Source organism: Pelodiscus sinensis, chromosome 1 (genome assembly GCF_052426305.1).
Source record: "Pelodiscus sinensis isolate ZL-2025 chromosome 1, ASM5242630v1, whole genome shotgun sequence".
In the NCBI taxonomy this organism is placed as follows: Eukaryota; Metazoa; Chordata; order Testudines; family Trionychidae; genus Pelodiscus; species Pelodiscus sinensis.
In genome coordinates, this window is record NC_143052.1 from 294,147,253 (window position 1) to 294,208,200 (window position 60,948).

Consider the following 60,948-nt stretch of genomic DNA (forward strand, 5'->3'; position numbering starts at 1 on the left):
ATTCCTTGATGCTGTGTTGACACTTGAACCTGTTGTTAGCTGCTTGACCTTCTGCTGAAGGATGGGACTGTTTGCATAGGGCTACCTTTGCAAACACCCCTTCTGAGCTGCATGATGTAGTCCTTGACCTCAGTTAGGGAGCTGAGCCATGCTTTCAAATTTGACAGCGACCCTTTTAAAATAGTCACCAGAGTTCATGCATTAAGAAGACATGCATGTGTGGAATTTTGTATTAAATGATTTAAAAGTAATTAAGAACTCTGACAGTAGCTTGTTACATTGTAAGGCTTATCTATCTATCGATCTTCAACATTCAGATTGCTTTGAGGCCAATTAAGATAGGTCCTATTGTGGTAGGCACTATTCAAAAATAAAGAGAATGGCAGTTCTGGCTTCCACCGGTGTTACATTTTAAAGATGAGACATAACAGGTGGCCGAGAAAAATAAGGAAGAAGGTTGAAGGGTTAATGAGTTCTTGGTGCACAGTTCTTGGTCATTCAGTAGCAGTGAGCACAACTTCCCACCTGCCTGGCTGTTATCAGGTTTAGGCATTACTGAAGAGGTGAGACTTGAGGAGGGACTACAAGGAGGTGTTATTGGAGTCCTCTCTAATTAATTTGCATTCTGTGATTTTATTGGTTGAAATAAGTCAATGTCATGATGAGGACTATGTGTCAAAAGTTCTCATTGGGGGATGACTTGATCCTCTGTATACAAAACACAGGATTGGCTCTATGCTCTAGGCCTCGCCCTCTCTCCCAGAAGCAGTCTTGTCTCAATGGGTTCCCCCTAGGCAGCATGACAAAGATGCTGCTGAGCTTCTGCAGTGGCAGAGTATTCTGTTCCTCCCCTGCAGGGTGCATGTGGCTATCGGTAGCCCATATTTACATAGCAGTGGTGGAAGGCTCTGCCTCCTCAACATGCACCTGTCTCCTTTTCTGTCAGCCAGCTGAGCTAGCAACCCTTTTGGGCAGCTCTGTCCCCTATGTTCTAGTGCTGCCCTGATATCTCAAGCCCCACTCACATTCTCTGGAGCCTTCAGCTCTGCCTGCTGTGCCTCCTCCCTTGTCTTCCTCCTATACTCTGTTCTATCACCTGCAATACCCCAACCCACCTCTTCTTCCTCCTCCAATACCTGAGCACCACTCTCTTTCAGTCCCCATCAATTCCCCTCCATTCTCTCTGACTCCTTCTCCTTTTCTTTACTGGCAGGCTGTTGCTCAAGCCCTTCTTCTGTGCCTGACCCCAGCCTCATTGGCAACCCTCCCTCAGCAGCAGCTTTCCCTCCCCTTCAGTTGTATGCCAGGAATCCACCGCCTAGGTCTGTCCTCTCTTTCACCTCCAGGGCATCTCATTCTTTGCTCTCTCCTTTTCCCTGACAGCTCTCCCCTCCCTCCTCTTTCCCTCACTTCTCCCCAAGAGCCTCCTCCACCATGCACTGCTCCGCCCTCATGCACCCACACTGGTGAAGCTCTTTCACAAAGATCCTGTTTCTTGGAAAAGAAACCAGGTGGCATTAGAAGTGAGGCTCCCTGGCATTGCAGCAGCGCCATTGACAATGGACGGGATCTTGGTAGAAGTGCCAGCTGATCCTGTTGGTGTTAAAAACAATCCTTGTGATAGTGCCCAGGCTTCCACTTGGAAATACCAAATCAAATCTGTGGTTTCAGGCCTCCTCTTAAAAGCTCTCCAGGTGACTGGCTGGTCCAAGTCACCTGTATCAGCATCCTAATCCTTGTCTCCCACAACAGTTATGTACCACAGGCATGATGGAAATGTCAATGTGCGAACGCAGGAGACAGGGCTGCCAACTTCCCTCTGCTCCCCCCAGATACCCTTACTCCGAGCCACCAGCTGTTCCCTGCTCCTCCAGACTCCCTGTCCTTCCCCTTCTCTCCCCCCCTCCCCCGTATGCCCACTACACCATTGCTTGCTCTCTGCAGCCAGCCTAGGATCTTTCCAGATCAGCTGACCATCAACTTCAGCATGCCCAATGAGAAGAGTCAAACCTCATCTTCCACAGCATAGCATACAACCCTCATTGCAACCCCAGCCCCAGTGACATAAGGCTAACAGCCCGTAAGTGGGAGAGAGAAAGGGAGGCTGATCTTGTGAATAGGCACTGGAATGGGATTCAGAAGATCTGGATTCAGTTCCTGGCTCTGTGACAGACTCCCTATGTGATCCTGAGGAAGTCACTCAGGTTCTCTGGCTGTGCCTACATTAGGGCATTTTAACCAGCGCTATCAATGGGTAACAGCTGTACCAAAGGTCTAATATCCAATACAGGCAAGGTTCTGATGTGGTGAGCTGTGCTCCCTCTAAGGAGCTGATTAATCACTTGTGAAGCTGTGCTGCTGTGCACCTTAAAGGGAACACTGGTGGTGTGATCAGCTTATCAGCTGACAGGGGATCTCTGAGACCCAACCCATCACACACCCTTACTTCTGTGACAGTGTTGCCTGCATAGCAGGTTGTCTGGTGAACAGCCGCCACTCTCCAGCTGTCCAGCTCTAAAGGAAGCACAAAAGTAAAGGCGGCAATACCATGACCCCTCCTACCCCCAACAACTCCCTTTTGGGTCAGGACACCCAATTTGAAAAACACCAGTCTCCCCCATGAAATCTGTATAGTACAGGGTAAAAGCATACAAAAGACCAGATTTCACAGTCCATGATGCGCTTTTCATGGCTGCAAATCTGGCAGGGCCCTGCATATCACCTATTAGATTTACTCTTTTATCATATTCAAATCAGTCTGTGTTTCTCTGATGATGAGTTTTGGGCCAATTGCATTAATTTAATGAACTAAAACCTTAATCCAGATGGAGATGACAGAACATATCATCATCCCTCTTCATACTAATTCTGCCTTGCTTCTTGGCCAAAATTCTCAAATTTTGGTCTGTAATATTAGTTGTCTAAATCCAAAGGCAGCCAGATAAGTGGCCTGACTTTTCAGTGGTGCTGACCCTCCATGATTCCCATTGAAGTTGCTTTCCCAGTATGTCTGAGCTATATTAGCAGCAAAGGTGCATTCCTCTATGGAATTAACCTACATACTTTGTATGAGCAAAGGAACATCTGCTTGCATTTGAGTTACGCACTCTAGTACATGCTTGATTAAGCTCCAGGGGATAGCTAGGCTCTGAGGAGGGAGGAATCTATTAATCTGTCAATAAGCACACAGAACTTCTACTAACATCAGTAAATGTTTTGGGACCATTAAGGAGACACTAATCTGGTACATGAAAATTGTGCGGGAAAGGAGGTTATGTTCATGTAAATACATTGTTGACTGAGGTGATGTCTTCACTGCAGAGGTAATTCAGGGGATTGGCATCTGGGTCTGAGCATCTGGGTTAGCCTAGTCTGCATGTGAGCAGCTCTTTTGCAACATCCTATCAATGTTATTGTGTCCTCACTGGTGCAGCACTCCACAATGTGCCTCTAGGACTATTGAGTTGAGGGCGGGGAGGATACTCCGGTTCTTTGTGCTTCGGTGAGTTAAGTCATTGGAGAATTTTCTCCCTGCTGAACTTGTCTGTAGGGGGGCATGGATCAGCATTACACCACACTACCAACTAGTACCTGGCCCAGGGCAAGGAAGCTGATGATCCAACCTATGGACCAAATTCGGTGATGAAACCTGGTCACGTCACACCTGAGGCACATTGCACGTATACTAAGAAGACTACTCTGTCCTTCTAGGGAAGGGGAGAATGGTGGGGTGGCATTAGAGGATTAGCAGCACTTGCGTGGTGTAGCCTGAATTCAGTATCCCTTCTCTGACAGCAGCTGTCAGTGATTTCAAAGGAAGGGGCTAATGCAATAGGCATTTATGAAACAAGCTCCCTGCAGGGAAAGTTTCTTCCTGCTTTGCTTGAATTACAACTTGCTTTAGGCCCTGAATGCTTAAGGTTAAGATTTTCCCAAAACTCTTGGGGGGGGGGGGGTATTTTGGTTTTTTAATCCTGACTAATGAAAATGGACCATTCTCATTATCCATAAAAATGTCCAGTCTATTTTTTTTAATCCTACTAAGCTCTTGGCCTCAGTGAAGGCTTGTAACAATTCCACAGGCTAATGCAGCACAAATGCTGAAATTCACTTTCGGTGAGCATCTGTGCCAGGAAGTTGGATCACTTGAATGCTCACAAAAAGGAAACACAAAATAATAACAACGAGCTCTTATCTTCTCACCCAGAGCTCTCTAAACATTTTAAGAGACGGTCACTGTCATTATTCCCTTCTGCTTAGTACTTAGCCAGTGACAGAACTGGGAACCTAACCAAGGTCTTTGAGAGTATGTCTAAGGGTGTGTCTACCCAGCACCCTAAACTCGAAATAAAATATGCAATTTGCACTATGCAAATCACGTATCTTATTTTGAAACTATTTCAAAATAGCTTATTTTGAAATGTGGCGCCTCTACACATTGCCAAATTTCAAAATAACATGCTATCTCGAGCCGTCCCTTATCCCTCGTGTAAAGAGGGTTTACCAGGATGGTGAAATAGTGTGCCTGTTATTTCAAAAAATATTTCAAAATAACCGGTGGCTTGTGTAGATGCAGGGTAGCTATTTCGGGATACCTCTGGTATCCCAAAATCATTGTGCAGTGTAGACATGCCCTACATGGCAAAGAAAAACCTAAGACACCAATTTGCAGAGCCCAAGTAATGTGACTTAGATTCTCAGAGCTTAGGTTGCAGGGCTAAAATAGGAGTGTAGATATTCCACCTTAACTGGCACCTAGGCTCCGAGACCCTTCCCCCTCACTTGGCTTCAAAACCTGGCCTACAAATCACTTGGGAACATCTCCATAGCCATTTTTAAGTGCCTGGCACAAGCTCTGCAAGCCCAAATCACTTGACCTGCACTCTGACACTCAGGCTGTGTCTACACTGCACCCCTTTTCTGCAAAAGGGATGCAGATTAGACACTTCGGAATTGCAAATCCGCAGGGGATTTAAGTATCCCCCGCGGCATTTGCATTTACATGGCTGCCGCTTTTTTCTGGCTTGGGGATAAGCCGGAGAAAAGCGCCAGTCTAGACGTGATTCTCTGGAAAATAAGCCCTTTTCTGGAGGATTTCTTATTCCTACTTTCAAGGGGAAAAGGGCTTATTTTCCGGAGAATCGCGTCTAGACTGGCGCTTTTCTCCGGCTTATCCCCAAGCCGGAAAAAAGCGGCAGCCAGGTAAATGCAAATGCCGCGGGGGATATTTAAATCCCCCGCGGATTTGCAATTCCTACTCGTCACATTAGCATCCCTTTTCCGGAAAGGGATGCCAATGTAGACGTAGCCTCAGTGTCACATCTTCTTGTTGTTTTTTATTGCATATAGACATACCCTGAGTCCCAATCCAGTGCTCTGACAACTGGGCCACACCACTTCCCACATGTGAACATGAGCACAGTGAATGAATTTAAAAATTCTAACAAACTGTTGATCATTTTGTATTCTACTCCTCCAGGTCCAGCATGATGATCTTCCCTACATTGATGTGTAAGCCTTGCTGTATACTGTTGAACAGTTGTCATAGTTCATTCTACAGGTGGGTATGTTTCTCTGGCGAATGAAATGATCCCTTGAAACACTTTATTTCTCAGTAATGTACATTGGACCCCTTTGGGATGAAAGGCACAATATAAATGTAATATTGTTATCTAGAGTAATCACCCTGGGCTCTAACTTCAGAGATTTTTGCTATAATTTTGTTACAACATAATAACTTTCACACAAACCTTAAAAGCACTCACAATATTTCACATAAAGACAATGGCTCTGATGCCAGGTATCTTACATCTGTTTTAAATGGAACTTATATCCAATCCATCTTTTATGTAAACCACTGCACTAAATCTTAACTCCGTTAAGTGGTATAAAGGAACTAACATCAGCTAAGATGAAGTGAAAAATATGAGTAATAACTGAATGTTTTGGAAAATACATTTTTTCTTCCAGTGTTAGTAATGTATGACTCATTCAAAGTCTTCAGCTACTGTGCTAGATGAATGACTCAAAATTCCATAGAGAATGGAGACACAATCAGTTCCTTTTCTGCCAATGCTTCTTTTCTATATCGTCACTGCTGTAATTCATTTACTTCAAAAGGGAGCATCCAGGCCTATCTTCTCCCTGCCCTCCCACCACGATTAAAAGATAGTGCATACTGATTTATCAACATTATTTGCTACCAAAGAGAAGTGAACTCTGATGATAATTTTAAAAAATCAGGTTTAAATAAGCTGCTGTGCTAAGTCTCCAAAAATGGCCTATATGGTGTATAGACAACACTATTTGAAACACGTAGGCCCAAATTATCCTTTGTGGGATCTTCCTGCATAGAGAAGTGGAAGTTCAAAATTTGGTCTCTTTAAGATATGTCTATACTAGCCCCCTAGTTCGAACTATCCCGGGCTTTATTTGCATGTTCCCGTCCAGTCACCATTTTTAAATTCCACTAGTCCAAAGTAACTGCCCGCGGCTACATGCAGCAGTGAAAAGGTAATTCGAACGAAGTCCTTAGTTCGATTAACTGTTACTCCTCATGGACTAGGGGACTGGTGTAGACATACTCTTAGGCTACGTCTAGACTGGCATGATTTTCCACAAATGCTTTTAATGGAAAAGTTTTTCCGTTAAAAGCATTTGTGGAAAAGAGTGTCTAGATTGGCACAACGCTTTTGCGCAAAAGCACTTTTTGCGGAAAAGTATCCATGCCAATCTAGACACGGTTTTGCGCAAGAAAGCCCCGATCACCATTTTTGCCATTGGGGCTTTTTTGCGCAAAACGGTTCTCAGCTGTCTACACTGGCCCTCTTGCACAAAAGCATTTGCGCAAGAGGGCTTTTTCCCGAATGGGAGAGTCATTGTATTTGCGGAAGAATACTGACAATTTTACATTAGATCGTCAGTGTTCTTGAGCAAATTCAAAGCGGCCAGTGTAGACAGCTGGCAAGATTTTCCACAAAAGCGCCTGCTTTTACGGAAAAACTTGCCAGTCTAGACACAGCCTTAGAGTTTCCATCTGATCATTTCTTGGGGAGACAGTTTTGAGCCCATCCCATGGAGTGGGAAGAAAGTTTGGCTCTTCTGGAGATCTGCCTGAAAGAGACCTTGTCCATTGGTAAGGAGGTCCTGTGCTTTTGAAGCCTATCTGCTACACACTTGGTTTCCATGGCATCATGTGCTCATCAGGAACAGGCTCCTTTGGGTTTTCCAGATGCCTTTGTCCTCTAAACTCTCCTCCTTCACAATGGGATAACCAGCATAAATTATTGCTGATAGAATATCAGCTTATATTAGAAGAAATATGGGGAAGCAATCCTGTGGAAATCCTGCCCTAGCCTGTTTCCCTCCCTCTCATCCAAGAAGCCTCACCTTCCTGGATGCTCTTCTGCAGGATCTTGGGAAGAGGTGAACATTTAGCTCATTTTCCCAGAGAAAATCTCGTGTGTTTTTGTTTTGTGCTTGAGTTTTGGCGGGAGAAGGTTAATTCAGATAGAAGGGTCCAGATTTGTAACAGAGTCTTCAGCCTTGGCTCAGAACATTCCAGTTGAAACAGTTACCCTCTGCAATGAAGAGTCTGTGGTGAAGTTGGCCCATAACCCTTAAGGAATTTCTTGTGCCCTGATAGTTTTGGACTTGATATCTCAAGATGAGGATTTTCATTTTCTATTTGCTTCCATTAGACAGTGTTCATAGTAGCATCCAGTTGTGGGTTTCCTTCTGCTAAATAGTGGCTAATAATCTTTATAGCTCCCGCAAACAGCATTATGGAATTTTTCTATCAGCTTTCCATTGGTTACAAACCTTTTGATCCTTCTACCCCTCATTCCCATTCATTAGAAAAAGATTGTCATATTTATAATAAAAGTGAGGCATTTAAATAGTGCTCTACATTTGCAGCACTGTACAAATACTTAGTATGATTTTTTCCATTTTAGGGTTTCCTAAAGCACCCAGAATTGTGGTAACTAAAGAATATGGGCTATCTATGACATGGTCCGAAGTCATTAGACTGGAAGTGATGAGATCTGAGTTCAGTTTCTTCCCCTACCATTGGCTTCCTATGTTGTTAGGTAAGTCTCTTAGGGTATGTCTACACTACTCTCCTAATTCGAACTAGGAGGGTAATGTAGGCATACTGCACTTGCAAATGAAGCCCGGGATTTGAATTTCCCGGGCTTCATTTGCATAAAGCCGGCCGGCGCCATTTTTAAATGCCAGCAGTTCGAACCCCGTGCCGCGCGGCTACACGCGGCACGGAGTAGCTAGTTAACTAGCTGTACTCCTTGTGGAATGAGGAGTACAGCTAGTTCGGATAAGGAAGCCTAATCCGAACTAGCTACTCCGTGCCGCGTGTAGCCGCGCGGCACAGGGTTCGAACTGCCGGCATTTAAAAATGGCGCCGGCCGGCTTTATGCAAATGAAGCCCGGGAAATTCAAATCCCGGGCTTCATTTGCAAGTGCGGTATGCCTACATTACCCTCCTAGTTCGAATTAGGAGGGTAGTGTAGACACACCCTTAATTTCTCTGGGCCTCCATTCCCCACCTGCAAAACAAGGATAACACTTCCTTCCCCCCCACTTTTTGGGGACTGTTTTTTTAAATATAAGCCTCTTCTGCAATGAAGCACTGGTAGCAGGTGGGGCCTTTACCCATTTATATGCAACAGTGAATTAATACTAATATTTAAGTGCGATGAGGTTGGTCCCAGCTTGTAGCCAGTGACTGCTAAGCTTGTGAGCTTTAAGCAAAAAGATCAACATTCCTCTTGATACAAGATGATACTCTGTAACCTGATTATATTCATTCACATTTTTATGTTCTATTTTAGATTGAGAAAAATGTATTAGCCAACTCCAGCAGAATATAAATTGGTGCAATTTACACCATATTTCAGCCCCTCCCAACTCAGTTCCTTACACCTCAACTCCAAGTTTGACAAGAGGAAGGGATGTTACTTGCCCAAGATCTTATTGCAAAACAGGCACTAGAACACAGGAGTTCATGACTCCACTGTGTGCTCATTTCTCCACAGTCAGTAATATCAAGCCTAGAACCTCAGCATGTGGAATTCTTGCTACTCTGGTAAAGATTTATTCCGTGTGGTTGGTACTCTCAAGATTCAAGCTTCTGTTTCAGAGCTTCCTCAAGAAACAGAAAGCTTTAAAACTCAGCTAATCATGAACACAGCACTCATCTATTCTGGTGCATCTATGGAAGTTGAGAAGTGCATCTGATGATGCAGACTGAACAGTTTGACTAAACTGTTCAAAAATAACTCTGAAACGAATGAGAAGAAATCCTAAATATGTAATTGTGCAAGTTTCTTTTTCTAAGTGAATACTGTCCTTCTGCATTTGTATTGCTATTTTAAACAAGAACCAATGATCGAAAGCTCTGCATACCATAAATAAATACAATTACAAAGCACAGGTTGCATTGTACAAGGACAACATTTCACACAGGGTCAGCCTCAGAAAAGCATCAGAGTCTCAAAGGGCCTTAGAATGAGTTCTCATGAGACTCAGCCTGGAAAAGAATTGGAGACTCATGGGAGAAGAATTTGCTCCAGCCGTGCAAAGCTTGGCTGCTTTACAGCAATTGACACAGCTCTGGTGCATCTCAGGTAACCTAGTTTAAAGTGAATACTGCAAACTAGTCATCTAATAATAGTGGTTTGAAAAATTATTGTCATTTTATACCGAGTAAAGCCCTTACTATAGAAGAAAATATGACAAAAAGCTTGCCCTTACTAAGGTTAATTTGAAATACTGCACAGAGTAAAAAAGATGTTTTGACAAAGAAGTACTATATGTCATCACAAGAAGATTTACCTGGAGTTGCTCACTCCTTAACTCAAATAAGTTTTGTTTTCCTTGATGTAAATCATTGTTCTGGGATGGGGCTAGGGATGAGGGGTTTTGTATGCAAGCATCCCAGGGAGAGAGAACATCCCCAGCTTTCTCTCACCGCAGCACTTTGAGACAGAAATGGACACAATTCTTCATCTGATGAAGTGAGTTTTACCCATGAAAGCTCATGTTAGTCTGTAAGCCCCGGTCTACACTACCCCTATTTCAAAATTACAAGCAGAGTGTCCACACCACCAAACCCATTATTTCAACATAAGGGGCTGGTTATTTTGAAATAATAACTCCTGCTTTCCATGAGGAATAATACTTATTTTGAAATAGTTATTTTGAAATAGTAGTAGTGTGGAAGCTCCACTGCTATTATTTCAAAATAACTACTTCCCAAAGTTCTTCAAAGTAATTACACCTCAGTGCTTCCCAGGGGTCTAAGTTGAGGAAGAGCATCCACTATATGGGGAGCCTGCCTTGGACTAATTTCGAGGCTTCCCTGTAATGTGAACATGCTATTTCAAAATAGTTATTTTGGGAGTTATTGTTTCAAAATGAGTTCTTTTGAAATAATTTCATAGTGTAGACACGCCCTAAAGTGCCACAGGACTACTCATTGGTTTTAAAGTTACAGACTAACACAGCTACCTCTCTGAGACTATCTTCTATGGATCTTAGTTCTGTGGCAGTGTGTGGAGATGCTTATGGTACTAGTTTCCTTCTATTGCAGTTCACCCGGTTTTGAATAAGACTCTTTCCGAGGCAGACATTTCCCATTTTGTATGTGTGCAACTAACTGTTACCTCCTAAGTAGAATACTCTGCATTTGTCCATATTGAATTTCATCCTATTTGCTGCAGACCATTTCTCCAATTTTTTTATATTAGTTTGAATGATAATCCTATCCTCCGACATACTTACAATTCCTCCCAGCTTTGAATCATCTGCAAACTTTGTAAGTATACCCTCAATGCCATTATCTAAATCATTGATGAAGATATTGAAGAGAAGCAGACCCAAAACTAAACCCTGGGGGACCCCACTCATTATGCCCTTCCAGCATGACTGTAAACGATTGATAAGTACTCTTTGTAAATGGTGATCCTGCCAGGTATACACTCACCTTATAGTAGCTCCATTTAGGTTGCATTTCCCTAGGTTGTTAATGAGAAGGTCATATAAAACTGAATCAAAAGCCTTACTAGATATACCACATCTACTGCTTCTCCCCATTCACAAGGTTTGTTACTTCATCAAAGAAAACTGTCAGATTGATTTGACTCGATTTGTTCATGGCAAATCCATGCTATTACTTATCACCTTATTATCTTTCAGATGTTTATAAATGGATTCCTTAACTATTTGCTCCATAATTTTTCCTGGTACAGAAGTTAAGATGACTGGTTGTCCCTAGGTTGTCCTTATTTCCCTTTTTATAGATGGGCATTATATTTCCCCCTTTCCAGACTTCTGAAAGTGTAAACATTTCCGGTAGCTTTTCCAGTCTTCTGTGTAAGTGTTAAGTAACATTGTTATGTACCTTAGCTGATGAGGAGATGGGTGGCAAAAAGATACAGATTTTTTGTAACATTTTGTTGATCCATTTGAAGTCAATGGATGTCATTCCATGCAGTTCAGTGAGCCTTGGCTCCGACCCAGAGAAAGGGAAGTGAATCCAGAAACCAATAATATTTGAAAATTATTTTTTTACTGCCATAGCTTGCTCTGGCTCTAGAATTAAAATCAACCACTATAAATAGCAGTATTTTATTATGTTTGACTGTGACCCCAGAGTAAATTAGTTAATGTTTCCATTTTTTCCTTGAAAAGTGAATTGTGCGCAAAATCAGACAGACAAAAGGCTTCTTAAAGAAAAAGCACCTCTTTCTTACTATACATTTTACAAATGTGCATCTGTCTGTCTGTTCATCCATCTATCTGTTTGTTCAAGAACGCCTCTTAAACAATAAGTGCTAGGACCACCAACTTTGGTATGCACTTCCTTTTATAACTTAAAGCAAGGTCAGGAGTACTGCAGAAAGGGATCTGCACATCATTGTGGATCACAAGCTAAATATGAGTCAACTGTGTAACGCTATGGCAAAAAAAAAAAAAGTAAGGCTGAAGTAAGGCTCATGTACTCTGTTCCACAAATTCACACATATAAATAAAGCTCAGGGAGGCAAGTGAGTTTGTTTCAGTTCTTGAAATTCCAAAATTTGCCTTCTATTGGTATGCATGTTGTCACATTGAGAAAGAAACTATTGTAAGTTATTTTATTATTCTACTCTTGACTATATGTCTTTCTATCCAGTTACGTCAGCTGCCAAGGACTTTTGATGGTATATTCATAGTCCAATTGAACAGATACTTGGTGGTACATCCCACCAGGACTTACTCAGTAGTTTTATTAGTTTCTGAAGAATGTCTGCTTTTGAAAAACACAAACAAACAAAAAACAAATTTCACATTCTTTCCCATCCTCCGGGTTGTAGATGTACCCTTCTGAATAAGAACTGGATATAGCGTTATCATATTAAATCTTTATTCAGATGGAAATAATAACTCAGAAGGTAATAACAGCTGTAAGGCTATGACTACACTACAAGGTTTTTGTGCAAAAACGGCCATTTTTGCACAAAAACCAGCAGAGTATCCACACCTCAAGGCTACGTCTACACTGGCCCCTTTTCCGGAAGGGGCATGTAAATTTCTCTAGTCGTCGTAGGGAAATCCGCGGGGGATTTAAATATCCCCCGCGGCATTTAAATAAAAATGTCCGCCGCTTTTTTCCGGCTTTTAAAAAAGCCGGAAAAGAGCATCTAGACTGGACCCGATCCTCCGGAAAAAGTGCCCTTTTCCGGAGGCTCTTATTCTTACTTCAAAGTAGGAATAAGACCCTCCGGAAAAGGGCACTTTTTCCGGAGGATCGGGGCCAGTCTAGACGCTCTTTTCCGGCTTTTTTAAAAGCCGGAAAAAAGCGGCGGACATTTTTATTTAAATGCCGCGGGGGATATTTAAATCCCCCGCGGATTTCCCTACGACGACTCGTGAAATTTACATGCCCCTTCCGGAAGAGGGGCCAGTGTAGACGTAGCCCAAGTGTGTTTACGGGACAGAGGGCTTTTGCTGGTAGAGTTATTCCTCTCCCCATGAGAAATAACTCCTTTTTGGCTATAGCTCTTGCACAGAAAGGCATGTGTGGATGCTCCATAGGGGTTTCTTGTGTAAAAAAGGGGTTTCTTGTATCAGAAAAAGCACAGGTGCTCTGATGGCCATTCTGTTAATGGCCATCAGAGTTTTCTTGCACAAGAGTGTCCATGCAGTGTGAATGCTCTTTTGTGCAAAGCACATCGCTTTTGAGGTATGGACGCACTTTTGCGCAATAAGTTTTTGCAGAAGATCTCTTCAGCAAAAAGTTTCTTGCGCAAAAACCCTGCAGTGTAGACAAAGCCTAAGACTGGTCTGAAGCGCTTTATGGTATTATATTGGAAGTCTAATGATACCAGTTTATATCCTAAATTAACTATTTCACTACTGATAATTTTATCTGAACCACTGAGATAATCTGGCATTGTGGGTGGAATTTGGGTGGAGGCTGATATGGTTAATTAGCATTTGGAAAGAAGTTTGACCTTCTTGAAAAAAAAAATGTTAAGGTAGTGTTTGGTAACAGTTTTTCTTTTCTGCTTCTTTTTAAAAATTTGAATGTAGGCAAACATCAGGGCCTGTATTTGCAAGTTCATTCTAACTGATTTACTGTCAGATTTTAAGAACTGAATACCAAAAGAAAATTTTAATTTCCTAGACAAAAGTGTAGCTCTCTTTTACTCTCCTCTTCAAGTGATTTGCCAATGCACAAGTTGTTGTAACCGAGTAATAAAACTTCCACTCTCCTTTGTATACTAGCCCATTTGGTGCTGTTTCTGATATAACTGTCTTTCTTTCTTTTTCTTCCTGGTTTGCCTATGATCTTGCCTGATAGTAAGAATGCTGGAATCAAGTTGCAATACCATCCTCCCTAGCTGCTTTTCCTTGCTTTATACTTTCTAGCACATTTTTAGTTCCCATATTGTAATATGCAGTACCTTTCCCTTTCTTCTTTCAAAATCTCTTATCTTCCAATCTTTAAAGATCCTCAGAAAATTCCTTCACATATTCCATCCACCTTTCATGTGTGCTCTTGGTTGCATAGAACACTCTGCCATCTGTAGTTTTAATTCAGCTAATTCCTTTTTTGACTTCTGTATTTATCTCATTGTTCTGTTTCTTTGGTGCAATGAATCTTGTTGTGTTTGTGCCTCATTTCCTATGCTTTTATTTCATTGCATCTTTGTTCTAGTCATTTTTCTTCTCCTTTTTTGCAAGCTTTTTGAATTTGTTTGTGTAATTTTCAGCAGGGGCGGATGAGTGTGTCGCGGGGCCCAGGGCAGTGAAATTTCACGGGGCCCCTCCTTTGACACGGCGCATGCGCGGGGCCTCAGGAAGCACGGGGCCCGGAGCAGCCGCCCCGCTCGCCCTGCCCTAAATCCGCCGCTGACTTTCAGTATTCCTCACTTTTCCTGTCTGCTTTTCTCTCATTTATTGGGTTTATAAATTCATCATTATTGCATTGCATTACACCTGACCAACACAGTGGCTGCATTTACATTTTTCTTAACATTTTTCCAATTTTCCTCTGTGCAGGAATTGTGATGCTGTCTGGAGATGTTCACAATCAGGAATGCCAATCTCAGTGCAGACTATCAAAAAGCAAGGCAGCCACCCCAAACTAGCTGCATGTTCTCTAATTAGATTTCTTCAGCCCAGTAACAAAATGTGAACTCCTCAAGCACTATAAGGCTTTGTCTACACTACAAGGTTTTTGCAACAGAGTATGCGAATGACAGACTCATTGGTATGGCTTGTGATGTCATTAGTATATTTTCCATGGATGCTTTTTGCGCAAGGGGTTTTTACACAAAAAGAAGCAGTGTAGCCGCTTCTGTTTTGTGCAAAACCCCCTTTTTGCACAAGATCCTTATGCCTCTCCCAGAGCCACCCAACACCAGGGGGAGCTGCAGGAGCACATCTCCATGCTCCAGGCCCTGCATGAGATGCGGGATGAGAGACTCCAGGAGGACATGCAGTTGTACAAAGAGAGCTGGAGGGAATTGCTGCAGCAGGGCCACACCATATACATGGCCATTCAGTCTCTCCTCGCCCGCCCAGAGCAAGCTCCTGCTCCTGCTCCTGCTGCTGCTCCTGCCCCAGCCCCAACCCCAACCCCAGCTCCAGCTCCTAGTCCTGCTCCTCCTCCCATGCAAGCCCTTGCCCCTCCTTCTATGCCTGACCCTGCTCCAGCTCCACCTCCTGCTTCTCCCTCTCCTCTCCCCTCCCCACGATCACCAAGATCCCCACACACAAGGCAGTGGAATCAACCGAGCCAGGTGCCAATCCCATTCCCAGCCCTGAGCCTCTCTTCCTCCCTCCTTCTCCCCCCTCATAGGTTCCCATCACATCCCTCCCTCCCACCACTCTCCTCTCCCAGGTTTTTTCCCTAGTCCCTGCCCACTTACTTTGACCCCAAATATAAACCACACATAGTTGATTGTTTTAAAAAAAAGTCAGTTTTATTGTCTTTGCTGTGGAGGGCTGGAAGGGAAGGGTGAGGGAGGAAAGGCATAGAGAGGCAAGGCACAGGCCCCTAGTAGGAAGGTCCCAGGGAGAGAGTCACTGGGGCCCTTTTGAGAAACTCTCCCTCAGGATCTCCCAGATGTGCACCCTCGCCTGATGAGCCTGGCAGATGGCAGCTGTGCACAGACCCTGTTGACTTGGCCTGCCTCTGCCTCCACTCAGGGAGGAATACCTCCCCCTTCTGCTCTTATATATTGTGGAGAACACAGCTACCACCTGGGGGATGTTCTGCCCCTCTACATCCAGCTGGGTGAGGAGGCATCTGAACCTCACTTTGAGATGCCCATAGGTACCCTCCACTACCAGGCAGGCCCTGCTGAGCTTGGCATTAAAGCATTCCTAGCTGGGGTCATGGTGTCCAGGTAAGGTTTCATGAGCCACAGCAGGAGAAGCCACATACCACATGAAGCACAGTGGCATGTCCACATCTCCACCCCTGATAATGCACTCAAGGAAGAAAGTGCTGGTTTCCAGATTCTTGAAGACGCTGGAGTTTCTGAAGATGTGGGCATCGTGCACCTTTCCCAACCACCCTACGCAGATGTTAGTGAACTGCCCTCTGTGGTCAATGAGAGCCTGCAGGACCATGGAGAAGTAGCTCTTGTGGTATATGTAGACAGATGCCCAGTGGTTGGAGGCCCAGAAATAGCTTATTTCAATATAAGCATGCTGTGTAGCTGTACACTAAGGCTACGTCTACAATGCCCAGTCTTGCGCAAGAACATATTCAAATGAGGCATGGCAATGAATATCGCCACGCCTCATTTGCATACTTAATGAGTTGCCATTTTTGCACAAGGGGCTTTTGCACAAAAACCATTCTGCTGCTTATTTTCAGGAGAGTGTAGACTGCTCCTTCTTGTGCAAAAGCCCCTTGAGCAAAAATAGTGGCTCATTAAGTATGCAAATGAGGTGCAGCAATATTCATTGCTGCGCCTCATTTGCATATGTTCTTGCACAAGACTGGGTAGTGAGATGTAGCCTAATAGTCTATTTTGGAATCACCAAAGGTATGTCTACACTAGGAAATAATTTTGAAATAAGTAAAATGAAAATAATAACTCCCAAAATAACAAAATCAAAATAGCACATCCCCACTATAGGAGAGCATTGAAATAGCTCAGAATGATTTCAAAATAGTGTGTCCACAATGACTGGAACCTGCCTTGGATTTAGCGCCCCTGAAAGCACTCTGGGGAGGGCATAAGTAGGGCAGTTACTTCCTACGGCTGCTTGGTCAGGCAAGCTGTGACGTGTGTTTTCAGGGGCTCTTCTCTTGTTGTAGGCCTGATGGAGCTCTTTAATTTTCCTCCAGACTTGGTTGAGGATCCAGGTGTATCCCTTGTTGGCCAGCCTGCCGGCCATCCAGCCATACGCATCGGCATTTCTCTCTGGTGTGGATATCCTGGAGGTTGATCGCCTTGCCCCAGACTTCAATAAGATCCAGGATCTCCACACCAGTCCAGGCCAGTGCTCTACTGCATCCCTGACCAGTGGCAGCCGAGGGTGCTGTGGGAGCGCTGGCAGCCGTGGGGGACTCAGAGGGAGCACTGAGGTCTGCCATGGTTACTGAGATGGTGCTGTGTGGCATGGGGCTGGCAAAGGTCTGCATGTGCCACAGCCGTTCTCCAGAATCCTGGTACCTTAAGCACCTGTGGAGAAGAGGAGCAGTGGAGCTGGCAGGTGTGGCCAGAGCGGCCACAAGTGCAGCTGTGAATGGACTCTGGAGGCCAATTATTTTGAATTACAGCACTAGAGCATCCACACTAATACTTTTCAAAATAACAATTTCAAAATAAGTGTTATTCCCCGAGGAAAGCAGGAGAACATATTATGAAATAACCAGCTCGGTTTTTTTTCAAAATAATGGGCTTGGCAGTGTGGACGCTCTGCTTTTTTATTCAAAATAAGGGGGCTTATTCCAAAACAACTCCCTAGTATAGACCAGGGCCAACATTCCCCTTGGGTACTCCAATCTATCATAGCACCCAGGCCAGCTTGACTAGAGATACCTTTTTTTCATACGTGAAAGATTTCAAAAGATTCAGATTGCTTCCAGTCCCAAGAGACAAGTTGTTTGCACTAGGTCAATCTGTACCTCATATCTCACATCAAAGACAACAGGGCTACGTCTACACTGGCATGAATTTCTGAAAATGATTTTAACGGAAAAGTTTTCCGTTAAAAGCATTTTCGGAAAAGCGCGTCTAGATTGGCAGGATGCTTTTCTGCAAAAGCACTTTTTGCGGAAAAGCGTCTGTGACCAATCTAGATGCGGTTTTCCGCAAAAAAGCCCCGATTGCCATTTTCGCAATCAGGGCTTTTATGCGGAAAACAGTACTATGCTGTTTACACTGGTCCTTTTGGGCAAAAGTCTTTCGGAAAAAGACTTTTGCCCAAACGGGAGCAGCATAGTTTTTCCGGAAAAGCACTGATGATTTTACATGAGATCATCAGTGCTTTTCCGGAAATTCAAGTGGCCAGTGTAGACAGCTGGCAAGTTTTTCTGGAAAAGCTGCTGATTTTCTGGAAAAACTTGCCAGTCTAGACACAGCCCACTAGTTTCAATCTCAGAATAAATTCAGGATTCATTAACTAAGAAAAAGAAATGAAATATTTATTTACAGAATAACGCAGACAACACATATACACAAATGATTTACAGTCTATGGTTTCAAAAGGTGACAGAGTCATCACTGAGTATCTTTAGGGCTGAGCCAGGTTGATCCTGGGTACCTGTGCTTTTGTTTCCTAGCACCAACTCTGAGAGAGTCCAAACAGCAGAGATAAAGAATTTTCATGTGAGCTATCTTAATTTCTCTCTTCCAGAATTCAGTCTGACAGGGTGAGCTTCTTTGCATGCAGCATCTTCTTGAGTCTGAGAAGACTATTAGCCCAGTTTTTGTATCATGATATTTCAGATATTAGTTTTATACTCCTCCTTGTTAGGTGGGGGAACCACTTCTGCCTGGGTACACAAGTTCAGAGCAGTCATTACAATTATAAAGCAAAACTTTCATGTTACCTCACAGCATGGGATATAGGTGTTCCAAGTAAGATTAATGCATGCAGCAATTTACAAGCATTTGATAGAGTCTAAATACATATTTACAAGTCTAATACCTATCTTGAACAATGCTAGAATAGAGGTGATCTGGTCTGGTTGCCAACTATGAATTTATCAATACTTTGCTGGCACCTACTGCTTTGGCAAGAGCAGGCACATGGTCTAGCAGCATCATACGCTATGTATAGACTGCAAGCCTCTTTCAAAAGAGGCTTTTTCAAAAGATATTTTCAAAAAAGAGCATCTAGACTACAACTAGTACTTTAAAAAAAAACAAGCCACTATTTTGAAAGAGAGCACCCAGGCAGTCTGGATGCTCTCTTTCGAAAAAGCACAGTTTGCATTACAAAGTGCCTTTTTTGAAAGAGAACTTTTGAAAAAAAGGCATTCTTCCTCATAAAACAAGGTTTTCCGGGGTCGAAAAAACTGCTGTGTTCTTTCAATTTACCTTAGAAAGAATGTGGCAGCAGTCTAGATGCAGCTAATGTTTTTTCAAAAAAAGGCCACTTTTTTCGAAAAAACCCCTTAGTCTAGACACACCCAGAGTATGTCTACACTACCCTCCTAGTTCGAACTAGGAGGGTAATGTAGGCATACCGCACTTGCAAATGAAGCCCGGGATTTGAATTTCCCGGGCTTCATTTGCATAAGTGGGGAGCCGCCATTTTTAAAACCACGCTGGTTCGAACCCCGTGCAGCGCGGCTACACGGGGCACGAACTAGGTAGTTCGAACTAGGCTTCCTAGTTCGAACTACCGTTACTCCTCGTGAAATGAAGAGTAATGGTAGTTCGAACTAGGAAGCCTAGTTCGAACTACCTAGTTCGTGCCCCGTGTAGCCGCGCTGCATGGGGTTCAAACTAGCGGGGTTTTAAAAATGGCGGCTCCCCGCTTATGCAAATGAAGCCTGGGAAATTCAAATCCCGGGCTTCATTTGCAAGTGCGGTATGCCTACATTACCCCGCTAGTTCGAACTAGCGGGGTAGTGTAGACATACCCCCATAGTGTCTTCATTGTTATACTGTGGGAGCCATTAAGACTTGGGTTGATTTTTAGGTATATTCTATGCATTTTAGTTGCTGTTTGAATCTGTATACAAGCAAACTGTAAATTTGACTCTTTTAGGTCATGTAGTAGTATTTGTTAATGTTAGTCTCAGCTTTAGCAAGCAGTTTGGGATCTGCCCAGGGGAGCATTCTGGCATTTAAAAATGCATTATGAAATCTCTGTGGTATTAAAATTTAATCCATTGACTTTGTGTAGTGTGTTCTATTTTGTCACCAGGGCTTTATCATATATATAATTGTCTCAGGCGATGCCGAAATCACGTATTACAGATGAGTGGATCATTCTTGCTTGCAAATTCAATCAGTCTGTCTCGTCTGTCTCCTTTTTCCTTTCTAAATCCTAATTCACAGTCTCCAACTAAGTCATCCACTCAGTCTTTTCCTGTCTTAAAGTCACCTATTTCTATCAACTCATTTTCCCCTTAGTTAAAACTACTTTTTCCAATTGGTCATAAAACTGTCCAATTTTTTGCGGTCTTCCATAGGGCCATCCATTTTTAGCATGCAAATTCTCATTGAGTCATTACATTTCAGTGGCAATAATCTGGCACCAATGAAATTCCTGATATATTGTTAGCGTGGCTTTTCTCTTAATAATTTGTTACCTAACATTAGCTCTATTATATATATATATATATATATATATATATATATATATATATATATATATATATATATATATATAAAATCACATAATTTACTAACTTTTTTTCTTATAAATCCAACTAATTAAAGAAAAATTATTAAAATAAAATAATGAAGAATGGAAGCAGAATTTGAAGGAAGGGGATAGACATGGAAAGGGAAGGAATTTGTTAGAGAAAAGAGAGAGGTAAGTTGCATGCATGATTTTAATAAAATCATTCAGACACTTAGAGTAAAGTATCCCATAACTCTGAGAATTTTTCTTTGGTATTTCTGCTATGATATACATGGAAGCTAAGCTGATGATATCTGTGCTCCTATTTCAATTGCTCTCCAGATTTCTGTTTTTGTAGTCTCTTAGCAATTATTAGCTCTGCTTAGCTAAATTTTCTCAGGTTTTTTTTAGCTTTCAGTTAAATTAGTTAATTTGGAACAAAATTTAAAAACCTGGAACATCTTTATTGGTCCATGTATATTAATCAGTATATAGAATGTCAGAAATCTTAGCTTAACCAGTAAAAATCTACCTTCCTCATAGAATCATAGTAGTGTAGGACTGGAAGGAACTTCATTAGGTCATCTAGTCCAGTTCTCTGCATTCAAGGCAGGATTATGTAATAACTAGACTATTTCTGACGGGTGTTTGTCTTTAGAAACCTCCAATGAGAGGGATTCCACAACTTCCTTAGGCAATTTGTTCCAGTGTTATCTATTCTGACAGTTAGGGTTTTTTTTCCCTGATGTCCAGTCTAAACCACCCTTGCTACAATTTAAGCCTATTGCTTCTTGTCCAAGACTCAGAGGATAACAAAACAAAAATTCACCCTTTTTCTTGTAGCCACCTTTTATATATTTGAAAATGGTTAAATCATCTCTTAGCCTTCTCTTCTCCAGACTAAAAAAAAACCTTTTTTTACATCTTCCTTCATAGGTCATGTTTTCTAGACCTTTAATTATTTTTCTTTCTATCCTCTGGACTTTTCTCTAAATTGATCACATCTTTCCTGACATGTGGTACTCAGAACTGAACACAATACTCCAGATGAGGCCTAATCAGTATGGAGTAGAGTGGAATTGTCTCATGTCTTTCATAAACATGCCTGCTTATACATTCCAAAATGAGTTTGCTTTTTTGCCACACTGTTATACAGTTGACTCATATGTAGCTTGTGATCCACTACAGCCTCCAATTCCCTTTCTGCAGTACTCCTTCCTAGGCAGCCTATTTTGTATGTGTGCAACTGATTTTGTCCTTCCTAAGTGGGGTACTTTGTCTGCAGAGATCTTGTTAAACCCCTCTTCTTCTTTCCAGTCCCTCCTAAATTTCCCAGCCTTCTAGTTATTAAAGTGGGTTTCCTGTAGGAAGATAGTACCTGCTTTCATTGATTTTAGATGAGTGATAATTCTTTTTATGTTTTTGTTTATTAATTCACCTTTTGATGTTCCAGGAAACACAATTTATAATATTATCCATCAGGAATGTTTAGGTCAAATATTTCTTTATCAGGTGCCTGAATAGTCTCAGTGCTTAAGGCATTATTAGTTTGGAACATCTGGTTCGTCTACCTGTCCTGGAGATATGATGGGGAAAGGATACGGCAGAGCAGGAAAGTAAAAAGACATGTATAATGTGGGAAATAAATAGAAAAACTGAGAAAATGAAGTGAAGTAATCAAAACTGACAAAGCATCACTTAAAATATGCAACTTTTATACAAAAGGAAATAAAACCTAATTCCAACAGGTTTACAAGGGGGGAAACCTTATCACTTACTCTCCCCACCTCACCAAAACACTCAATTGGGAAATTAGTAGATTCCCAAGAAGAAATAATTTTATATCAAGGGTAGGCATGTTTTCTGCACTATTCACAACATCCAAGCAAGAGAGGAAGACTAGAGTCTAAACGTAAGAAAAGTCTGTAGAAGAAATATAAGATAGTTATGCAAATTCTTTAAATAAACCTATTCTAACATAACTGGGTCATTTATAGATAAGGGATCATTAGCCAAACATTTATGCCTAAATTTTGCCCCTAGAACCTTGTCCATGCTAGATTATAGTATGAATGCCATTGCCCAATATTTATATTGGCAATAAAAATCAATACTACGTTTACTACAATTCATATAACAAAAATGAAAACTAAAGAAAAGAACCTGAACTAATATTATTGTTCTTAAAGCTGTTCCCCCACTCTGACACTCGGAGTGCAGAAGGTGGAGGCCCGCAAGAGACTTTAAAAATACCTTGCCACTAAAGGCTTGTGTTAAAACTTCCTAAGGTCACAAATTCCCTGGCCTTCAATTGGTTTTTGCTGTCACCCCTATGGTGCACTTGGGAATTCCTTCCTGTGAGGTACTCTTAAGTGCTTTTAATCTTTTCTCTGGAAAAAGCTAGAAAATTGAAATTGTTCTTAGTAGTTTGGCCTCCCAGTCTTAGGCACATGCACATTGAACCTCCTGCCTTCTAGGACACAGGAATCAGATTATGGTCTTAAAAGGATAATTTTATTAACAATTAAAAAAAACCCACAGTTGGTGAAATATTACTTGGTTGCTAGGTGTACAAAGCAATTTAGAAAAGGATTAAAAACTCTGAGAATTGCTTCCCTGGGATTCCATTTGGTGAGATACAGTGTAAGGGGATAGTTACATGGCTCAGCAAAGAGAAGTTCAACACCCCAAAATAAAGAAAATAATCTGATCGCGTCTGACTAAACATTCCCTGTTTTACTCATATCTGTAGTTTCAAGACTTAATCCTTCTCTGGGCACAGATGTCACTAGATTCTCCATGTCTGATTCCTTGGCTTATTTCTCGTCCTCCCTGGTTCAGCTCTGGAGACACAACAGGAACAGGAAGGCCACTGCTTCCAATTCAAAAGCCAGCACTCTGTTTTCGTTGGGTCTCCTGGCCTCCTGCCAATTCACTTCCTGCTTCCCTAGCATACCTGGGGATTCTCTAGGAACTACTGTCTATGGTTTTAACCCTGACAAGCAAGACAATTAGGGTTAGGTTCAAATGTTAACTACTAAAAAAAGTTCTTTGCTAACTTAAAGGCTGTAACGTCCAGAAAAGAGTATAATTTACCCCACCCCCATTCATCACAATTGAAAAGACAACTGACAGCCTTATATAAACACATTCTCTATAATTTGGTGAATTATAACCAGCAAAAATAATTACCGGTATTTGTGTACTGGATTTTAGGAGGTCAGATTTCTTTATAGTCAGAGAATTGAAACGATTCATCATTAAACTGAAATTTTCATTCCATTGTTTCCATCTGATACCTCTTACACATGTAAACACAGGACTGAATGGGAGTTTTCATTGTCTCACAAAATTTGGCCAATAGTACTTAAAAGTGAGAAGAATGAATGGAAACTATATTCATGGTTATAAATATCAGCATTGTCAACTGACCATTTGCTTTCGGAAGCAACAGAGCTGAATTCGAAAGCCCTTAGAATCAGAGCAATCACAGGAATTCTGCCAGAACATTAGCTCTAGTGGTAATAGCAGGTGCTGAGGTTATGACTTGCCAAGAGAATCATAAACTGCTTTATATTCTTGTCCTAGTTATATTAGTCAAATACTTAAACATTTTAATTTTACAGGCCAAGTGTATACTTAAAACCTTTATTTCTGTGCAGAAATCTCCAACATATTCATCACTTTTTTTACCTCCTTCTTGGCCATAGCTTGCCAAGTTCTGAATCATAGTCCCATAATCTATTCTTTCCATTGCTGCACAGCAATTACACAGTCTATGAGGAAATTATATTTGTTGTTTAATCAGCAGGGAAACCAGTCATTCATAAGACACTGAGGCAGTAGCCTGGGCAAAAAAATGAAGGAAGTGAGGATGAGAAAATCTGATTAAGGGAAGTGTTTATGTGTACTTACACAACTGAAAGTTTGGAACTCCATCATGAAAAGTCATTCTCTATTATTTTTTACATTTTTATTACCATTACATTACCATTTTTACTTTTTTTTAAAAAGTTTCTTTCTCTTTCAGTATTAAAGATATAAGTCCAAACCCTTATACTTTTATCTGAGTCTACAGAATTTTGCAGGTTTAGAATAAATAGAACCTGGATCTAAAAATCCACCCTAGTAGAGGTTTTGTGTAATGAAAAACTCCTAATTTGTCCATTGCAAATGATGGAATGCTACCAAAAACTTTTTTCCCTTAAACTCTGTTGGTCAAATGGATTTTGGATCCACCCATCCCATTCCAATGTTGGTTTTACTGAAACCAAACCTGACCAACAAGGTTCTATAAAACATGGCCATCATGAAACCATCTCTGCCCAGCACTGCAAGACAGTCTTTCTTGTCAAAATGTTACCACTTCAATGAAAAAAGAGCCATACTAAAAGATGGCCCCATAATCTTCCCAAAAGTTACTTATATATATATCAGATTTTAAAAGTTCCAAAAGAGTGAAAGGAACAAAAATACAATAACCCATGTCTGCTTCTAAAGACGTGTAAAATGTTTTAAAGAATCAGCTATTAATATAGTCCAGAAAAGCATAACTATAAAGAGCAATTCATCCAGAAAGTAGTCATGAGATGAGGAAAGATGTGTTATGAAATTACATTCCAAGAGATTTCAGCAGATGCAAAACCCCTAACTTTTAGCAAAGACTCTCATCACTTCCTTAAACGTATTCTACAGAGTTTGCACTATAATGAGCTAATTAGAATAACATTCTGAGAGCTCTCTGCTAAAATATCAGCTTTAATTTGATCTAAAAGACACTATCACAGAAAATATGATTTGTCAACATCATCAACCTTAAATTGCACTGCGTCTATCACTGAAGTTACAAGATTTGAATTAGCAAATATCTGCTTAATGGCTTCTCAACCCTTGTTCTATGCTGGAGTGAAATGACAAGGCACAGTAGATCAGTATGTTCAGCTATCATCAGATGCTGGTTTTTTTAATTCTAACCAAGGCAACAATTTGTTCCACGTCCCTCAAAATAGTCCCCACTGCCATTATTTTTCCCATTGGGACCAGCAGCTAAAGTTCAGAAGTAGAAAAATAATTCTTTCCATTTTGACCTTACGATCTGGAGATAATTTTCTTTGCAAAGTCCTTAACAAGATCTATATCACTGGGAAAATCCAGTATCTTGCTTCAGCATGATTTGCTTTTGTTTGATTTTTCTAACACAGGGATCCTTTATGAATGCAAATACATTTGCCCTTTAAAATAATAACTTCAACGCTATGTAAAGTTGAGCATTGTGATAAAATTCATTAAATGTAATTAAAGTTAATAACATCTCATTGGTAGATCAAGTAGGAATTTGAATTGTGAATGCATATAGTCTGCATTCTGCTTCAAACAGAAAGTCCTTTTATTATCTCTCTCTCTATAAAAAAGTTTTTCCTGCTGGGTGACAAAATGATATCAACACACTCTTACACTCTCTGGCTGTGAAAGCCACCAGCAAGAGGGGGGTTGGCGAGTGTAGAAAGCATAAGGCACAGCCTGCTAGTATCCATCATTATTATTTATATTATGACAGTGCCTAAGATCTCCAATGAGATCATAGCCGTATTGTGCAACATACATGTAGTGAGAGGCACTTTTTGAAAAGAGTTTATGAAAGAGTTTACAATCTAAATAGACAAGACTGACAAAGGAGAGGAAAAAGAGGTACAGAGAGGTGATTGGTAACATTTTTAAAGTATTTAGGCGTTGTAAGATGGAGGTGGGTGCCCAGTGGGATTTTCAAAAGCACATCAGTTCCTAACTCCCTTAGTCATCTAGGTGCTTCTGAAAGTCCACTAGATATCTAAATCTTCAGACACCTAAGTACCTTTAAAAATCTGACCTGGAGAGACTGGTCCAAAGTCAGTCAGCAGATCCATGGTAGCAAGTAGCATTTATCACAATATATGAAGGTATGCGTAATCATTGGACTCAGTGTTCAAATAACGCCAGTAAAACTACATGGGAGCTATTAAGAAATTTGCAGGAAGAGTACAAGTGGAAAATAAATAGACCACAGATCTTGAAATTTTCCTGTAGCCACAATAAGATAGCACTAGTGTCATCTGGAAAGTGACCATTTCCTTTCATCCTGCATTTCCTGTCATGCAGTGTGGAGACTAATATTTTAAAAGTTCCATTTCCCCCACTGGTTGGAACTGTGTTGGGATTGCTGGGGCTATAGTTTAGTTTATTTCGGGGGAGTGTTTGTTTTAAAAGGCAGATTGTTTACTTATATGCTCAGCATGGTGCAGTGTCTGCTGAGGTCTGTTTCTGAAGGAGACTGTGCCACAATGTGATAGATGCTTTCCAAACTAGAAAGAAGGAACCGTATCAAAGAGATAGTACAAATCCCAGCCAACCTACTGACTCACACTGACTGTGTAAACATGAGTAATTCACTTGGCTTCCTTTTGCCTTCATCAGCTTAGCTGGAAAACTGAGTCATGGCTGGACCTCACTGAATCCAGGTTTAACAGCTGAGGTGAACTTTCTGGAAAAAATGTGTTGGTTTGTAGCCCTTATACTCCCCTTCGGCATGACACAGAGCTGACTGCTCCAAGAGGCTGGGTGGGGTGAGAGTGACACAAGCCCCCAGTTACAAGTGCAAGTTCTCCTTGAATGAATGTGACAGATGTGGTTTCACTCTCTCGCACTGTGTGAGTGCTACGTTTTAGTGGCTGGCCCTCCACTTGTGTTCGTCCATAAGATAGAACATATGACTGATGCCAAGACAAGTAAAAGTGTGTGATAAGAGTAAAAGCCATCCTGCACCAAAGTCATTAATTGTTCATTTATGGTCAAAAAGTTCAAAAAGAAAATAAAAAGCATAACTACCTCCAGATTATATAGTGAGAGCATAGCCTATCCTGAGGGGACTCCCCAAACAGGAGATGTGATTCTCCTTCAACAAATGAAACTTAAGAATTCTTACTGATGCTCCTGTAAATGAGAAGTAACTCTATTGGAATCCAAGGCGTTCTGTCAGTGTCAAACTGGTTTACATCCAAGAAGAAACAGACTCATAGTTTTCTGTTGAGCACCTCAAGGCTTTCTGAGCAAAGAGGTGTTGAGTAAATGTGAGTTAATTTAATTACTATCATTACAAACTAATATATGAATATTCATGGGATCAATGGCCAAAATTTTTGAAAGAGGCACCCCTCACCCAAAGTTAGCTTCCAAATCTATACTTAGATACTTAAATATAAGCTGCTTATATTTTCAAAAGCGCTGTGCACCATCAATCCCACTGCCATCAATGGGAGTTGCAGATGCTCAGCTATCTAGCTCAAAAGTATATTGCAATATTATACATCCAGCTATATATAAAGCAGAAGTTTTGCTCTCTAGAACTGTGATTGATGAGAATGGACAGTGGTAACTGTAGAAGGTCAGGACAGTGATGTAGTAAATTCTGGATTCCCTGGTGTGGCATCTTGACATGTCTTCTGCTTCATCCCTGATGATAAATGTTCGGCTGTGTGCATTTTCATATGCTCTGCGCAGATAGTTAGCACAATAGAGTTCAAGAGAGCCCCCAAAGACCACAGACTCAGATAAGATACGAAGGCACCCGAGTCAGGTTTATTGTCCAACAAGGTACATGAATAATCATTGGTAGCCAGATAGCTTGGGAGTGACAATGGACACGGCTCAGTCAATAGTATGGACTTCACTATTGCCCCCTAAGCTGGACAAAGAGTTAAACGAAGTACCCCAACATTTATAGACAGAGATAAACAGTCTATGATATACATCTTATGTATCACCTTACCCATTAATGACATATTTGGCACCTCCCCTTGTACGTTCCTCCAAAGCATTCCTATTCACCACCTATTCCTGTTGTTATGCTTTCACTCTTGTTGTTTCAAACTATTTTATCGTGTACTAAGTTGGGATGTCCTTGTACTGTCCTGGTGGAATGTAATTACATATTTCACGTGTTTTTAGCAGTGCTAGCAGTTCTAGTGCCAAAAGACACTGACTTACAGACAAACATCTGCATCTGACAAGGCCTATCCATTACTCATAGTATAACGCTTGCTTACTTTGGTCCAGGCACCAAGCCCAAGCTTCAGGCTCTTTCTCCTATAGTAACACTATGGAATACTACATACAAGAGTTTCTGAATGAAACAGGAATGGACCACATGTTGTTGGTGGAGGAAAATCCCACATTCCATATAGTCTACAATATGCTACACACTGTCATTTGCAGAGATTTCACCAAACTGCTCTACTGGGTGGAAATTTGCCCTCCTTTGGAAGAAGTGGGAAGAAATTGGACACTAACTTCACATGCCCAGTTTTTGGATTTTCTGAGAGCTTTGCTGGCCTCAGGCCCAGGGTTACCATGCAGAGTCCCAAAGTCTCCACAGTTTTCCCTCATAACTGCAAGCCTTTCCAAACACCATGATGACTTTCAAGATACACAGAGAGAGTTGCTCTTGGTTCATCTATTCTAGAGTTATATGGACGGTTTGCTTTTCCAAAATCTGCCTGGTTCCAAGGGAAGCCTGTCACTGAGAACATCAGCCCAAAGATAGCATGAAAAAAGAATTCTGCACTACCTGAAGAGGTGAAGGAAATATGAAGCTAATAGCATGTCATCTAATGCTCCTGTACAGTAAACCCACATATTACAGAATCTTGAAATCTTGATGTTTAATATATCTTTATATTTTATTGATCGACTTCTGACTTAATTATCCTCTACATTATGTCCAGTCGTTCCTTTGCTCCATTCTCACACCCTTAACTCTGTTCCACTGATCCTGAGTTTTGAAACACTTCTCTTCCCATCCTCAGTTGATCTTCTCTAACCTCCAACACTTTTTTCTTCCTTACTTCCTGTCACAAATTAAATGATAATGCTATACTGGACACCATGTGCTTTAAGTGTTATAGTGTGCAAATCCAATTTATAGCATAAGGTGCTAGGACCAGGAGTCAAATTAATCTTCAGGTAGCATACATGGAAATTGCATGAGCATGTAGGGACAAAATCAGGAAAGCTAAGACAAAGGATGGGATATAGCAAGCAAAAAATGTTAGAGACAAAATTAAAGGGTTCTTCAAATAGGTCAGGCAAAAAAGAATGATGAAGGCCCACCACCTAATGGAGAAGGTAAGCTGGTAATGGAAGATGACCAGAAGATAGAGCTACTCAGACCCTAATTTGCTTGTTGAATTTTATTTTGTTGTCTACAGCCCAGTTCTCCAGCTGCCAAAGAAGTCACAAAGGTTTGTTAATGTCACTGAATCTGTGACCTCCATGTCTAAATTGCATCCTTAGTAATGAACATCTACTGAGCTCTTTATGAAATATAACTGCTAAACAGTCATTCATCATTTCCAAAGTCTCTGAAGTGGAAATCAGCCTGACTCACAAAATTCAGATTTTTGTTCATGCTGGATTTCAAACTCCTAGAATTTGTGAGTGTACAGATTTAGGTTTCCCTTCAGCCCATTAGAGGTGGGGGGCCCTATTCAAGGATGGGCTGAGTTTCAGATTCCGAAACAGCCATTTCCTTTCCACTGACACTCTGAAGAAACAGGCTGCAAAGGAGTTTGATCACAGTTTTCAATTTGGAAGCCTCTCTACTTTTGAAGTGCAGCATAGGGCCAAAGTGGGATCTGCCAAACTAGTAATATAACAGGGATTCCACACATCTTGGATCTGAAGTAACTAGCCCAGATTGTGATTTTTTAAATTAATGTGTCCACCTTGAGCTAATTTTAAAATTTATCAGGATTGCAGTGAAAGTCAAAGTGAACACACACACACACACACACACCACACAAAGATTCCAAGACCTATATATAAGGGTACTTGCATAGCCAAAAACTCTTACAGTTTTTTTTAAAAAAATCAATGACATTACTTTTGTTACATAACAAATTAATAAAATAAGCCAAGAACTGAACCTTGGGGATTCCAGAGGAGAGAAATTTCAATTCATTGCTTTTTATAATGGATTTGACAGCAATTTGATAAATAATCTCTTAGTACCTGTCCTGTATTTATTATTTTCTCACTAAAATATTATGCTCAAATGTACAGAGATTTTTGCTTAAGTCAATAAAATAGCTCCATGTAACCTTCTATTATCCAAAGATAATACAATGTCATTAGTAATGTTAACCATGGAGTAGTGGACATTGCACTAGCGTCTAAAAGCAAACTTGTTTGACACTGAAGCACAATTAACTTCCAAAAGATTTACAGCATTCTATAATATTGAAATTAGGTGATGATTTTTCAGTTCTGAACAGATTGGATTTTAGCTGTCAAATTCTGCCCTAAAAATACACAAGGATCTCAATGATTTCTAAGAAAGCATTAGAACTTTGTCCTAACAATGGATTGTGCTCTGTTTTCTTGCTCAACAAACCCCCATTTTTCAGAAATGACCAAATAAATAAATAAGTTTTGACATATTTAAAGATTTTCCATTGGTGCTGCACAGTAAAATAATTCATTCTTCCCCTACACCCTGCAAAAGGAAAGGCCAAAATAATAATTGATTTCTATGAATTAGTACAAAATTCAGGAAAGGTGCATCTACACTGCGGGGCTTAACTCGAAATAAGCTATGTAAATTGAGCTACATCAATTGTATAGCTTATTTTGAAATAGGGAGCTTCTACACAGCACTTATTTTGAAATAGACCACTCTTCCTCCAACTTCCCTTATTACTCGTACAATGCGGGTTACAGGAGTTGGAATAAGAAGTCCTCCAGCTTAACAGTATTTTGACACTATTTCGAAATAACTGCCTCCTTTGTAGACACAGACTATGTTATTTCAGAATAGCGCTAGTTATTTTGAAATAGTGTTGAAATGTAGATGTACCCAAAGTGAATCTGACTGTTGCCAATTTCATTATAATTATGATACAAAAGGAACTTGAGAGGAACTTGAGTGTTCAAAGATAGAGGATTGAAAAAATACCAATTGGAGACCACTATGTTTAAGAATCTCATTCTGCCTTTGCACTATCCATAAACAGCATTGCTGTGTATGGCTTGTATTGCAGACCTGTACACAGTCATGATTTTACCACCTTTCATCCTTGGAGCCTCTTGCAGCGCTAAAGAGAAAGTGTATGAAGTAATTATTATGATGGTATCTATATCTGTCCAGAAGGATATATGTGTGAGAAAAAAGGAGGTGTTGCACTATACATAAAAATGTACACACTTGCTCAGATATTTACGAGGGAATAGGCAGCAGACATATTGAGAGCCTCTGGATGGGGATAAAAAGGGAAAAGAATGATATTGATGTTATACAGGCAGTCCCCGAGTTACGCGGATCCGACTTATGTCGGATCCGCAGTTACAAACGGGGCTTTTCTCGCCCCAGAGGACGGGAGCGGCGGGACGCCCAGATGCGTCGCGGTCCGCCGACCCCGTCCTCCGGGGCGAGAAAAGCTGCTCCCTGTCTCCCTGGTCTACAGGGAGACGGGGAGCAAAGCCTTGGAGTACGCCCGCAACGGGACAGCCCGGGTGCGCTTGACCTGTCCCCCTGTGGGCGTGCTCCGTGGCTTTGCTCCCTGTCTCCCGACCAGCAGACCAGGGAGACGGGGAGCAAAGCCTTGGAGTACGCCCGCAGCGGGACAACCCGGGCACGATTGAGCTGTCCCCCTGCGGGCATGCTCTGCGGCTTTGCTCCCCATCTCCCGACCAGCAGACCAGGGAGATGGGGAGCAAAGCCTGGGAGCACGCCAGCAGTGGGACAGCCGTGGCGCGCCTGGACTGTCCCGCTGCCCGCGTGCTCTGCGGCTTTGCTCCGCGTCTCCCAGGTCAGCAGACCAGGGAGACGGAGCAAAGCCGTGGAGGACTTGGGCGGTCCTGCCACCCCCGTCTCCCTGGTCTGCTGGGGGGGGGGGGTGCAGCTAGTGCCCCCCCACAGCAGACCAGGCTTTTCTTGCCTACCCCTGGGGTAGAGCAGCTGGGGGCTGCCGGGTTGGTCCCGCAGCGCCGCTCCGGACCAACCCGGCAGCACCCCAGCTGCTCTGCCCCAGGCGTCCTGATTCAGCCGCTGCTGGTCAGTTTCAGCAGCGGCTGACTTGGGGACGCCTGGGGCAGAGCAGCTGGGGTGCTGCTGGGTTGCTCCAGTAGCGCCGAGAGCCGCACTACTGGAGCAACCCAGCAGCACCCCAGCTGCTCTGCCCCAGGCGTCCCCAAGTCAGCCGCTGCTGAAACTGACCAGCGGCTGACTACAGGAAGCCCGAGACAGAGTTGCTCTGCCCCAGGCTTCCTGGAATCAGCCGCTGATCAGTTTCAGCAGCAGCTGACTTGGGGACGCCTGGGTTTCTTAAGTTGAATCTGTATGTAAGTCAGAACTGGCGTCCAGATTCAGCCGCGGTTGAAACTGATCAGTTTCAGCAGCGGCTGACGCCAGTTCCGACTTACATACAGATTCAACTTAAGAACAAACCTACAGTCCCTATCTTGTACGTAACCTGGGGACTGCCTGTAGTGGGAGCGTATTCTAGACCAGTGTTTCTCAACCAATGGTACGAGTACCCGTAGGGATACCTGAGAGAAGTCTGGGGGGGTACGTCAACACAACTGAAATTTGGAGAAAACTGAAGTTTTGTTTTCAGTTTTACAGCACTTTATTGTTTTTGTACTTTCTGCACCCAAAAATTTCATCACCCGGTTACAATTAAGTTGTTTAAACAAATGTGTTGCAATGGTAGAAAAAAATTGTGTGTCTGAAAACTATAGGTACTGGGGATACTTTTTTTTTTTTTTTTGAAAAAGGAGTACTTTATGAAAAAAGGTTCTAGACCATCAAATCAAGAAGAGGAAATGGATGAGGCATTCTACAAGCAGGAAACAAGATTAAATACTATACATACGCAAATATTAATGGGGATTTAAACTACCCTGATATCCATTAGTTGACTAGTACAGCAAAATATAGTATGTCCTTGTAGCCCATTGAGGCTTGCGAAGGGGCTCTTCCCCTTCTGAGTCAGTGGGCAGCCACTCCACCTACGTCCATGGAGCCCCCTTTTCGTCCTGGGCCCCCGGCCGATGGTCAGCCCAGTTCAGCAAATAGTCAGAAGCCCAGGTCCTGGTTCACGATGGATGATATACACCAAATCCACAGCCTGGCCCTGGGTCAGGGCAGGGTGGCCACACAGTCAGTCACCGGTTACAGTTCATAGGCCCAGGCCGGGATCGGGCCAGGTGGCAGGTAAACAGTAGGGCCCAAGCCCTGGTGTAGAGTGGGGCAGCAACACAAACAGACAGTTATACAGTTCGATAACCTAAGCACTGGTTCAGGGCAGGGCAGCAAACAGTTTCAGAGTAGAAAGGCCCTGGTCCAGGTTCAGGGCAGAGCAACAAACAAACAGTTTCAGACTCGGGCCTCCTCGTTCAGGTGGAGATCCCAAGCACTAGACAGCTCAGCTGAGGTGGCTAAGTGGGGAGACTGCCAACCAGCAATTGGATGGTAGGGGGGGTGCAGGCCCGCCCTCTCCACTGTGTCCCATCCCAAAGCCCTAATAGCAGCAGAGCAATCTGTCACGTCAGTGGGGATCCACACGGCAACACGCTGACCGCTACTGTAGCCCAGATAAACTATGGCCAGCTCTCCCTGGGCTATCTCTGTTTCCCTCTCCGTGGGTACCTGGGTCTCTAACGGGTCCATGGGGTGGCTGGGATTTGTGAGCTCCGCCGATCCAGGCCAATCCCCACTCCTGGCAGGTACAGGGGTCCAGGTCAGTCCTCAGCTTCCCAGCCCTGGAGCACAGGGCAGACACCTGCCTCCTCTGCTGGCTAGCCTTTTATAGTCCTGGCTCCACCTCTGGACTTCTGCCTTCACACTGCCTCCCACACAAAGACTTTGTAACCCAAGTGGCTCTGCTCAAATGGGCTTGTGGAGGAGCTCTTCCCCTTCCAGTTCAGTGGACGGCCACTCCCCCCCCCCCATTACAGCCCTGCACAGGGAGGCCAACAAAGTTGCTTGTCCCCTGGGCAAGGTCTGGGGGTGGCTCTGTGCTCCCAGAAGGGGTGAGGCCTCAGGCAGAAGGGGCATGGCTGGGAGCTAGCTTCCTCCTGTCAGCCCTTCAATGCCACCTGGGGCTTCAGCAGGGATTTAAAGGGCCATAGTAGTCTTCTTCCTCCCCCTCCCCCCCCCCCCATTGGCAGTCCTGGTCCTGCAGATTCTTAGCATGTGTAGGGAGCAACTTTCTCATTTAGAAAATTGAGTAACAAGTAGGTTTTGACCAGCATGGATGAATTAGTTGTGAATACAAAGGTGGCCGGGAACTTGGGGGGACTTGATCATGGTCTATAGAACTACGATTAAGTCGATACATGATTAAACAACTGAAAACAAAAAGAAAGGGACTGATATCAGATTGGAAGTAGTTTTCAAGTGAGGTTCCACACAAATCTGTTCTGGGTCCAGTATTATTCAACACCTTTATTAATGACTTAGATGTAGGTATATACAGCATGATGATCAAATTTGCAGAGGACACAAAGCTGGAGAGTAGAGGGTTGCAAACACTTTGGAGGATAGAAGGTAAAATGCAAAGGGATCTTAATAAACTGGAGAACTGGTTTATAGGCAACAAAAATAAATTATCTGAAGCTAAAAATAAGGAAAGAAAACCAAATGTACAAATCTCAGTAGTTTAAATGTGAAATTTCACATTGTTGTAATTGTAGGGGTCCTGACCCTCCCCCCCCAAATTGAAGGGGGTCACAAATTTGCAGAACTTCCACTCTGACTTCTGTGCTGCTGCAGGTGGGTGCTGCTTTCAGAGCTGAGTGCCCTGTCAACAACCACCACTCTCCGACTTCCCATCTCTGAAGGCATCACAGAAGTAAGGGTTGCAATATTGCAACATCCCTAAAATAACCTTGCAACTCTCTGCAACTCCCTTTTCGGTCAGGACACTGAATTTAAAAAATGTTAGTTTTTCCTGTGAAATCTGTATAGTACAGTAATTACTCGTTTAACACATGCCTTCCTCACAATAGCATGATTTTGGGGGGGAATGTTTTTTGAATAACACAACCATCCCCAAAATAACACAGTTTCCCCTGCTAACCTGTCACTGGCAGCTGCGTGGGGCCTCCCCCGACTCCCTGCAAAGCGGTGGAGGGTTCGCCGCTCACCGTGCCATTCCCCAGGGACCCCCCCTCGCCGGACGCCTCGCTCCCTCTCCTCCGCCCCTGCTTGCAGGCTGGCGGCTGGGTTTCCCCAGCAGGCCTGTTGCTGGCAGCTGCATGGGGCTTCTCCCACCTCCCTGCAAAGTGGCAGAGGGTTTGCCGCTTGCCATGCCATTCCCTGGTGACCCCCCCTCGCCGGATGCAGTGCAGGTCCCGGCAGACCCATCACAAGGGCATACTGTACTCCAACCCAATCCCCTTCCCCTCTCCTCCCCTTCCCTTCCCCAGAGCCAAACACCTCCCCTCCCTGCTGTAACCCAGTCCCCTTTCTCCCCCAACCTTGTGTCCCAGGCCTGGCTGCTAACAAGTGCAGGCTGGAGCCACAAATGCACATGCAACTCTCAGCAGCCCCGCCGAGAAAGCAGCTGATGGGAGCACTTCCGGGTTCCAGCTGATGCCCTACCAGGAGTTTTACTGTACTGTATAGTACATCATTTAATGTTGACGTTGATGAGACAGCACCAATAGAAAATTGACTTCGACACCACCGTTTGAAACGCAACCCCCACCTTTTCCATTATTTTCAATGGGAAAACTGACCCCGCATAACATGTTTTCACTTAACACAATCATTTTCTGAAACCTATGTCAAATGAGGAATTACTGTATATGATAAAAGTACACAAAAGGTTAGATTTCACAGTGGGGAGACCCGATTTCATAGACCATGATGCATTCATCATGGCCATGAATTTGGTAGAACCCTTCTCATAGACATACTGTTCAGTCACTATACATCTGAATACTTCTATGGCACATACTGCAGGTTTCCCATAAACAGGTTGGAGTAACATCTCCCTTTGCCATTCAGGCATCACAAGTAAGGCTATGGTCCCCAAAATGCAGAAGGCTCAAAATCACAGAAAAAGCTTTTGTAGTACAGCCTCTGATGGCAGCCCTGACCTCCCTCCACACTCCCACACACACAAACACTTTGTAACGTAAGTATTTTTGCAATTTTCTAAAATCAAAACATTTGCATTTTTAACTTACCATTGTGTCTGCATTTCTTTTGCAGTGATAACCAAGCTTCTGTGTTCTGAAGCATCCTTCTCACAATATATTGAAGTTCAGTTTGTAAAAACTATTATTTTATGTCATTGAAATTCCTCAAGGATTTTTTCTGTGCCCCTGCAATGAGCTATTTGAGACACTTACCCTCTGTGTCTTGGCCTGTTTCACATCTCACGATCTCTACTGGCTGGAGCACCTCCACAGCTTGTCTACACATCCACTTCCACAGCTTGCAGCTCAAGCCAGGGCCAACATACCTTCATGAACTGTTCCAGGAGGAAGTGTCACATTATTGGATTGTGAGGGGAGCAGCCGGGTCACTACTGCACCCATGGCGGGGTGTTCGCCCCAAAAGTGGTACAAAGGGGGCCATGTGAGGGGTCAAACAAAAGCTTACTTTCTTCTGATTCTGTATCTGCTCTTTATATATCTGTATAATGTCTGTGTGTGGAGTTACGGATCTGTACTCTGAATGGAGACTGGAAGTCTCCCTGAATGTGCTTGAGTTATGGGCTAGGAATGTTTGCCTATAGATATGCTAATGAGCGAAGCTCCAGGGAACAATGGGCCTCTGAAGGCCAAAGACACACCTGGCCACGTGACTCTGGAGGAAACCAGGAAGGAGGTATACATTTGCCATGTGGCCATCTCCATCTTGTACTCTGCTCAGCACTTCATCCCAGAGGCAGCAGTGCAGGGATTGAAGAGCTGGAAGGAACTGTGGACCCATCCTGACCTAGGATGTGCAACAAGGACTTTTAAGCCAGCAGTTATCACATCTTTGCTGCAAGCCTGCATCGAGAACTGGGAGATTCGATGCATGTAATGTATGATACTTTAGCAACTTCAGTAACTTTAAGCCTAGGCTGAGAGGTATCCCTTGAAATGATGGATATCTGAGAAATTATTATTATTGAAACCTCTGAATGGTGTATAATATAGAGCAGGGGTGGGGAACTTTTTACAGTTGGGGGCCTCTGACCCACAGAAAAATCAGTCAAGGGCTGCATACAAGTGAAAAACACACAAAAAATCCCACTGATGTGGCCCTTGACTGAGAAGGAGAAAAAACACTCCCCACATTCCCCTGGCACACCAGAGCTTAGGAGGGCCCAGGCTAGTAGATTTTGGAGTGACAGCATGGGCTCCCCAATGTTAGCGTGGGGGAACTCTGAGCCTCAGGGGCCCAACCCAGGCAAGCTGGGGGTTGAGTTACCTAAGTAGCCAACAGGAAGACCATATATGGTCCTGGGAGGAATGATGACTACCACCACCAGGGAATATCAGAAAGGAATAGCTGACCTTTCAGATGCCAACACAGTTGTGCTACAGGAAATGTCCTTTCACAGTGAGAAGCCAGTCAAATGTCATTGTGAACCTTTCTTTCCAGAATCAGTCAGAATACAATGCTGAGCTGTAACATTTTGTCACATCAGGGCTTTGAAATACGCTATTTTCCTTTTCCCTTCCTGACTCAAATAGCCATAGCATGATCAGTAGCAAATGCAGTTGTAGCTGTTTTTATTCAGCTTCCTAGATTTCACATCTTGGTATGTTTATGGTTTCTAAAACGTAGAGCATGCCTGTATAAAGCATCACTCGGTGACCTAAATGGCTGTCTGTGCCATGTCACATGTTATTTCACATGATGATGAACTCTGTTATGTAAATTCAGTGTCATACAGCAGAAATTAACTCTTTTCAGTGGAGCAACAGCCATGTGTTGTGAATACTTTTGTGTTTGATTCTTGCCTATTTTAACTTGGGGCTATGCCTCTGAAGGGTGTCCTCTGGTCATTCAAGTGATGAACTAAATCGGATACCTACTCACAATGCATTCTCCTGCACCAGTGCAACTAGCATGCACTCTCAGACATTCAATACCCCAGGGCACTGTTAACAAACTTGGGGGTGTTAATCTGGGACCTGACCAAACTCCAGTTTGGGCAAGAGAATTTTAATGGTCCTGATTCATCAAAGAATTTGAGTATGTGCAACCCGAACAAAAGCCATAAAGAGCCCCTTAACTAGTTAAGTTAGAATTCCTGGGGTTTAGGCAATGAGACCTGAGCTCACCTCCTGCAAACCTTGGCACAGGATGCAGAGTTGGGACGGAATTTGTTGGGAGCAGGAGAGGGCAGGGTTGTCATGGGGCCGAGGCTGTCTGGCTGCTCCTGCCCTGGCCTAGCACGGGCGACTTGCTCTGGGGCTGCACTCTGGCCCGGTTCCAGCTCTAGCTCATGGCTGGGGGGGAGCAGTGTGACAAGCTGCTCAGAGGCAGCTCATGCAGGACTTGATGCTGCATTTCACAAAGTGTGGGACATGCCTCTGGGGGCTGGGGGACAACTCACCAACACAGGGAAGCAGACAGATCATTTTTAAAAGATAGAATAAGGCTTTGTTAACACTACAGAGTTTTGTCAACAAAAATGATGTCGATACTCAGAAAGCACTATACAGGCAGTCCCCGGGTTATGTACAAGTTAGGGACTGTAGGTTTGTTCTTAAGTTGAATCTGTATGTAAGTCGAAACTGGCGTCCAGATTCAGCCGCTGCTGAAACTGATCAGTTTCAACAGCGGCTGAATCTGGATGCCAGTTCTGACTTACATACAGATTCAATTAAGAACCCCAGACGTCCCCAAGTCAGCTGCTGCTGAAACTGATCAGCGGCTGATTCCAGGAAGCCGGGGGCAGAGCAACTCTGCCTTGGGCTTCCTGTAGTCAGCCGCTGGTCAGTTTCAGCAGCAGCTGACTTGGGGACGCCTGGGGCAGAGCAGCTGGGGTGCTGCTGGGTTGCTCCAGTAGTGCCGCTCCTCGGCGCTACTGAAGCAACCCAGCAGTGCCCCAGCTGCTCTACCCCAGACGTCGTGGGCAGAAAAGACTGGTCTGCTGGGGGAGAGGGGGCACTAGCTGCGCCCCCGCCCTCCCCGAGCAGACCAGGGAGACGCGGAGCAAAGCCGCGGAGGACGCCCGCAACGGGACAGTCCAGATGCACCGCGGCTGTCTCACTGTGGGCGTCCTCTGAGGCTTTGCTCCGCGTCTCCCTGGTCTGACCAGCAGACCAGGGAGACGGGGAGCAGCTTTTCTCGCCCCAGAGGACGCGGGCGGTGGGACCGCGGCTCATCTGGGCATCCCGCCACTCCTGTTCTCCGGAGCGAGAAAAGCCCTGTTCGTAACTGCGGATCCGACATAAGTCGGATCCGCGTAACTCGGGGACTGCCTGTAATAAATATTGGTATTGCATGTTCACATTTGCATCCTCTGTTGGCAGAGCACATCCACAGCGTAAGCTATGCACTGCGGATACCTAGCCCACAGTCCACCTCAACACCTTCTATTGCTAGGTCTTGTGGGAAGCAGAAGCGATCATGGTACATCTTGGGACTGGGTTTGACCTCCCATGATGCATTGTTTTCTATCCCAGCATTCAATGGGCTTCTGGCTTTCTTTTGCAACCTTTTCCAATGGCCCTTATTTACTGTGCCCCCTGGCATTTTTGTGAGAAGGGATGGATCCTCCACTGCTCATCTATGCTCTGATAACTGGGGGTATGTCTACACTACCCCGCTAGTTCGAACTAGCGGGGTAATGTATGCATACCGCACTTGCTAATGAAGCCCGGGATTTGAATTTCCCGGGCTTCATTAGCATAAGCGGGGAGCCGCCATTTTTAAATCCCCGCTGCTTCGAACCCCGTGTAGCGCGGCTACACGGGGCTCGAACTAGGTAGTTCGGACTAGGGTGCCTATTCCGAACTACCGGTACACCTCGTTTCACGAGGAGTACCGGTAGTTCGGAATAGGACCCTAGTCCGAACTACCTAGTTCGAGCCCCGTGTAGCCGCGCTACACGGGGTTCGAAGCAGCGGGGATTTAAAAATGGCGGCTCCCCGCTTATGCTAATGAAGCCCGGGAAATTCAAATCCCGGGCTTCATTAGCAAGTGCGGTATGCATACATTACCCCGCTAGTTCGAACTAGCGGGGTAGTGTAGACATACCCTGGCATTAAGACATCATGGATGGCAGTGCAGTTAATCACAACATTCCTAATTGAAGAAGACTCCCTAACATGCTATGTGATATGGATAGGAGCAACTCTAGATTGTTTTTGGCATTCACAGAACAGCTGCTGTTGGTGGACTGTTAGTTGGAGCTCAGGAAACAAGCATTCAATGGTGGGATCATATCATCATGCAAGTCTGGGATGATGAGCCGAGGCTACAGAACTTTTCCGGGTGTGGAAAACCACCTTCCTGGAACAGTCTGTGGAGCTCATCCTAGCACTATGGCACAAGGACACCAGAATGAGAGGGGCTGTATTGGCAGAGCAGTGTGAGGCAATCTGGTGACTCCAGACTACTACCAATCAGTTGCAAATCAATTTGGAGTTGGGAAGTTGAGCGATGTGCCTGCATTAATACAAGTGTTCAGTGCAATTAATCACATGCAGCTACAGAGGCCTATGACTCTGGGAAATGCACATGAAATGGTGGAGAGCTTTGCAGAAATGGGTTTCTCTTTCTGTGATGGGGTGATAGATGCAAAAGTAGAAAGTATCTGGCTGAGGGGTAGGGCTCTGGGTACTGTCACTCACCATATATCAGTAAGATGGTGCTAGGCATGGGTGGCCCCTCTTCTACACGTCCCTCTCACAGGAGCCCAAATTATACCCCCCTCCCATATCGCCCAGCCTCAGCACCAATGGCTGGGGATGGGGAGTGAGTTCCCACACTCCCAAAGCCAGCACCCTGCACAGCCACAGTGTCTCTAAACTCCGGTCTAGGTGCTCAGACAGCTGGGCAACACAATTGCCATGCCCTGGCCAGCACCAAGAATCTGGCAGCTGGGCAGCATGATTGCTGCGCCCTGGTCAGCCTCAGGGATCTGGCGGCCATGGCAGCATTTTTGCCACCAAAAGTCACATTGCAGCATATATACATTCACAGTTTTGTCGCCAAAGTTGCCTTTTGATGACAAAACTCTGTAACATTGAGGAGGCCTAAGTCTCTGGGGGTATGTCTACACTACCCTCCTAGTTCGAACTAGGAGGGTAATGTAGGCATACCGCACTTGCAAATGAAGCCCGGGATTTGAATTTCCCGGGCTTCATTTGCATAAGTGAGGCGCCGCCATTTTTAAAACCCCGCTAGTTCGAACCCCGTGCAGCGCGGTTACACGGGGCACAAACTAGGTAGTTCGAACTAGGTTTCTTAGTTCGAACTACCGTTACTCCTCATTTCACGAAGAGTAATGGTAGTTCGAACTAGGAAGCCTAGTTCGAACTAGTGGGGTTTTAAAAATGGCGGCGCCCCGCTTATGCTAATGAAGCCCGGGAAATTCAAATCCCGGGCTTCATTTGCAAGTGCGGTATGCATACATTACCCCACTAGTTCGAACTAGCGGGGTAGTGTAGACATACCCTGGCTGTTATGGAGATTGCAGAGGAAACCTTTAAAAATTAAAACAGTGTCACCAATTTAGACACATCTATTCGAGTTTGCAGAGAGCCTGAAAAAACAGCTCTTAGGTGTCAACTTACCCATTCATTTCAATGAATACTAAGCTTGGATACCAGTCATGATACTTCTGATGTCAACATAGTTAACAATTCACCACTTACAGCACATAGGAAAAGAGAAGCGTAATATTCTGAAGACCTACACTAGCACTCCCAAAATGCATTTATGTGGGGACCACTGTGAGGAATATTTGGCAAGACATAAGCCAGCCCTGGGGAGGGGAAGGGGGGAGGAACAAGGAGGAAGTGCTACTCAACCCCAGTGTGCCTGCCTCTTCACTTGTTACACTATCTCACTCTGAGTCTAAAAGTCTCAGAAGAAATTTTGAACCAACAGTGTTAAAAGCGGGCTTTGAAATTAGGCTAAATGGGTCTTCTTATCCTTTGAACAGATCCATCGGCAAGTGTGGATGAATACTGTAGATATACCACAAGGGAGCATAAATAGCCTGAAAAATTCTCTTTCCAAGAAATAATGATAGGATATCCAGTTGCTAACACTGACATGCTGCTTACACTGGCTGTAATCATCATGTGCTAACTGATCCTTTATGGAGACTTTTTAGAAAGAATGAAAAGCATGCGAATAAAAATAACAGCCTTTTTGTTTTTTCATTTAAAGTTCCCGTGGTGTAGATCTAGTTTATCAAAGAGGCAGTTCTAAAGTAGGTGCTACTGGAATAGCTAGACCAACTGAATGTAGTGAAAAATATAGATGCCTCCACTTATTTTGCCACAGAAATTCCAGCTAAAAATATCTCAATCTTAAAATATCTTGAGAGCGAGCCTGAGGCCTCTTCATTTCTGTGGTGCCACTTGTCTGTCACTGTATTCACAAAAAATGCACAGAGAAATCTCATAAAAAAAAAAACACTATTGCCTAGGTAGACTCACATGTGTACATTAGTAGGAATGTTACTTTGAAAATGACCATCCTAATTCGATTCAAATGACAGTAAATATTGTATCCTGTATTTCAGTATTAGAAAATGGGATTTGATTACAGAAGAAAGTATTGCAAAGAAAGATATAAAAAGAACCAGTAACTGGAAGCTGCATCCAGACAAATTAAAATTAGAAATTAAACACACTTTTTTTTAACAGTAATAAAAAGTACATGGGATAACAGTACAGGGATAACTGGGTGAAACTGGCTTGTATTATAAAAGGGACCATATTAGAGAATGTAATGGCTCCTCCTGGCCTTAAATTCTATTAATCTAGCCCTACCTCATCTTCGCATCTAAGCACCTCACAAGAATTAATTTATTTATCTTCAGAAATCCCAGTCATTTGTGGAAGTACTGTTGCCAAAGTGCAACGGCATCAACAGGAGAGTTTGAGAAAGACACCCACCAGAATATTCCACAGTCAAGTGGTAAAATCACTCTCTTGAGAGGTGTGGGAGACCCCTGTCAAATCTTCATGCTCCTGAGGCAGAAGAGGAAATTGCATCTGGAATGCCCATCTGACAGGTGACTCAGCAAGGGCGGTCTAAGTAGCTAGGGCTGGGAGAAAGAGGCCCTGAGACCCACATACAGCCCTGCCCCCTCTGCTGAGTCCCCACCTCCCTCATGGGGGGGGGAAGGAAGTGGGACAGCATGCTAAGCATGCCCCCCCCCCCACAAAGAGGGGAAGTGAAGGGACGGGGAGGGAGCACCAGGAAGAGAAGGCCACACAGCTGGAGAAGGCCACACAGCTGGAACTTCCCTAGCCCCAGAGCACCAGGGAGGGGGGAGGGCACGTTGCTCCAGCCTCCCTGCCCCTACAGCAGGCGTTCTAGGAGCCGAGTACGGGCCGGGCCATGCCTAGCAATTTGGGAAGACCGTGCCTTCCCCTGCCTCCGCTTTTGGATGCCCATGGTGATTGTCCTAATAAATGGGCTTAAAGTTACAAGGAGAGGAAGTGGCATCTTCTCCTCTGGCTGTTGTGTGTGGCAAGACGCAGATGCCTAACCCATCCTGACAAGAAACAATTTAGGTCCTTAGGCCCCCCTGACGCGAAAGGGATTTCCGATTGTGGATCACTAGCAGAGACAGATGCCCACTGGGCTGTAGCCAAACGCCTATCTCAATGAAAGGCTTAGCACAGAGTCATCTTGTAAGCATCTCTCACTGGCTAGTTTAAGCAGCTTTCCATCTATCAGTCTGGCTTTTGTGAATCCCATTCTTAGGGGCCTATCACAGCATGGCAACTCCTAAATCCCTTTGTGACTCCACACCAGAGCAACTAAAGCAATGTCTAAACTAATACTTTTGTCTAACATGTGAATAAAACCCCATATCTCGAACAGGCATGACTGGTAAGTACAGATATGGGGGGGCACATGACTTCTCCCCTCTTCTACCTCTCCCCATTTCTGCCGTCACCTCTCCCCACTCCTGCCATGCCTCTCCCCACACCTGCTCCATCCTTGCCCCAACCTTAGCCTACCTCTTCCTGCAATCCCCTGAGTAATGCAGCAGTCAGGTCCTCCTGTATTCACCAGCAGGGAGGAGTGGGAAGCGTAGCAGCACGGCCCTACCTCACTCTGTTCCCCTGGTCATGTCACTAACAGTGAGTGCAGTGGTGGTCCCCTCCCCTGAGTGATGAGCTCAGAGCCATGGGAGCAGAGCAAGGTAGAGACACATTACTCTGCTTTCCCTCACCACTGCTGGTGAGTGCAGGGAGATGACCTTTACTGCCAGTGTCAGGCCCCCCCCTACTGCTCCTCTGGGCTGCCCAGAGGCTCTGGCCCCTTGTCCCTCCTTCCCACAGCATTTGGGGACAAATGCCCCCTCATAGTCCCTCCCCCATGTCACCCCTGACCCTCACCAACAAAAGTTTAACCTCAAAAACACCAGTGGGGTCATATGCCAACATAGCTATCACCTCTCATTGGGAGTGGTTTTAATTATGCTGGCAAGAGAGCTCTCTCCTGCTCCCATAGAGCAGCTACATGGGAGCCCTCAGAGCAGTGCAGCTGCAACAGTAGAGCTGTGCCATTGTAAGGTCTGTAGTGTAGACATAACCTTAGTTGCTCCAGATCGTACAGGAAGCTTGTGACTGAGCAGAGCACTGAACCCTCATCACTGAGTTCCAGTTCAGAGCTTTTATCACCAGGCACACTCACTGCCCAAGAGGTTACACTGTAAACATAACGAGTGGTAAAACCAATGTGAGTGATAAGTCAGCAGGCAGTGGTGTACAGTGACATGGTTACTCAATTTAGGTATGTCCACATATTGGCTAGTTGAACTAAGAGTCTTTACATTCTTTTATTTATATTGTTACTAGAAGACCTTATTCAGCATTGCCTGGGTCCTTCAAGGCAAGGGGTGGCAGTGTGAGGGGTGAATAAGTCAAGACAGGAGACCAGGACTGCTGGGGGCTTTCTCCCCCATCTTCCAAGGTGGGGGGCCCTTTCCCTTTCCCTTCCTGGAGCAGAGGGGCACCAGGTTTCTCCTGGGTGGGGGGGGGGACACTTATTCAGTCATGTGGCAGGCAAAATGGCAAATCCCATCCCCAGCTGACCACTCCCTTGGTTGATATAGCAGCCACCCTGTGGTCACTCTGAAGTACAGCTCTCTCCATCACACGCCGCCCCCAGTGGACACTGTGACTATAGCATCCTTCCAAACATCCCATCCCTTTCCTTGTTATGGAAAACAGTCCCATTCCCCATACTTCCCATTTTCCTGGCATAACCAAACTATGACCTTACTTTAAGTTAAGAGAAGAGGAAGCTGCATACCAAACTTAGTGGTCCTAGCTATTCCCATTTAAGAGGAGTTCTTGAACAAACAGACTCACAGACAGATGCACATTTCTAAATATACAGCTAGATATTATCTTTCTTTTGTGTATAGGCCTCTGTCAACTGATAGACTGTATCCTCCCCAGTAGCAGGAATAGTTTTGATTTCATCTTTTTAAATAATGATATTGTGAGTGTTGTAGGAAAGAGGAGACATCTTTTAAATTAGCTTTGTAGTTTGTTCCGGAAGCTGTAAGGCTACTTGTTCTCTAACCTTTGTTTTTAAAAATTTGGCCTCCAGAGGCTTGATGGCCGTCTCTGAACCAAATTTTGTCTCCAATGTATCATAGACTGCAAAAGGGCAAATCTTCTGAGCCATATGTTGACTGTGTCTGTGTTTAATATAGCTGTTCTCTCTCCAAAAAAGAGGGTTTATCAAAAGTAAGTGAAATCAGTAGAATACAACACTAAACCATAAATTAGATGACAGCAATTTGTTATGTGTAAACTAATGCTGATCTTGGCTGGCATACTCTGCAATTTTTAGACTCTGCAACATTGTTCATATAACTTAAAGCTGTCCTCATATGCTTCAGAAAAGCACTGTGATGGGGCGGACAAAGCCTGACCTCCCTGCTGGAGGCCTTTCAGCACCCTGGCCAGCAGCAGGAGCAATGGAGAGATCCTCCGAGCAGGATAGAGGGGCAGCCTTCACTGCAGCCAATCAGGATGCGGCAGGCTGCTATATAAGGAGCTGCTACCTAAGGCCTATCAGTTCCTTCCTGGAGCTCAACCCAGGCAGACCTCTGGGCTGACTGGGAACACCAGAACCTTGGACAGTGCCAAGTGGGAGCTGGGCCCTTGTAACTAAGCGGAGCTAGATTCTGTGGCTAAGGGCTAGCCAGCGACAACTCTGCAGCACCCCGGACAAGGGGAACTCTGCAACAAGGCCCTAGGGAAGGGCTGAATGAAACTGCATCTTGGGGAAGTGGCCCAGGAATGTGACCATAATTATGGACTTTGAAACTTGGCAGGTTACAGCTATGTATAGGGTCCCTGGGTTGGGACCCAGAGGAGTGGGTGGGCCTGGGTCTCCCTCCCTCCCCCCCCCCCCGCAGCCCCTTGAAAACCAGACCTAAGTGAGGGGGGGCAAAAGAGAAGGCCTGAACCTTGGCCACAGACTGGACTTTGACTTGCCTGCAAACAGGTGAGTTAAATAGTTGTGAGGCCACCAAGGGGCGCTCACACACAGGACCGAACCTGTTACTAGCACTCTGAAATTTCAAAGGCCATTATACATCAGCTGAGAAAAATGACAATTAAACTGGCATTATTTTTAACTCCAGACTTCTAGAATATTAGAAAAGTAGCTTTCTTGAATTGTTACAATGTTGTAACTGAATATTCTAAAATGGGAAATGGATACATTTAGCAGCCTAATAATAGCTTATTTATTGCGTGTCTTTGTACTAACCATATCAACTTTGCTTTGAGTTTTACATCTTTTCAAAAGCCAGTGAGAATGACTTGCAGAGGTTGCCAGTTAGTATGCCCCGAGCTGTCCTCCTACCTAAGGCTCCATCTAGCATCACTAGCCAAGCCTAAGAAGATAATCAATTTCCCAAGTCCCCTGCTACTCTGCTAGTGTGTACCCTGCATTGCTTTCCCAGGTAGCAAAGCTGTCTCTCCCCAGCAATTCTGCCATCCTTTGAATAAGTCCCATCATATTTTGATCTTGTGACATGATCTAAGGAGGTATTTCCTCCATGAGTCTCCATCTCCCAAAAGCCACATGCTATGGCTGTGTCTAGACTGGCCAGTTTTTCCGGAAAATCAGCCGCTTTTCTGGAAAAACTTGCCAGCTGTCTACACTGGCCGCTTGAATTTCTTCAAAAGCACTGACTTCCTACTGTCTGAAATCAGTGCTTTTTGCGGAAACATTATGCTGCTCCCGTTTGGGCAAAAGTCCCTTTTGCGCAAAACTTTTGCGCAAAACTTTTGCGCAAATGGGCCAGTGTAGACAGCTCAGATTTGTTTTCCGCAAAAAAGCCCGAAAATGGTGATCAGGGCTTTTTTGCGGAAAAGTGCATCTAGATTGGCCACGGACGCTCTTCCGCAAAAAGTGCTTTTGTGGAAAAGCGTCCGTGCCAATCTAGATGCTCTGTTCTGAAAATGCTTTTAACGGAAAACTTTTCCATTAAAAGCATTTCCAGAAAATTATGCCAGTGTAGACGTAGCCTATAAGAAGCAGGAACTTGTTGTTGCTGTCCATGACTACCCTGAATTAATTCATCCCGTGGACCTGCAATTAAGCCTTGGTTGAACTAGCTCTGGCTCCAAATGAATGACCACAGATGAGCAACAGCAGAACTGCCTGATTAATTGGCCCACTTCATAGGAGGCAGGAACCACCAGGCATGCTCTTAGACCAGCAGCAACAGCAGGCTGCTGGTTGCTCAGCATTTACAGCCACAGCTGTGATCATTTCTATGCCTGCCTTATTCTCAGGTGTGCTCCTTTGCCTAGTTTCTGACCTTTAGCTTTGATTCCTGGCTCCAGCGCTAATCACAAGGACAGATCACCCCCACCCCCTGTATATATCACATGAAGAACTTAGTAGATATCCTACATAGTCACTGACTCTGATTTTTGCTCTTTGGCCTTTATGGGCTCACAGATGTTCCCAGACAGCCTTCAGTAAATTGTTCAAGCCAATTTCCAAGCACAGTAGTAACACAATTTTGAGTTAGGTTCCTCCCAAGGAGAAAGTGGGAATTATTCACTTATTTCCCCCCTCCGGAATGAGGTCACACAGCATATATGTCTTTGTATGCTTTGCCTCTAGAAGATGGTCCTTCTTTTCTAAAACTTATGTCAGATTCTTTTTGTAATCTGTTAAATGTAGTAAAGGAAAGTGCTTAAGAACAAGGTTTAATATATACAACGGTACAGGGAGGTGCACAAGAAGGCCAAACAAAGCAGGTTGTGAACCTGTAGTGCACCAACTGGATGTGCAGTAACATCCCATGTGGATGCTGCTGCAGTGCACTGAAAGTCCCAAAGTGAGGCTTTGCTTACTACTACTTTAACTGTTTGACATTTTATATATGACTAGAAAATTTACTGGGTGTTGCTTGGGTCATTAAGGAGGGGCTCAGGGCATGGGTGTGTGGGTACTGGAGTCAGGGCAAAGACTTGGGAATGTGGGGGGCTCAGGGCAGAGGGCTGGTGGTGTGGGAGGTGCATGAGTCAGAATTGGGGAGTAAAGGGGTAGGAGTGCAGGAGCCAGAGCAGGGGGTGGGGGATACATGGCTGCAGGTAGGGGGCTCAGGGCAGGAGGTGGGGGTGGCTATCAGCTTCTCCCTGGGATGGCCCAGGGGTGGCAGAGTCTGCACAGCCTGCCGATTGGCTTTTCCCCAGGGCCAGCCTTGATGTGGCGAGGGCTGCACAGCCCACCCGCCCACTTCTCCCCAGGGCCAGCCTGGGGACAGTGGGGGCCATGCTGCTGACCACTGGCTGCTCCCTGAGGCTGGTGCACTTTCTGCCCCCTCTGCAGTCATTCTGGGGTAAAACAGTCTCTGCTATCACACCCCTCCCTTTCTGTTTGATGAAAAACAATCACATTCCACGCACATACCATTGTCCTAGCCCAACCAAACGCTGACCTTGCTTTAAGTTATGATAAGAGGAAACTACATCCCAGATTGGTGGTCCTAGCTCTTACCATTTATAAGGAATTCTTGAACAAACAAAATGAAACAAATGGATGGACACACAGACAGACAGATGTACAAACTTGATATCCTTCTGATCCTCTTCTATGTATTTTTTTCTGCCAGCTAGCTTCTTTCTCACTCTGTTATGACAGGAGTTCTAAATGAGTGCCATCCCATCAACTGCAAGTAGCTTAAGCGATCAGATAAAAATGTGAAATATCTTGCCATTTCGTCTTAGCAAAGTATTATATTGATTCAATACCACTTTCTGTTGGATTGAATAATTTTAACCTATTTGACTAGTAGATTTCCACACAGCCAAACCTCTTTGAGCCAAACTTTTTATTCCAATTTTAAATTTCCAGTGAATGCTTTTATATGACCTCTGATTTAATAGATATGCAACCAAAAGATTTCCAGGCAACAGTTAGCTATATTTATTAAACTATATATATAATCTTAATTATGCTATCTCAAATTCAATGTGAAATAGCAGCTACACAGATGGACTATTATATATCTCAATCTTCATACGGTAAGTTGTCATTCTGGTAAATGCACTGAAATTTCCTGGATTTCATTAAGAGTCAGATAAGTGCTCCCCCTCACCTTTCCTACGGTAAAACAAAATGTAAGTTGCAAGTAAGAGCTGATCTTATTGACAAATACTTTTGTCATTTGCATGCTCAGATCGTTTAGCATAGTTATTCCCCAATTACTTCTATAACTTGTGAAGCCAGACCATTCCTATTCTGTCCCCCTCTGTCTTCCTATCCACCCAAGTTCTAGGGCAATAAAATTATCTGTGCTTGAATTGAACCCTTTCCTCCTACTGGTCCAACATGCTGACTGATAGCATTGTACTGAAAAGACAACAGCTTTTCCAAGGGAAGATTATATGATGAGGTTGGCTATAATAGCAAGGAACTGTATTCAGTGACCAAGGAAGTTCCTTCCAATTCAATGATCCCCTGGAATTTCCAGGCTGGAAAGGTACATTTCATGCACTCCCCTGTCCATGGATAAAATACTGACTCCATTGAATTCAATAAAGTGCATTGCCATTGCTTCAGTGAGGCCAGGATTTCATCCCAATAGCTGAAGCAGTATGACTCTAAATTATCCCAGGGTTGTAAGTAGCTGAATGCCACAATCTGGCCTGCAAAATATTAAGCACAGTTTTACCATGATAAATATGTCAACTTGTTGTTGTTCATCTTTTGTCAATCTGATTCTCATTTTCAATAATAACAAATCTAACACATTCAAGTGCACCAATACCCTGGAAAGTACTCAGCAACTTAAATATTTTTCACTGCTCCAAGCCTGCAGAACAGTACAATAATTTTAAAAGATGACAGTAATCACAATGGTGTATTTGTCTTTGCCACAGTAGTTAGGACCTTTTTTTTTCTTACTTAGAATAGGAAATGCTATAGCTATCGGGTTAAATTTAACTTCCAACCCAAGAGGAAATGTTGTTTCTTTTTTTTTAAAGGGGCCTTGTGCACAGCATAGGAACATTTTACACACACATTAAGAAACACTTAAACCCACCAGTTCACAAATCTTTAACAACTTTTTTTTGTCTTTGTTGCATCCCTCCCCAGCTTCCTGCAGCATTAGCATGACATCCTTTGCTGCAGCCACAAATTAAAATATCTCTTTCTTGTTGATAGCACCAACTGCAGAAAACTGAAACACATTAGCAGAATTGAAGTAGGCAGTCTGTGATTTTGATTGTCCCATTCTGCAGGAACATTCAAATGTATCCCTCATGGCAAACCATACAAGTAACAAACATAGGTCCTGAAACTAGTATTCGAGGCTGGAAGGTGCTGCAGAATCTCCTAGCTTGAAATGGTTTCCCTCATATACAGGGTTTCCAGTTGGTACAACAGCTATCATCGCCCCCACCATAAAAATTGTTCCAACACTCCTGGAAACAAAACTGGAAGAGCTTCTGATACAAAAACATGCCTTAAATAGTTCCATTGTTTTAAACCAAAAATCACCTACATGAAGAAGAAAATTGTCCAGTAGATACTAAAATAAGTAGCTGATCTAAGTCAGCCTAATTCCTAGTGAGCTTATGTCCACATCACAACAGTAATCATAACAACACATTTCTTTGTTACTAGTTCTATCAGGAAGCCCGGGGAATTAACAGACTCAGATGAAGCTACTCTCTCAGCCTTATATATGGCCCCTCCAAAACAGGATTGAAATATATTCATGCTGTGGTATGGCAAAGCCTATATGGGTGCCTTCTGCATTGCATTGATTTTGTGGACAGTGAAGGTTTGTCCACTCTTTTGCTGAGGCATGTCACTACAGCAGGGATATGCAATAATTCTCTGTTAAACTCTATATAGTTCAAGACACCTATAAAACTTATTTTTTTCTGACACAGTCTCCGAATTTTCTGTGAGGGTAAGAAATTAGAATCATAACCAGTATTTGTTTCCAGCCCTTTTGTGGCAGTTGACAGCAATGATCTGGCTACTGTTAATGAGACGAGTGAATGAAATGTTCCATTTGAATGGTAATACAGCATGAATGGAAACTGTCACCCTGCAAACTGATAGCTAGTTGAACGACAGATGCAAGGATGCTGAATTGTGGACTTTTTTACACAAAGCAAAATACCTAATCTATTAACATGGGAACTTTCTTCTGGCCTACAGAAATATCTGTGCTACAACTATTACCACACCCAAGTATTGTGCATCTCTAATAGATTAACATATCAGCACCAAATTTTGAAAAACAAGTAGACAGGATGTGGTATCAAATATCACCCTAATAGTTTGCACTCAACCAAAACACATTAATTACATCTAAGTTCTCTTTCACTAATGCTGCAGGGTAGGCTCAAATGTTATGCTGGTCCAGAGTAGGTATCTATGATGAAAAGGCTGGAAACCCCTGGCCTAGAGGCTCGAAATAAAGAGACAATGTAGTAGCTCCAGATAGAGAAAATCAAGCCACCGTGGAGATTTCCTTAAGACCAATGGTTAAGAAAAAAAAAAGAATACGCTCAGGGCACATCTATACTTACCGCAAGATCAGCGCTCTGGAGGTTGATCTTCTAGCGTTCAATTTAGCAGGTCTAGTATAGACCCGTAAATTGAACGTCCTGCTGGTGTCCAGTACTCTTCCTTTTGCAAGGAGTAAGTGAAGCCAATGGGAGTGTTGGCTCCCATTGGCTTCCCTCAGTATGGATGCCACCAAAGCTCAGCTTAAGGTAAACCATCTCCAGCTACGCATTTTGCATAGCTGAAGTTGTGTACCTTAAGCCAACCTTCCTGGTCTAGTATAGACCAGGCCCCAATGAGGAATCAAGGAGATAAAAGGTGCTGCAGCTGAAGAACACGCTCTACAATCTGCCCTGAGTAAGGGGCAGCATTTTGTTCTGATCCACGGCATCAACCCTTCAGTGTCATATGTAGAAGCCACAGTAGTAGGCTGGAACCAACTCTCTGTCCACTTTTTATCCCCCTCTATTCAAATGAACAGGGGGTACTAGATCATGATCTGGGCCTAAATCACATGTGTGAGGGAGGGGGAGAAACTGCACTGAGGAAATAAATAAAAGAGAATAAGTTCAAGAATGAATGTGAGACACAGTGAACACAAACTGGATGAAGAACAGTGAAACAATGCTCTGAACATTGAGAGATTCATGGGCACATGGTAAATGTTAATATCTATTGCTGTGAACAATCAGAGCATTTATAATTAAGGTTAAGATTTGTCCATGGTTATTATTAGTAAAAGTCAGGGACTTGTTACAGGCAACAAACAAAAATTCAAGAAAGCCTATGACCCATCCCTATCTTTTACTAACAATAACTGACAAAATGGGAAGGGAGGATCCAGCATCCACCACAACTGTGGCTCCAGGGTCCCTTGGGCACCCACAGGTGCTTGGACATCCAGGGTCCCCTCACCACCCACAGTGGCTGAGAGTGCTGCGGATCTCCCGCCAACTTCAGCAGCGCAGAGTTGAAGGGGCCCAACATCACCCGTGCCATCTGGGAACTCTAGGGTCTGTGACTGGGAGCTGAAGGAACCCCCCTTCACTTGTGACAGCTGAGAAATCCAAGGTCCCTCTGCTGCCTTCATGCCATCTTTTATTCCCAACAGATGCATGGCCACCTGCACTATCTGGCAGACTGGGAAGGCTATGACACCTCCCATGTCCTTGACTCTAACTAGGTGGGGGAAATCCACAATGCTCATCTGCACAAACCTGGACTAGCACTGCCTCAGAGGACCTGAGGGGAGAGGGAAATGATGTAAGAACCGGCAGGAATCAAAGGTGGAACCATGGGGGTTCTGTTCTGCTGATGCTTCTGCCTCATCCCTGGAAGCTTAGTCTGTGTTCCCTTGCAGGATCATTTGGGGCTAGGCTCTGCAAGAAGCGCTGTCTGACACTGCTGGCAGGGGAGGGCAAAGGGGCTGCCCCAGACCCTTTAAATCACCACTGGAGCTGCAGGTGGCACAGAAGGTGGGGAGTGTGGTGGAGGCTAGCCACCAGACCCTTGTACCCAAAACCTCACCCCTCCCAGGAGCACAGAGCCACTCCCTGTCTTGCCCCCGGGCTGGGCAATTCTGTTGCTGCCTCCCGCCCCCCCACCCCTGGCCTGAGTGGTGGCCCTTTCACAGCCCACTTATTAACTGATGCTAGTATTTAAACCAGGGGAAGTTGTGTGAGCAACAATGCAGGATGCCTGTCTTGGCTCTAGACCTTGCTGGTGGCAGACCCTCCACTCTAGCTCCTGACCCTGGTTTGTACTCAGCTTTGCTATGTGCTTCCTGTCTATAACCTGGTTTCTGACCCCAATTTCTTGCTATCTTGACCCAGCTCAACTACCCCTCTGCTATTTGCCTGCCACCTGCTACTTGGTGCCTGACCCAGGTCGTCTTGTATCCTCACCCTGCTTGCTCCCAATTCTGCTACTCTTATCCTGACTGCAATTTAGCGGCTGACCAGTACACACAGGCTGCCCATGTCTCTGGCTATGGCACTAAGTCCCTGATAAATGTGAATCTGTGCTGCAAACTATTTTTCTGTTATTTGATTACATACAAAATATAGGGCTATATATTTTTAAGGAATTTTACTTCTTCCAGTGCCATAATCATTCAGCAGATGTCATATTAATGTTCCAAATGAAAAATAAATTCACCGTTAGAGTGAAATTTAAGCAAGGAAAGATTCAAGCTCCAGATGATTTTTTAAAAAGACATTTACTATGTAAGGGAGTAAAATATATGTCTCCTGCAATTTAACTCTGGACTCATTGCTACAAGCCAATAATTAATCTATCTAATGGAGAGCTAAAATCCCATACTCTTTTATCACAAATAGGGATGCCTATTCTGGTAGCCTTTTCTGCATAAAATGCTACCATTATATTCAAATCTCAATTCTCATGATACAGCATAATACAATGTGTATGCTACTGGTTATACTTTGACTGCTAATAAAGACCATCTGGTGTGGAAGGATCAAAGTAAGGAGGACACTTTCATCTCTGAGCAAGAGTCTTCTTACGTAACTTAAGGAAGGTACATAATGCACCTCACATATCTTTGTCCATTTCAGCAAATCAGAAATTAATGTCAGAATATATGGATGCTTCACTTTCTATTACCTATAAAATTGACAAAGGCAATGCTGAAATATGGTTACACTCTAATGTATTTTCTCAGAGTTAGACAATTAATCATTTTTTTTCTTTCATCCTATTTGAGACTCAGATACATAGTTATCAGAGATACTCACATACATACCACCACCTGTTGTGCTGATATTATATGCCTAGCCTCTCTGGTCAAAGACTACAGGAATTAGTGACTCCCTGAGGAGTGACTAAATTAAGAACAAAAACAAAGGGCATATTTTCAAGGAGTTAAATAGCTTGAAACATTGCTCATTAAAAAGGAGGAAATTATACTTCACCAGCAACTAGATCGCTTTCTGAAGTACCAAGCTCTTGCCGTGATAATCTGTAACAGGAATCAAATATGAGTTGCCTGATACCCTTAACATTTCTGAGACTTACATCTTCCCCTGTGAATAACTTTGATGATTTTCAGTGGTTTCATTATTCTGAAGTAATGATAGCATATTTGTTTCTACTGTCATTCAGCTTATTACACAAACTACTTTTGCAAATATACACAGATGAAGCTTTTTCATTGGTGACAGGGAATGGAGGCTGAAGAAGGCTAACCCTCTCCAAATCTCTATTAAACACTCCCAGATATTGCAAAGTGTCTGAAAACGAGTCAAGACAAATTCAAAAATCCATTCTTCAAAAAGAGAATTGATAACAGAAATCACGGCTCTGAAAATAGTGAGGGATCATTCTGAGAAAGTTATTGGAAAGAGGTATGCAGTTATGGTAGGCAGATGAAATAATAGACTTCTCCAACAAAGAACTGTGGAGAAGTTGTTTTATGCCCTGTGATATGTGGATGATGAAGCAAATGTTATTGAATAGCTCACTGGATGTCCAAGCAGCCGTTATGCCAGTAGAGGGAATCTTATCAATAATTAAAGATGTATTATAGTACTGTATCTGAGGATCACCTGCTGTTGTGGATAATGCTGTGGTGCTGCCTCAGACACAGCAGATTTAGTTTCAGAGTTAGTAAACAGATTGCAACAGGAGCAACCATGAGCTCTATATACTCATTGCTATGGGCATGCTTTGAATTTGCCAGGATATTATTAATGTTATACCTTGCTATCAAGATAAACTCTTGAAATTAAATCACAAAAGGAATATAAAAATTCCTCAAATGAGAAGCTATATTTCAGGACATCACAGGCAGCTGGGTCCTCACTTAGGGATGCCAGGTGTCTGGTTTTCAACAAAATTGCCTGGTTGAAAAGGGACTCTGGTGTCTTTAGTCAGCACTACGGAGCAGGCCTTAAAAGTCCAGCCAATGGCAAAGCAGGTCTAAGGCAGGTACACTACATGCCGTGGCTCTGCATAGCTCCTGGAATGAATGCAATGTCCCTCCCTCCCCATCTCTTACATGTAGGGGCAGCCAGGAGGTTCTGCATGCTGCCCCCATCCCAAGTGCCTGCTTTCCAGCTCCCATTGGCTAGGAACCATGGCCAGTGAGAACTGCAGGGGCAGTGCCTGTAGACGAGGCAGCATGCAGAGCCACCTGGATGCTCCCCTGCATAAGAGCTGGAGAGGGGACATGCCACTGCCTCTGGGACCTGCTTGAGGAAAATGCTGCCTGGAATCTGAATCTCTGAACCCCCCTGCCCTCCCGTGCCCCAATCTCCTGCACCAACCCTGATTCCCCCTTCCACCCTCTGTAGCCTTCAATCCCAGCCTGGAGCAGTCTCTTGGACTTCAAATGCCTCATCTGCAACTTCACCTCAGAGTACACACCTTCAGCCAGAGTCCTCACACATACACCCTGCATCCTAACCCACTGTCTCAGCCCTGAGCCCCCTCCCACATCTTGTATGAGGAATAACACCTATTACAAAATAGCTATTTTAGAATAGGGTGTGTGTAGACAGGGCAGCTTGAGTAATTTTGAAATAAGAAGCCTCTAGGAAATCTCACAAGTGCCCTGAGGGCCACTGTGTTCACACTCATCAAAACTCTATAGCTTCCCTTCCCCTGCAGCCCTTAAAGCTGCAGCCCGAGGAGAAACAGTGTGCGGCACACAGCAGGCCCTGACAGCCCTGAGTCACATAGCAGCTGCCAGACCAGCGCTTTCTGCTACCATGAATGATCCCGATGCCCCCACTGATCCCTCCACAGCTGTAAAGGAACTAGCAGCCAGCTCCCAGGACCCTACAGAGGCACAGAAGAGGCGTGTGCAGAAATCCTGAACCTTATTGAGGTCTGGGGAAAGGAGGCAAACCTCCAGGATCTCTGCACCAGACTCAGAAATGCAGATGTCTATGGTCAGATGGCCGATACCCTAGCCACCAAGGGCCACTTGTGCACCCAAGAGCAGGTGCACATGGAAGAACTTAGGCAGGCCTATGCCAAGGCTAGGGAGCACAGCCCATATTATGCCCAGTTCCACCATATCCTGGGGGGCGGATCAGTCCTTTTCCCTCCTTTGTTGTGGACTCAGGGCAAGAGATTTCCATCACTGCCCTCCTGGGGGACAAAGCCAAGGAGGAGGTAGAGGAGGAGCCAGACGAAGCCAGCACCAACTCGATGCCTGCCAGCCAGGAGGTCATGGTCGCCCTAGAGCCGGCACCCCTGGGCATCATCCAAAGCCAGGGAAGGCCCCTCAGGTGAGAGCTATTACTTTCCCTATACACACACGGGTGGAGGCAGTGGGCAGCCAGGGGCTGCTGCATGCTCCTCGTTTGGCCTTCTCAGCCTGGGAATCACACAGCAGTCTGTACACATGGGTGCACTGGAGCGCCAGTCTGGGGGACACAGCCCCAGGAGGCAACATCAGAGGACCCTTGTGCTCTGGCTCACAGAGTGTCTGGACAGGCCTACCTTACTCCTGACACTGGGGTGGGCACCCTTCTACCATAAACCACCACTAAAAGGAGGCTGCAGAATGGAGACACACATGCACATTCTGGAGTGCCCGCAGTCTCGGGGCAGCATCCACTCCCAGAGACAGTGCAATGAGGTGGAGGAGAATCTGCCACTCACACACACCTCCCCAACATTCCCCAGAACCCATTATATTACAGACACTCCCAGCATAATGGGAGAAATCGTACCCAGTACCCACCTCCATCTCTGGGAACCTCTTCTAACTGTAGAAAATTCAGCAACGGCTGCCTTCGGAGCCCAGATCTGAAGGCAGAAGAAAAGTGACAGTGGAAATCTTGGACCCTCCCCCCCCCCCAAACACCTTAGCAACCCTCCCCCATTCTATTTTGGGAAGGGCCCCCATTGTTACAACATCCTGAAATTTCAGATGAAAACATCTTAAATTATTAAATTTACCAATTTAAAAGTCCTCTGGCCAGAATTGGACCATAATGGACCATGAATTTGGTAGGGCCCTATCTATAAATTGTGGATATTGAATGAAATTCTACCTCTATAATCCAAATGTTGAACACTTGAACTTTGTTATCTGAGTGGATTAGTGTCCTTTGCCTTTAATCCTCCTATTCACTCTGGTACAATAGTTTTACACTTTTGCCTAGTATAAGCTTCTATGCCAGAAGATGGCTTCCTTCATCATCCATATTATGAATAGCAGGGGGAAATGCCAGGCTTGTTACTTGTTAAGGCCACTGCTGACATTTTAATAAAAATATGTAAATTAAATCTTATATAGCATTTACTCTAATGCAGTTCTTGTAAAAAGTTTTAGTGCTGTATAAAATGTATTATAAGAAGCCTCTCAAAATAGGTTGAATTCTGATAACAGTCTGTCAGATTATGTAGAAATGCAGATAATGTATTTTAAATCTTAGACTCCTTCTTATCCTCCACAAACATGGATTTTACATTTGAAATTAAGTATAACTAGTTCTAAATATAGCACAATAAACTTTTATTTTGATCCATCAACCTGATATTGAAATAGGATCTTTACAATGTAAACCATTTTATTACATCACAAAACCACCAAATGAACCAGCCTGACTGGTTTTCTCACGAGGCTCTGGACAAATATGGCAAGGATGATTCAGGTCTGGCTGAAGATCCCATATGCCTGTGTAGACCCAGCGCTGACCCTCAGTTTCATGACCACTAAGTTCTCCACAATTTATTCGATAACACAAGAAAATTAGAATTTATGCAGTACATAAACTGTTACTGCTGAGAAGTTCTTGTAGTTTAAAGCATCTGTTTTCATACATTTATTCATATTTTAAAGTAAATGCTTATTGAGTCTTATATGTAAGAGTGATAAAGAGCATTGCCATTTAAACTTCTCAGAGGGAAATAATAGAGGGGAGTCTGAGAGGTAGCCATGTTAGTCTGTAACTTTAAAAACAACTAGTAGTCCTGTGGCACCTTAAGGTGCATTTACACTGTCCGCATAGCTCGAAATAAGCTATGCAATTTGAGCTATGCAAATTGCACAGCTTATTTCAAGTGTATTTCAAAATAAACCATTATTCCATAATGTCCCTTAATCCTTATGAAATGATGTTTACAGGGATATCAGGATAGTGAGCATGTTATTTCAGAAGCTATTTCGAAATAACGGGCTTGTTTAAAAGGCACAAAATAACTATTTTGGGATACCGGAGGTGTATTCATATATATATATATATACAGGGCTCGACAAATAATGAAAGTAGAAGTGGCGACTAGATTACAACCCGGAAGAGCCAGGTTCGGACGATCTGCGCATGCGCAGATCGCCGGACAGCGAGTGGGGCTTACCGCGGTTTGGCAAGCCCTGTATATATATATAACCCTAAAATTCAAAGCCTCTGCTGGATTATATGGTTTTTATTTTATCTTTTCAATTGGAGGTTGTCCCCATTCCCCATAAAGATGAAGGGAACTGGAGGGCAGGGCTTGTTCCAGTATTCAATATTTAAGGTTTCCAGGGGAACCCCAATCCTGACTTAATAGACATGTGAAATTATAATATTTTTGCACAGCTAAGGCTTCAGAATTCTCTAGAAAAAGCACTCTTTTGTTTACTAAAGGCAGAAGAGCTGCAGAAGGGAGGCTTTACTGTAGCAATCCAGAATGCATCTGATGGGGAAAAACAATGAGTCATACCCTATTAATACAGTTGATTTAGGTCCTTGTTTCCTGGGCTCACCTAAAATATTCAGTTCCAAACTGTTCACCATGCACACTTGGGTGCCCAGTGAGAACCTCTTAGAAACTAAAAATAGATTTCTTCCTCTGCGTCATTTGGCTATCGTACAAGAGATTCTGCCTCTTGGGTCCCTTTTGGCAAGTCCCCTAATAGACGAAGGGAAGAAATATTGGCCAGCCTTCTGATACCTACTCAGATCTGGATATGCTAGGTGACCGGATGAATGATCTCAGCGTTACTTCAGCATTGTCTAATCCTCTGGTTTTGGAAAAATAAATCTATTAGCGTATGCACACAAAATAGATAACGGTGGCTTTGTATTGGTCTCTCAGGTTTTCCAGTCACTTAATGTTGTCAGTTTGAGTGACTATTCATCTGAGTCTATACTGTAGTTTGCCTTGTAGGAGAGGACAGAATTGTATATAATCCCAAAACACTATGCAAACTGCTTGACTTTACCCACAACTTAGGTTGAAAGTCAGCAGCTGTTTAATAGCACAGAACATTATAAAAGTTAGCACAGTAGGTGAAGAATATATAATATTGTAATAGAAATATATAATGTTATTAATCTACTGTTCTAATTTGCATGGTGTTCTGTTTTGTTAAACAACTGATGTCCATTGAAACTGCAGGAGGAATT

The 60,948-nt window shown here is 43.7% G+C and overlaps 1 long non-coding RNA gene across 1 annotated transcript; it reads right to left on the reverse strand.

The window, feature by feature from the left end:
- Positions 1-49,897: 49,897 nt before the first annotated feature.
- LOC112546571 (uncharacterized) lies at positions 49,898-58,396 on the reverse strand. The gene is made up of 3 exons (XR_003090297.3): positions 58,296-58,396; positions 55,516-55,562; positions 49,898-50,158 (listed from the first exon to the last, which is right to left on the reverse strand). It is a non-coding gene; the product is annotated as an uncharacterized LOC112546571 (long non-coding RNA).
- Positions 58,397-60,948: the final 2,552 nt, after the last annotated feature.